Source organism: Agelaius phoeniceus, chromosome Z, assembly GCF_051311805.1.
Source record: "Agelaius phoeniceus isolate bAgePho1 chromosome Z, bAgePho1.hap1, whole genome shotgun sequence".
NCBI lineage: Eukaryota > Metazoa > Chordata > Aves > Passeriformes > Icteridae > Agelaius > Agelaius phoeniceus.
This window is the reverse complement of record NC_135303.1, coordinates 6,013,441-6,081,974: the sequence shown is the minus strand read 5'-3', so window position 1 is coordinate 6,081,974 and position 68,534 is coordinate 6,013,441.

Genomic DNA, 68,534 nt, shown 5'->3' with positions numbered 1-68,534 from the left:
GTGTGGTGCTGTCTTTAGTGCAAGGCAGAGCTGCAAGTTTTGCAGCAGCCAGCACTTTGCTGTGTCTGGCTGAGGATGCTGGGTGCCAGAGTCCTGCCAGGAGCTCGGCATTTCCTCCAGGCAGCGACCAACGCACTTGGCCTCTGACCTGTCACCTTGAGGCAGCCCAGGGCTGGTGCTTCTGGGAGAGCATCTGGCTGCTTGACTCAGGGCAGCTCTATCTCTTGGCTTCTGCAGTGCTATGGCCAAGGGCAGAGCAGGTAGTGCTGGAGGTGGCAGGCCTTGGTTTGCTTGTTTTCCCTGTTTGGAAAGGTGTGCTTGGCTTGGGAAAGCGGTCTGCACTTTCCTTGAGTAGTTCTTCACTTGTACAGTCTCTTTTGGGCCAGCTGTCTTTTGGCTTTTGATAAGCTGCAAGGGGAGGATTGTGTGGTCCATGCAGCTGTGGGGGGGCCACTCTTGTCCCTCCTAGGCAAAGAAAGAAAGTGCGGAGTTGCCAAGCCTTCTTGGGAGGCCAAAAGCAGAAGTGGCCAGTTTCTGTAGATGCATCTTTTGCTGCAGTCTGCAGCTTTGGCAAATGCCTTGGAGCCTGCAGTGGGGGTGAAGCTGCAAGTCCTTGAGCGCTGTCTTGTGTTGCTGGGAAGAGGAAGGCCATCTTGCAATGGCGCCTGCTGTATCTGAAGTGACATGGGCACCTTTGTGGGGGGGGAGCTGCGTGGGCCCAAGGGACGCAGGGCTGGCGGCCTTGAGCTGCTGAAGTTGAGGCAGCGTGTGGCCAGGTGGCCAAGAAGGCCAAGGGCATGGTGGCCTGTGTCAGCAGCAGTGGGGCAGCAGGAGCAGGGCAGCGAGTGTGGCCCTGTGCTGGGCAGCGCTGCGGCCACCGCTGCAGTGCTGGGTGCACTTGTGGGCCCCTGGGCAGCAGAAAGTCCTTGAGGGGCTGCAGCGTGTGCACAGAAGGACAGGGGAGCTGGGCAAGGGCGTGTAGCGCAAGGCCAGTGAGGAGGTGCTGAGGGAGCTTTTGCCTGGACAATGGGAGGCTCTTGAGGGACCTTCAGGCAGACGTCCATCAATCCCTGCGTGACAGTGCTCAGCACAAGGGCTGTTTCACCGCCAAACATCCCCTCACTGCATCCTAGGCCTTTAGACCCTGGAGGGGGTGACCTTTCCATCTTGTGCTTTGTTGGCTGGTAGTTTTGTTAAGAAGAGAAGGCCTGTTCATTTTCCTTTTTGCAGCAAGCAAAGATGCTTCTGGACAACGTTTCCTGCCCCTTTTTCAGCCCTGGCTGGGATTGTGATCCAGTTTCAGTTTTCTACGTCTGCTGCAGCAGGAGCCACGGCATTGCTGTCGCTTTCCTAGTTTTGCATTTCAGTGCTTTCAGGCACTTAAAGCTGCCTTTTGCCAAGCCAACCTTCTTGCTGATAGCAGCCAGGGAGGAAAATCAACTTCATATCCATCTAGAGCACTGTTGAATTGGCCCATTTTAATTTGGTAGCTGTGAATTAGAAGCCCTCTGTCACCATGAAATGGTACGATTTTTCCTTAGTAGGTGTGGCGGTAGATGTGAAATGAGATGAGACTCTGCATGATAGGAAATGGCCTGTCCCTCATGCTCCTCTCTTCTGACAGATGACAGAAGCAAAAGCTATCTCTCCCCTGGCTCCCGCTGCTCCTGGACAAGAAGCCAAAGAGGAGCAGGCTGAGCTGCATGACCGCCAGCCTCCATCAGTGCTCACACCAGAGGCTGGATATTCTGAAGCTGTAAGTGCCAGTTGTGTGTGGTGCTGTCTTTAGTGCAAGGCAGAGCTGCAAGTTTTGCAGCAGCCAGTACTTTGCTGTGTCTGGCTGAGGATGCTGGGTGCCAGAGTCCTGCCAGGAGCTCGGCATTTCCTCCAGGCAGCGACCAACGCACTTGGCCTCTGACCTGTCACCTTGAGGCAGCCCAGGGCTGGTGCTTCTGGGAGAGCATCTGGCTGCTTGACTCAGGGCAGCTCTATCTCTTGGCTTCTGCAGTGCTATGGCCAAGGGCAGAGCAGGTAGTGCTGGAGGTGGCAGGCCTTGGTTTGCTTGTTTTCCCTGTTTGGAAAGGTGTGCTTGGCTTGGGAAAGCGGTCTGCACTTTCCTTGAGTAGTTCTTCACTTGTACAGTCTCTTTTGGGCCAGCTGTCTTTTGGCTTTTGATAAGCTGCAAGGGGAGGATTGTGTGGTCCATGCAGCTGTGGGGGGGCCACTCTTGTCCCTCCTAGGCAAAGAAAGAAAGTGCGGAGTTGCCAAGCCTTCTTGGGAGGCCAAAAGCAGAAGTGGCCAGTTTCTGTAGATGCATCTTTTGCTGCAGTCTGCAGCTTTGGCAAATGCCTTGGAGCCTGCAGTGGGGGTGAAGCTGCAAGTCCTTGAGCGCTGTCTTGTGTTGCTGGGAAGAGGAAGGCCATCTTGCAATGGTGCCTGCTGTATCTGAAGTGACATGGGCACCTTTGTGGGGGGGGAGCTGCGTGGGCCAAAAGGACGCACGGCTGGCGGCCTTGAGCTGCTGAAGTTGAGGCAGCATGTGGCCAGGTGGCCAAGAAGGCCAAGGGCATGGTGGCCTGTGTCAGCAGCAGTGGGGCAGCAGGAGCAGGGCAGCGAGTGTGGCCCTGTGCTGGGCAGCGCTGCGGCCACCGCTGCAGTGCTGGGTGCACTTGTGGGCCCCTGGGCAGCAGAAAGTCCTTGAGGGGCTGCAGCGTGTGCACAGAAGGACAGGGGAGCTGGGCAAGGGCGTGTAGCGCAAGGCCAGTGAGGAGGTGCTGAGGGAGCTTTTGCCTGGACAATGGGAGGCTCTTGAGGGACCTTCAGGCAGACGTCCATCAATCCCTGCGTGACAGTGCTCAGCACAAGGGCTGTTTCACCGCCAAACATCCCCTCACTGCATCCTAGGCCTTTAGACCCTGGAGGGGGTGACCTTTCCATCTTGTGCTTTGTTGGCTGGTAGTTTTGTTAAGAAGAGAAGGCCTGTTCATTTTCCTTTTTGCAGCAAGCAAAGATGCTTCTGGACAACATTTCCTGCCCCTTTTTCAGCCCTGGCTGGGATTGTGATCCAGTTTCAGTTTTCTACGTCTGCTGCAGCAGGAGCAACGGCATTGCTGTCGCTTTCCTAGTTTTGCATTTCAGTGCTTTCAAGCACTTAAAGCTCCCTTTTGCCAAGACAACCTTCTTGATGATAGCAGCCAGGGAGGAAAATCAACTTCATATCCATGTAGAGCACTGTTGAATTGGCCCATTTTAATTTGGTAGCTGTGAATTAGAAGCCCTCTGTCACCATGAAATGGTACGATTTTTCCTTAGTAGGTGTGGCGGTAGATGTGAAAAGAAATGAGATTCTACATAATAGGAAATGGCCTGTCCCTCATGCTCCTCTCTTCTGACAGATGACAGAAGCAAAAGCCGTCTCTCCCCTGGCTCCCGCTGCTCCTGGACAAGAAGCCAAAGAGGAGCAGGCTGAGCTGCATGACCGCCAGCCTCCATCAGTGCTCACACCAGAGGCTGGATATTCTGAAGCTGTAAGTGCCAGTTGTGTGTGGTGCTGTCTTTAGTGCAAGGCAGAGCTGCAAGTTTTGCAGCAGCCAGCACTTTGCTGTGTCTGGCTGAGGATGCTGGGTGCCGGAGTCCTGCCAGGAGCTCGGCATTTCCTCCAGGCAGCGACCAACGCACTTGGCCTCTGACCTGTCACCTTGAGGCAGCCCAGGGCTGGTGCTTCTGGGAGAGCATCTGGCTGCTTGACTCAGGGCAGCTCTATCTCTAGGCTTCTGCAGTGCTATGGCCAAGGGCAAAGCAGGTAGTGCTGGAGGTGGCAGGCCTTTGTTTGTTTGTTTTCCCGTTTTGGAAAGGTGGGCTTGGCTTGGCAAAGTGGTCTGCACTTTCCTTGAGTAGTTCTTCACTTGTACAGTCTCTTTTGGGCCAGCTGTCTTTTGGCTTTTGATAAGCTGCGAGGCGAGGATTGTGTGGTCCATGCAGCTGTGGGGGGGCCACTCTTGTCCCTCCTAGGCAAAGAAAGAAAGTGCGGAGTTGCCAAGCCTTCTTGGGAGGCCAAAAGCAGAAGTGGCCAGTTTCTGTAGATGCATCTTTTGCTGCAGTCTGCAGCTTTGGCAAATGCCTTGGAGCCTGCAGTGGGGGTGAAGCTGCAAGTCCTTGAGCGCTGTCTTGTGTTGCTGGGAAGAGGAAGGCCATCTTGCAATGGTGCCTGCTGTATCTGAAGTGACATGGGCACCTTTGTGGGGGGGGAGCTGCGTGGGCCAAAAGGACGCACGGCTGGCGGCCTTGAGCTGCTGAAGTTGAGGCAGCATGTGGCCAGGTGGCCAAGAAGGCCAAGGGCATGGTGGCCTGTGTCAGCAGCAGTGGGGCAGCAGGAGCAGGGCAGCGAGTGTGGCCCTGTGCTGGGCAGCGCTGCGGCCACCGCTGCAGTGCTGGGTGCACTTGTGGGCCCCTGGGCAGCAGAAAGTCCTTGAGGGGCTGCAGCGTGTGCACAGAAGGACAGGGGAGCTGGGCAAGGGCGTGTAGCGCAAGGCCAGTGAGGAGGTGCTGAGGGAGCTTTTGCCTGGACAATGGGAGGCTCTTGAGGGACCTTCAGGCAGACGTCCATCAATCCCTGCGTGACAGTGCTCAGCACAAGGGCTGTTTCACCGCCAAACATCCCCTCACTGCATCCTAGGCCTTTAGACCCTGGAGGGGGTGACCTTTCCATCTTGTGCTTTGTTGGCTGGTAGTTTTGTTAAGAAGAGAAGGCCTGTTCATTTTCCTTTTTGCAGCAAGCAAAGATGCTTCTGGACAACGTTTCCTGCCCCTTTTTCAGCCCTGGCTGGGATTGTGATCCAGTTTCAGTTTTCTACGTCTGCTGCAGCAGGAGCCACGGCATTGCTGTCGCTTTCCTAGTTTTGCATTTCAGTGCTTTCAGGCACTTAAAGCTGCCTTTTGCCAAGCCAACCTTCTTGCTGATAGCAGCCAGGGAGGAAAATCAACTTCATATCCATCTAGAGCACTGTTGAATTGGCCCATTTTAATTTGGTAGCTGTGAATTAGAAGCCCTCTGTCACCATGAAATGGTACGATTTTTCCTTAGTAGGTGTGGCGGTAGATGTGAAATGAGATGAGACTCTGCATGATAGGAAATGGCCTGTCCCTCATGCTCCTCTCTTCTGACAGATGACAGAAGCAAAAGCTATCTCTCCCCTGGCTCCCGCTGCTCCTGGACAAGAAGCCAAAGAGGAGCAGGCTGAGCTGCATGACCGCCAGCCTCCATCAGTGCTCACACCAGAGGCTGGATATTCTGAAGCTGTAAGTGCCAGTTGTGTGTGGTGCTGTCTTTAGTGCAAGGCAGAGCTGCAAGTTTTGCAGCAGCCAGCACTTTGCTGTGTCTGGCTGAGGATGCTGGGTGCCAGAGTCCTGCCAGGAGCTCGGCATTTCCTCCAGGCAGCGACCAACGCACTTGGCCTCTGACCTGTCACCTTGAGGCAGCCCAGGGCTGGTGCTTCTGGGAGAGCATCTGGCTGCTTGACTCAGGGCAGCTCTATCTCTTGGCTTCTGCAGTGCTATGGCCAAGGGCAGAGCAGGTAGTGCTGGAGGTGGCAGGCCTTGGTTTGCTTGTTTTCCCTGTTTGGAAAGGTGTGCTTGGCTTGGGAAAGCGGTCTGCACTTTCCTTGAGTAGTTCTTCACTTGTACAGTCTCTTTTGGGCCAGCTGTCTTTTGGCTTTTGATAAGCTGCAAGGGGAGGATTGTGTGGTCCATGCAGCTGTGGGGGGGCCACTCTTGTCCCTCCTAGGCAAAGAAAGAAAGTGCGGAGTTGCCAAGCCTTCTTGGGAGGCCAAAAGCAGAAGTGGCCAGTTTCTGTAGATGCATCTTTTGCTGCAGTCTGCAGCTTTGGCAAATGCCTTGGAGCCTGCAGTGGGGGTGAAGCTGCAAGTCCTTGAGCGCTGTCTTGTGTTGCTGGGAAGAGGAAGGCCATCTTGCAATGGCGCCTGCTGTATCTGAAGTGACATGGGCACCTTTGTGGGGGGGGAGCTGCGTGGGCCCAAGGGACGCAGGGCTGGCGGCCTTGAGCTGCTGAAGTTGAGGCAGCGTGTGGCCAGGTGGCCAAGAAGGCCAAGGGCATGGTGGCCTGTGTCAGCAGCAGTGGGGCAGCAGGAGCAGGGCAGCGAGTGTGGCCCTGTGCTGGGCAGCGCTGCGGCCACCGCTGCAGTGCTGGGTGCACTTGTGGGCCCCTGGGCAGCAGAAAGTCCTTGAGGGGCTGCAGCGTGTGCACAGAAGGACAGGGGAGCTGGGCAAGGGCGTGTAGCGCAAGGCCAGTGAGGAGGTGCTGAGGGAGCTTTTGCCTGGACAATGGGAGGCTCTTGAGGGACCTTCAGGCAGACGTCCATCAATCCCTGCGTGACAGTGCTCAGCACAAGGGCTGTTTCACCGCCAAACATCCCCTCACTGCATCCTAGGCCTTTAGACCCTGGAGGGGGTGACCTTTCCATCTTGTGCTTTGTTGGCTGGTAGTTTTGTTAAGAAGAGAAGGCCTGTTCATTTTCCTTTTTGCAGCAAGCAAAGATGCTTCTGGACAACGTTTCCTGCCCCTTTTTCAGCCCTGGCTGGGATTGTGATCCAGTTTCAGTTTTCTACGTCTGCTGCAGCAGGAGCCACGGCATTGCTGTCGCTTTCCTAGTTTTGCATTTCAGTGCTTTCAGGCACTTAAAGCTGCCTTTTGCCAAGCCAACCTTCTTGCTGATAGCAGCCAGGGAGGAAAATCAACTTCATATCCATCTAGAGCACTGTTGAATTGGCCCATTTTAATTTGGTAGCTGTGAATTAGAAGCCCTCTGTCACCATGAAATGGTACGATTTTTCCTTAGTAGGTGTGGCGGTAGATGTGAAATGAGATGAGACTCTGCATGATAGGAAATGGCCTGTCCCTCATGCTCCTCTCTTCTGACAGATGACAGAAGCAAAAGCTATCTCTCCCCTGGCTCCCGCTGCTCCTGGACAAGAAGCCAAAGAGGAGCAGGCTGAGCTGCATGACCGCCAGCCTCCATCAGTGCTCACACCAGAGGCTGGATATTCTGAAGCTGTAAGTGCCAGTTGTGTGTGGTGCTGTCTTTAGTGCAAGGCAGAGCTGCAAGTTTTGCAGCAGCCAGTACTTTGCTGTGTCTGGCTGAGGATGCTGGGTGCCAGAGTCCTGCCAGGAGCTCGGCATTTCCTCCAGGCAGCGACCAACGCACTTGGCCTCTGACCTGTCACCTTGAGGCAGCCCAGGGCTGGTGCTTCTGGGAGAGCATCTGGCTGCTTGACTCAGGGCAGCTCTATCTCTTGGCTTCTGCAGTGCTATGGCCAAGGGCAGAGCAGGTAGTGCTGGAGGTGGCAGGCCTTGGTTTGCTTGTTTTCCCTGTTTGGAAAGGTGTGCTTGGCTTGGGAAAGCGGTCTGCACTTTCCTTGAGTAGTTCTTCACTTGTACAGTCTCTTTTGGGCCAGCTGTCTTTTGGCTTTTGATAAGCTGCAAGGGGAGGATTGTGTGGTCCATGCAGCTGTGGGGGGGCCACTCTTGTCCCTCCTAGGCAAAGAAAGAAAGTGCGGAGTTGCCAAGCCTTCTTGGGAGGCCAAAAGCAGAAGTGGCCAGTTTCTGTAGATGCATCTTTTGCTGCAGTCTGCAGCTTTGGCAAATGCCTTGGAGCCTGCAGTGGGGGTGAAGCTGCAAGTCCTTGAGCGCTGTCTTGTGTTGCTGGGAAGAGGAAGGCCATCTTGCAATGGTGCCTGCTGTATCTGAAGTGACATGGGCACCTTTGTGGGGGGGGAGCTGCGTGGGCCAAAAGGACGCAGGGCTGGCGGCCTTGAGCTGCTGAAGTTGAGGCAGCGTGTGGCCAGGTGGCCAAGAAGGCCAAGGGCATGGTGGCCTGTGTCAGCAGCAGTGGGGCAGCAGGAGCAGAGCAGCGAGCGTGGCCCTGTGCTGGGCAGTGCTGCGGCCACCGCTGCAGTGCTGGGTGCACTTGTGGGCCCCTGGGCAGCAGAAAGTCCTTGAGGGGCTGCAGCGTGTGCACAGAAGGACAGGGGAGCTGGGCAAGGGCGTGTAGCGCAAGGCCAGTGAGGAGGTGCTGAGGGAGCTTTTGCCTGGACAATGGGAGGCTCTTGAGGGACCTTCAGGCAGACGTCCATCAATCCCTGCGTGACAGTGCTCAGCACAAGGGCTGTTTCACCGCCAAACATCCCCTCACTGCATCCTAGGCCTTTAGACCCTGGAGGGGGTGACCTTTCCATCTTGTGCTTTGTTGGCTGGTAGTTTTGTTAAGAAGAGAAGGCCTGTTCATTTTCCTTTTTGCAGCAAGCAAAGATGCTTCTGGACAACGTTTCCTGCCCCTTTTTCAGCCCTGGCTGGGATTGTGATCCAGTTTCAGTTTTCTACGTCTGCTGCAGCAGGAGCCACGGCATTGCTGTCGCTTTCCTAGTTTTGCATTTCAGTGCTTTCAGGCACTTAAAGCTGCCTTTTGCCAAGCCAACCTTCTTGCTGATAGCAGCCAGGGAGGAAAATCAACTTCATATCCATCTAGAGCACTGTTGAATTGGCCCATTTTAATTTGGTAGCTGTGAATTAGAAGCCCTCTGTCACCATGAAATGGTACGATTTTTCCTTAGTAGGTGTGGCGGTAGATGTGAAATGAGATGAGATTCTACATGATAGGAAATGGCCTGTCCCTCATGCTCCTCTCTTCTGACAGATGACAGAAGCAAAAGCCGTCTCTCCCCTGGCTCCTGCTGCTCCTGGACAAGAAGCCAAAGAGGAGCAGGCTGAGCTGCATGACCGCCAGCCTCCATCAGTGCTCACACCAGAGGCTGGATATTCTGAAGATGTAAGTGCCAGTTGTGTGTGGTGCTGTCTTTAGTGCAAGGCAGAGCTGCAAGTTTTGCAGCAGCCAGTACTTTGCTGTGTCTGGCTGAGGATGCTGGGTGCCGGAGTCCTGCCAGGAGCTCGGCATTTCCTCCAGGCAGCGACCAACGCACTTGGCCTCTGACCTGTCACCTTGAGGCAGCCCAGGGCTGGTGCTTCTGGGAGAGCATCTGGCTGCTTGACTCAGGGCAGCTCTATCTCTTGGCTTCTGCAGTGCTATGGCCAAGGGCAAAGCAGGTAGTGCTGGAGGTGCCAGGCCTTGGTTTGTTTGTTTTCCCGTTTTGGAAAGGTGGGCTTGGCTTGGCAAAGTGGTCTGCACTTTCCTTGAGTAGTTCTTCACTTGTACAGTCTCTTTTGGGCCAGCTGTCTTTTGGCTTTTGATAAGCTGCAAGGGGAGGATTGTGTGGTCCATGCAGCTGTGGGGGGGCCACTCTTGTCCCTCCTAGGCAAAGAAAGAAAGTGCGGAGTTGCCAAGCCTTCTTGGGAGGCCAAAAGCAGAAGTGGCCAGTTTCTGTAGATGCATCTTTTGCTGCAGTCTGCAGCTTTGGCAAATGCCTTGGAGCCTGCAGTGGGGGTGAAGCTGCAAGTCCTTGAGCGCTGTCTTGTGTTGCTGGGAAGAGGAAGGCCATCTTGCAATGGTGCCTGCTGTATCTGAAGTGACATGGGCACCTTTGTGGGGGGGGAGCTGCGTGGGCCAAAAGGACGCAGGGCTGGCGGCCTTGAGCTGCTGAAGTTGAGGCAGCGTGTGGCCAGGTGGCCAAGAAGGCCAAGGGCCTGGTGGCCTGTGTCAGCAGCAGTGGGGCAGCAGGAGCAGGGCAGCGAGTGTGGCCCTGTGCTGGGCAGTGCTGCGGCCACCGCTGCAGTGCTGGGTGCACTTGTGGGCCCCTGGGCAGCAGAAAGTCCTTGAGGGGCTGCAGCGCGTGCACAGAAGGACAGGGGAGCTGGGCAAGGGCGTGTAGCGCAAGGCCAGTGAGGAGGTGCTGAGGGAGCTTTTGCCTGGACAATGGGAGGCTCTTGAGGGACCTTCAGGCAGACGTCCATCAATCCCTGCGTGACAGTGCTCAGCACAAGGGCTGTTTCACCGCCAAACATCCCCTCACTGCATCCTAGGCCTTTAGACCCTGGAGGGGGTGACCTTTCCATCTTGTGCTTTGTTGGCTGGTAGTTTTGTTAAGAAGAGAAGGCCTGTTCATTTTCCTTTTTGCAGCAAGCAAAGATGCTTCTGGACAACATTTCCTGCCCCTTTTTCAGCCCTGGCTGGGATTGTGATCCAGTTTCAGTTTTCTACGTCTGCTGCAGCAGGAGCAACGGCATTGCTGTCGCTTTCCTAGTTTTGCATTTCAGTGCTTTCAAGCACTTAAAGCTCCCTTTTGCCAAGACAACCTTCTTGATGATAGCAGCCAGGGAGGAAAATCAACTTCATATCCATCTAGAGCACTGTTGAATTGGCCCATTTTAATTTGGTAGCTGTGAATTAGAAGCCCTCTGTCACCATGAAATGGTACGATTTTTCCTTAGTAGGTGTGGCGGTAGATGTGAAAAGAAATGAGATTCTACATGATAGGAAATGGCCTGTCCCTCATGCTCCTCTCTTCTGACAGATGACAGAAGCAAAAGCTATCTCTCCCCTGGCTCCCGCTGCTCCTGGACAAGAAGCCAAAGAGGAGCAGGCTGAGCTGCATGACCGCCAGCCTCCATCAGTGCTCACACCAGAGGCTGGATATTCTGAAGCTGTAAGTGCCAGTTGTGTGTGGTGCTGTCTTTAGTGCAAGGCAGAGCTGCAAGTTTTGCAGCAGCCAGCACTTTGCTGTGTCTGGCTGAGGATGCTGGGTGCCGGAGTCCTGCCAGGAGCTCGGCATTTCCTCCAGGCAGCGACCAACGCACTTGGCCTCTGACCTGTCACCTTGAGGCAGCCCAGGGCTGGTGCTTCTGGGAGAGCATCTGGCTGCTTGACTCAGGGCAGCTCTATCTCTAGGCTTCTGCAGTGCTATGGCCAAGGGCAAAGCAGGTAGTGCTGGAGGTGGCAGGCCTTTGTTTGTTTGTTTTCCCGTTTTGGAAAGGTGGGCTTGGCTTGGCAAAGCGGTCTGCACTTTCCTTGAGTAGTTCTTCACTTGTACAGTCTCTTTTGGGCCAGCTGTCTTTTGGCTTTTGATAAGCTGCGAGGCGAGGATTGTGTGGTCCATGCAGCTGTGGGGGGGCCACTCTTGTCCCTCCTAGGCAAAGAAAGAAAGTGCGGAGTTGGCAAGCCTTCTTGGGAGGCCAAAAGCAGAAGTGGCCAGTTTCTGTAGATGCATCTTTTGCTGCAGTCTGCAGCTTTGGCAAATGCCTTGGAGCCTGCAGTGGGGGTGAAGCTGCAAGTCCTTGAGCGCTGTCTTGTGTTGCTGGGAAGAGGAAGGCCATCTTGCAATGGTGCCTGCTGTATCTGAAGTGACATGGGCACCTTTGTGGGGGGGGAGCTGCGTGGGCCAAAAGGACGCACGGCTGGCGGCCTTGAGCTGCTGAAGTTGAGGCAGCATGTGGCCAGGTGGCCAAGAAGGCCAAGGGCATGGTGGCCTGTGTCAGCAGCAGTGGGGCAGCAGGAGCAGGGCAGCGAGTGTGGCCCTGTGCTGGGCAGCGCTGCGGCCACCGCTGCAGTGCTGGGTGCACTTGTGGGCCCCTGGGCAGCAGAAAGTCCTTGAGGGGCTGCAGCGTGTGCACAGAAGGACAGGGGAGCTGGGCAAGGGCGTGTAGCGCAAGGCCAGTGAGGAGGTGCTGAGGGAGCTTTTGCCTGGACAATGGGAGGCTCTTGAGGGACCTTCAGGCAGACGTCCATCAATCCCTGCGTGACAGTGCTCAGCACAAGGGCTGTTTCACCGCCAAACATCCCCTCACTGCATCCTAGGCCTTTAGACCCTGGAGGGGGTGACCTTTCCATCTTGTGCTTTGTTGGCTGGTAGTTTTGTTAAGAAGAGAAGGCCTGTTCATTTTCCTTTTTGCAGCAAGCAAAGATGCTTCTGGACAACGTTTCCTGCCCCTTTTTCAGCCCTGGCTGGGATTGTGATCCAGTTTCAGTTTTCTACGTCTGCTGCAGCAGGAGCCACGGCATTGCTGTCGCTTTCCTAGTTTTGCATTTCAGTGCTTTCAGGCACTTAAAGCTGCCTTTTGCCAAGCCAACCTTCTTGCTGATAGCAGCCAGGGAGGAAAATCAACTTCATATCCATCTAGAGCACTGTTGAATTGGCCCATTTTAATTTGGTAGCTGTGAATTAGAAGCCCTCTGTCACCATGAAATGGTACGATTTTTCCTTAGTAGGTGTGGCGGTAGATGTGAAATGAGATGAGACTCTGCATGATAGGAAATGGCCTGTCCCTCATGCTCCTCTCTTCTGACAGATGACAGAAGCAAAAGCTATCTCTCCCCTGGCTCCCGCTGCTCCTGGACAAGAAGCCAAAGAGGAGCAGGCTGAGCTGCATGACCGCCAGCCTCCATCAGTGCTCACACCAGAGGCTGGATATTCTGAAGCTGTAAGTGCCAGTTGTGTGTGGTGCTGTCTTTAGTGCAAGGCAGAGCTGCAAGTTTTGCAGCAGCCAGTACTTTGCTGTGTCTGGCTGAGGATGCTGGGTGCCAGAGTCCTGCCAGGAGCTCGGCATTTCCTCCAGGCAGCGACCAACGCACTTGGCCTCTGACCTGTCACCTTGAGGCAGCCCAGGGCTGGTGCTTCTGGGAGAGCATCTGGCTGCTTGACTCAGGGCAGCTCTATCTCTTGGCTTCTGCAGTGCTATGGCCAAGGGCAGAGCAGGTAGTGCTGGAGGTGGCAGGCCTTGGTTTGCTTGTTTTCCCTGTTTGGAAAGGTGTGCTTGGCTTGGGAAAGCGGTCTGCACTTTCCTTGAGTAGTTCTTCACTTGTACAGTCTCTTTTGGGCCAGCTGTCTTTTGGCTTTTGATAAGCTGCAAGGGGAGGATTGTGTGGTCCATGCAGCTGTGGGGGGGCCACTCTTGTCCCTCCTAGGCAAAGAAAGAAAGTGCGGAGTTGCCAAGCCTTCTTGGGAGGCCAAAAGCAGAAGTGGCCAGTTTCTGTAGATGCATCTTTTGCTGCAGTCTGCAGCTTTGGCAAATGCCTTGGAGCCTGCAGTGGGGGTGAAGCTGCAAGTCCTTGAGCGCTGTCTTGTGTTGCTGGGAAGAGGAAGGCCATCTTGCAATGGTGCCTGCTGTATCTGAAGTGACATGGGCACCTTTGTGGGGGGGGAGCTGCGTGGGCCAAAAGGACGCAGGGCTGGCGGCCTTGAGCTGCTGAAGTTGAGGCAGCGTGTGGCCAGGTGGCCAAGAAGGCCAAGGGCATGGTGGCCTGTGTCAGCAGCAGTGGGGCAGCAGGAGCAGAGCAGCGAGCGTGGCCCTGTGCTGGGCAGTGCTGCGGCCACCGCTGCAGTGCTGGGTGCACTTGTGGGCCCCTGGGCAGCAGAAAGTCCTTGAGGGGCTGCAGCGTGTGCACAGAAGGACAGGGGAGCTGGGCAAGGGCGTGTAGCGCAAGGCCAGTGAGGAGGTGCTGAGGGAGCTTTTGCCTGGACAATGGGAGGCTCTTGAGGGACCTTCAGGCAGACGTCCATCAATCCCTGCGTGACAGTGCTCAGCACAAGGGCTGTTTCACCGCCAAACATCCCCTCACTGCATCCTAGGCCTTTAGACCCTGGAGGGGGTGACCTTTCCATCTTGTGCTTTGTTGGCTGGTAGTTTTGTTAAGAAGAGAAGGCCTGTTCATTTTCCTTTTTGCAGCAAGCAAAGATGCTTCTGGACAACGTTTCCTGCCCCTTTTTCAGCCCTGGCTGGGATTGTGATCCAGTTTCAGTTTTCTACGTCTGCTGCAGCAGGAGCCACGGCATTGCTGTCGCTTTCCTAGTTTTGCATTTCAGTGCTTTCAGGCACTTAAAGCTGCCTTTTGCCAAGCCAACCTTCTTGCTGATAGCAGCCAGGGAGGAAAATCAACTTCATATCCATCTAGAGCACTGTTGAATTGGCCCATTTTAATTTGGTAGCTGTGAATTAGAAGCCCTCTGTCACCATGAAATGGTACGATTTTTCCTTAGTAGGTGTGGCGGTAGATGTGAAATGAGATGAGATTCTACATGATAGGAAATGGCCTGTCCCTCATGCTCCTCTCTTCTGACAGATGACAGAAGCAAAAGCCGTCTCTCCCCTGGCTCCTGCTGCTCCTGGACAAGAAGCCAAAGAGGAGCAGGCTGAGCTGCATGACCGCCAGCCTCCATCAGTGCTCACACCAGAGGCTGGATATTCTGAAGATGTAAGTGCCAGTTGTGTGTGGTGCTGTCTTTAGTGCAAGGCAGAGCTGCAAGTTTTGCAGCAGCCAGTACTTTGCTGTGTCTGGCTGAGGATGCTGGGTGCCGGAGTCCTGCCAGGAGCTCGGCATTTCCTCCAGGCAGCGACCAACGCACTTGGCCTCTGACCTGTCACCTTGAGGCAGCCCAGGGCTGGTGCTTCTGGGAGAGCATCTGGCTGCTTGACTCAGGGCAGCTCTATCTCTTGGCTTCTGCAGTGCTATGGCCAAGGGCAAAGCAGGTAGTGCTGGAGGTGCCAGGCCTTGGTTTGTTTGTTTTCCCGTTTTGGAAAGGTGGGCTTGGCTTGGCAAAGTGGTCTGCACTTTCCTTGAGTAGTTCTTCACTTGTACAGTCTCTTTTGGGCCAGCTGTCTTTTGGCTTTTGATAAGCTGCAAGGGGAGGATTGTGTGGTCCATGCAGCTGTGGGGGGGCCACTCTTGTCCCTCCTAGGCAAAGAAAGAAAGTGCGGAGTTGCCAAGCCTTCTTGGGAGGCCAAAAGCAGAAGTGGCCAGTTTCTGTAGATGCATCTTTTGCTGCAGTCTGCAGCTTTGGCAAATGCCTTGGAGCCTGCAGTGGGGGTGAAGCTGCAAGTCCTTGAGCGCTGTCTTGTGTTGCTGGGAAGAGGAAGGCCATCTTGCAATGGTGCCTGCTGTATCTGAAGTGACATGGGCACCTTTGTGGGGGGGGAGCTGCGTGGGCCAAAAGGACGCAGGGCTGGCGGCCTTGAGCTGCTGAAGTTGAGGCAGCGTGTTGCCAGGTGGCCAAGAAGGCCAAGGGCCTGGTGGCCTGTGTCAGCAGCAGTGGGGCAGCAGGAGCAGGGCAGCGAGTGTGGCCCTGTGCTGGGCAGTGCTGCGGCCACCGCTGCAGTGCTGGGTGCACTTGTGGGCCCCTGGGCAGCAGAAAGTCCTTGAGGGGCTGCAGCGCGTGCACAGAAGGACAGGGGAGCTGGGCAAGGGCGTGTAGCGCAAGGCCAGTGAGGAGGTGCTGAGGGAGCTTTTGCCTGGACAATGGGAGGCTCTTGAGGGACCTTCAGGCAGACGTCCATCAATCCCTGCGTGACAGTGCTCAGCACAAGGGCTGTTTCACCGCCAAACATCCCCTCACTGCATCCTAGGCCTTTAGACCCTGGAGGGGGTGACCTTTCCATCTTGTGCTTTGTTGGCTGGTAGTTTTGTTAAGAAGAGAAGGCCTGTTCATTTTCCTTTTTGCAGCAAGCAAAGATGCTTCTGGACAACATTTCCTGCCCCTTTTTCAGCCCTGGCTGGGATTGTGATCCAGTTTCAGTTTTCTACGTCTGCTGCAGCAGGAGCAACGGCATTGCTGTCGCTTTCCTAGTTTTGCATTTCAGTGCTTTCAAGCACTTAAAGCTCCCTTTTGCCAAGACAACCTTCTTGATGATAGCAGCCAGGGAGGAAAATCAACTTCATATCCATCTAGAGCACTGTTGAATTGGCCCATTTTAATTTGGTAGCTGTGAATTAGAAGCCCTCTGTCACCATGAAATGGTACGATTTTTCCTTAGTAGGTGTGGCGGTAGATGTGAAAAGAAATGAGATTCTACATAATAGGAAATGGCCTGTCCCTCATGCTCCTCTCTTCTGACAGATGACAGAAGCAAAAGCCGTCTCTCCCCTGGCTCCCGCTGCTCCTGGACAAGAAGCCAAAGAGGAGCAGGCTGAGCTGCATGACCGCCAGCCTCCATCAGTGCTCACACCAGAGGCTGGATATTCTGAAGCTGTAAGTGCCAGTTGTGTGTGGTGCTGTCTTTAGTGCAAGGCAGAGCTGCAAGTTTTGCAGCAGCCAGCACTTTGCTGTGTCTGGCTGAGGATGCTGGGTGCCGGAGTCCTGCCAGGAGCTCGGCATTTCCTCCAGGCAGCGACCAACGCACTTGGCCTCTGACCTGTCACCTTGAGGCAGCCCAGGGCTGGTGCTTCTGGGAGAGCATCTGGCTGCTTGACTCAGGGCAGCTCTATCTCTTGGCTTCTGCAGTGCTATGGCCAAGGGCAGAGCAGGTAGTGCTGGAGGTGGCAGGCCTTGGTTTGCTTGTTTTCCCTGTTTGGAAAGGTGTGCTTGGCTTGGGAAAGCGGTCTGCACTTTCCTTGAGTAGTTCTTCACTTGTACAGTCTCTTTTGGGCCAGCTGTCTTTTGGCTTTTGATAAGCTGCAAGGGGAGGATTGTGTGGTCCATGCAGCTGTGGGGGGGCCACTCTTGTCCCTCCTAGGCAAAGAAAGAAAGTGCGGAGTTGCCAAGCCTTCTTGGGAGGCCAAAAGCAGAAGTGGCCAGTTTCTGTAGATGCATCTTTTGCTGCAGTCTGCAGCTTTGGCAAATGCCTTGGAGCCTGCAGTGGGGGTGAAGCTGAAAGTCCTTGAGCGCTGTCTTGTGTTGCTGGGAAGAGGAAGGCCATCTTGCAATGGCGCCTGCTGTATCTGAAGTGACATGGGCACCTTTGTGGGGGGGGAGCTGCGTGGGCCCAAGGGACGCAGGGCTGGCGGCCTTGAGCTGCTGAAGTTGAGGCAGCGTGTGGCCAGGTGGCCAAGAAGGCCAAGGGCATGGTGGCCTGTGTCAGCAGCAGTGGGGCAGCAGGAGCAGGGCAGCGAGTGTGGCCCTGTGCTGGGCAGCGCTGCGGCCACCGCTGCAGTGCTGGGTGCACTTGTGGGCCCCTGGGCAGCAGAAAGTCCTTGAGGGGCTGCAGCGTGTGCACAGAAGGACAGGGGAGCTGGGCAAGGGCGTGTAGCGCAAGGCCAGTGAGGAGGTGCTGAGGGAGCTTTTGCCTGGACAATGGGAGGCTCTTGAGGGACCTTCAGGCAGACGTCCATCAATCCCTGCGTGACAGTGCTCAGCACAAGGGCTGTTTCACCGCCAAACATCCCCTCACTGCATCCTAGGCCTTTAGACCCTGGAGGGGGTGACCTTTCCATCTTGTGCTTTGTTGGCTGGTAGTTTTGTTAAGAAGAGAAGGCCTGTTCATTTTCCTTTTTGCAGCAAGCAAAGATGCTTCTGGACAACATTTCCTGCCCCTTTTTCAGCCCTGGCTGGGATTGTGATCCAGTTTCAGTTTTCTACGTCTGCTGCAGCAGGAGCCACGGCATTGCTGTCGCTTTCCTAGTTTTGCATTTCAGTGCTTTCAGGCACTTAAAGCTGCCTTTTGCCAAGCCAACCTTCTTGCTGATAGCAGCCAGGGAGGAAAATCAACTTCATATCCATCTAGAGCACTGTTGAATTGGCCCATTTTAATTTGGTAGCTGTGAATTAGAAGCCCTCTGTCACCATGAAATGGTACGATTTTTCCTTAGTAGGTGTGGCGGTAGATGTGAAATGAGATGAGACTCTGCATGATAGGAAATGGCCTGTCCCTCATGCTCCTCTCTTCTGACAGATGACAGAAGCAAAAGCTATCTCTCCCCTGGCTCCCGCTGCTCCTGGACAAGAAGCCAAAGAGGAGCAGGCTGAGCTGCATGACCGCCAGCCTCCATCAGTGCTCACACCAGAGGCTGGATATTCTGAAGCTGTAAGTGCCAGTTGTGTGTGGTGCTGTCTTTAGTGCAAGGCAGAGCTGCAAGTTTTGCAGCAGCCAGTACTTTGCTGTGTCTGGCTGAGGATGCTGGGTGCCAGAGTCCTGCCAGGAGCTCGGCATTTCCTCCAGGCAGCGACCAACGCACTTGGCCTCTGACCTGTCACCTTGAGGCAGCCCAGGGCTGGTGCTTCTGGGAGAGCATCTGGCTGCTTGACTCAGGGCAGCTCTATCTCTTGGCTTCTGCAGTGCTATGGCCAAGGGCAGAGCAGGTAGTGCTGGAGGTGGCAGGCCTTGGTTTGCTTGTTTTCCCTGTTTGGAAAGGTGTGCTTGGCTTGGGAAAGCGGTCTGCACTTTCCTTGAGTAGTTCTTCACTTGTACAGTCTCTTTTGGGCCAGCTGTCTTTTGGCTTTTGATAAGCTGCAAGGGGAGGATTGTGTGGTCCATGCAGCTGTGGGGGGGCCACTCTTGTCCCTCCTAGGCAAAGAAAGAAAGTGCGGAGTTGCCAAGCCTTCTTGGGAGGCCAAAAGCAGAAGTGGCCAGTTTCTGTAGATGCATCTTTTGCTGCAGTCTGCAGCTTTGGCAAATGCCTTGGAGCCTGCAGTGGGGGTGAAGCTGCAAGTCCTTGAGCGCTGTCTTGTGTTGCTGGGAAGAGGAAGGCCATCTTGCAATGGTGCCTGCTGTATCTGAAGTGACATGGGCACCTTTGTGGGGGGGGAGCTGCGTGGGCCAAAAGGACGCAGGGCTGGCGGCCTTGAGCTGCTGAAGTTAAGGCAGCGTGTGGCCAGGTGGCCAAGAAGGCCAAGGGCATGGTGGCCTGTGTCAGCAGCAGTGGGGCAGCAGGAGCAGAGCAGCGAGCGTGGCCCTGTGCTGGGCAGTGCTGCGGCCACCGCTGCAGTGCTGGGTGCACTTGTGGGCCCCTGGGCAGCAGAAAGTCCTTGAGGGGCTGCAGCGTGTGCACAGAAGGACAGGGGAGCTGGGCAAGGGCGTGTAGCGCAAGGCCAGTGAGGAGGTGCTGAGGGAGCTTTTGCCTGGACAATGGGAGGCTCTTGAGGGACCTTCAGGCAGACGTCCATCAATCCCTGCGTGACAGTGCTCAGCACAAGGGCTGTTTCACCGCCAAACATCCCCTCACTGCATCCTAGGCCTTTAGACCCTGGAGGGGGTGACCTTTCCATCTTGTGCTTTGTTGGCTGGTAGTTTTGTTAAGAAGAGAAGGCCTGTTCATTTTCCTTTTTGCAGCAAGCAAAGATGCTTCTGGACAACATTTCCTGCCCCTTTTTCAGCCCTGGCTGGGATTGTGATCCAGTTTCAGTTTTCTACGTCTGCTGCAGCAGGAGCAACGGCATTGCTGTCGCTTTCCTAGTTTTGCATTTCAGTGCTTTCAAGCACTTAAAGCTCCCTTTTGCCAAGACAACCTTCTTGATGATAGCAGCCAGGGAGGAAAATCAACTTCATATCCATGTAGAGCACTGTTGAATTGGCCCATTTTAATTTGGTAGCTGTGAATTAGAAGCCCTCTGTCACCATGAAATGGTACGATTTTTCCTTAGTAGGTGTGGCGGTAGATGTGAAAAGAAATGAGATTCTACATAATAGGAAATGGCCTGTCCCTCATGCTCCTCTCTTCTGACAGATGACAGAAGCAAAAGCCGTCTCTCCCCTGGCTCCCGCTGCTCCTGGACAAGAAGCCAAAGAGGAGCAGGCTGAGCTGCATGACCGCCAGCCTCCATCAGTGCTCACACCAGAGGCTGGATATTCTGAAGATGTAAGTGCCAGTTGTGTGTGGTGCTGTCTTTAGTGCAAGGCAGAGCTGCAAGTTTTGCAGCAGCCAGCACTTTGCTGTGTCTGGCTGAGGATGCTGGGTGCCGGAGTCCTGCCAGGAGCTCGGCATTTCCTCCAGGCAGCGACCAACGCACTTGGCCTCTGACCTGTCACCTTGAGGCAGCCCAGGGCTGGTGCTTCTGGGAGAGCATCTGGCTGCTTGACTCAGGGCAGCTCTATCTCTAGGCTTCTGCAGTGCTATGGCCAAGGGCAAAGCAGGTAGTGCTGGAGGTGGCAGGCCTTTGTTTGTTTGTTTTCCCGTTTTGGAAAGGTGGGCTTGGCTTGGCAAAGCGGTCTGCACTTTCCTTGAGTAGTTCTTCACTTGTACAGTCTCTTTTGGGCCAGCTGTCTTTTGGCTTTTGATAAGCTGCGAGGCGAGGATTGTGTGGTCCATGCAGCTGTGGGGGGGCCACTCTTGTCCCTCCTAGGCAAAGAAAGAAAGTGCGGAGTTGCCAAGCCTTCTTGGGAGGCCAAAAGCAGAAGTGGCCAGTTTCTGTAGATGCATCTTTTGCTGCAGTCTGCAGCTTTGGCAAATGCCTTGGAGCCTGCAGTGGGGGTGAAGCTGCAAGTCCTTGAGCGCTGTCTTGTGTTGCTGGGAAGAGGAAGGCCATCTTGCAATGGTGCCTGCTGTATCTGAAGTGACATGGGCACCTTTGTGGGGGGGGAGCTGCGTGGGCCAAAAGGACGCACGGCTGGCGGCCTTGAGCTGCTGAAGTTGAGGCAGCATGTGGCCAGGTGGCCAAGAAGGCCAAGGGCATGGTGGCCTGTGTCAGCAGCAGTGGGGCAGCAGGAGCAGGGCAGCGAGTGTGGCCCTGTGCTGGGCAGCGCTGCGGCCACCGCTGCAGTGCTGGGTGCACTTGTGGGCCCCTGGGCAGCAGAAAGTCCTTGAGGGGCTGCAGCGTGTGCACAGAAGGACAGGGGAGCTGGGCAAGGGCGTGTAGCGCAAGGCCAGTGAGGAGGTGCTGAGGGAGCTTTTGCCTGGACAATGGGAGGCTCTTGAGGGACCTTCAGGCAGACGTCCATCAATCCCTGCGTGACAGTGCTCAGCACAAGGGCTGTTTCACCGCCAAACATCCCCTCACTGCATCCTAGGCCTTTAGACCCTGGAGGGGGTGACCTTTCCATCTTGTGCTTTGTTGGCTGGTAGTTTTGTTAAGAAGAGAAGGCCTGTTCATTTTCCTTTTTGCAGCAAGCAAAGATGCTTCTGGACAACGTTTCCTGCCCCTTTTTCAGCCCTGGCTGGGATTGTGATCCAGTTTCAGTTTTCTACGTCTGCTGCAGCAGGAGCCACGGCATTGCTGTCGCTTTCCTAGTTTTGCATTTCAGTGCTTTCAGGCACTTAAAGCTGCCTTTTGCCAAGCCAACCTTCTTGCTGATAGCAGCCAGGGAGGAAAATAAACTTCATATCCATCTAGAGCACTGTTGAATTGGCCCATTTTAATTTGGTAGCTGTGAATTAGAAGCCCTCTGTCACCATGAAATGGTACGATTTTTCCTTAGTAGGTGTGGCGGTAGATGTGAAATGAGATGAGACTCTGCATGATAGGAAATGGCCTGTCCCTCATGCTCCTCTCTTCTGACAGATGACAGAAGCAAAAGCTATCTCTCCCCTGGCTCCCGCTGCTCCTGGACAAGAAGCCAAAGAGGAGCAGGCTGAGCTGCATGACCGCCAGCCTCCATCAGTGCTCACACCAGAGGCTGGATATTCTGAAGCTGTAAGTGCCAGTTGTGTGTGGTGCTGTCTTTAGTGCAAGGCAGAGCTGCAAGTTTTGCAGCAGCCAGCACTTTGCTGTGTCTGGCTGAGGATGCTGGGTGCCAGAGTCCTGCCAGGAGCTCGGCATTTCCTCCAGGCAGCGACCAACGCACTTGGCCTCTGACCTGTCACCTTGAGGCAGCCCAGGGCTGGTGCTTCTGGGAGAGCATCTGGCTGCTTGACTCAGGGCAGCTCTATCTCTTGGCTTCTGCAGTGCTATGGCCAAGGGCAGAGCAGGTAGTGCTGGAGGTGGCAGGCCTTGGTTTGCTTGTTTTCCCTGTTTGGAAAGGTGTGCTTGGCTTGGGAAAGCGGTCTGCACTTTCCTTGAGTAGTTCTTCACTTGTACAGTCTCTTTTGGGCCAGCTGTCTTTTGGCTTTTGATAAGCTGCAAGGGGAGGATTGTGTGGTCCATGCAGCTGTGGGGGGGCCACTCTTGTCCCTCCTAGGCAAAGAAAGAAAGTGCGGAGTTGCCAAGCCTTCTTGGGAGGCCAAAAGCAGAAGTGGCCAGTTTCTGTAGATGCATCTTTTGCTGCAGTCTGCAGCTTTGGCAAATGCCTTGGAGCCTGCAGTGGGGGTGAAGCTGAAAGTCCTTGAGCGCTGTCTTGTGTTGCTGGGAAGAGGAAGGCCATCTTGCAATGGCGCCTGCTGTATCTGAAGTGACATGGGCACCTTTGTGGGGGGGGAGCTGCGTGGGCCCAAGGGACGCAGGGCCGGCGGCCTTGAGCTGCTGAAGATGAGGCAGCGTGTGGCCAGGTGGCCAAGAAGGCCAAGGGCATGGTGGCCTGTGTCAGCAGCAGTGGGGCAGCAGGAGCAGGGCAGCGAGTGTGGCCCTGTGCTGGGCAGCGCTGCGGCCACCGCTACAGTGCTGGGTGCACTTGTGGGCCCCTGGGCAGCAGAAAGTCCTTGAGGGGCTGCAGCGCGTGCACAGAAGGACAGGGGAGCTGGGCAAGGGGGTGTAGCACAAGGCCAGTGAGGAGGTGCTGAGGGAGCTTTTGCCTGGACAATGGGAGGCTCTTGAGGGACCTTCAGGCAGACGTCCATCAATCCCTGCGTGACAGTGCTCAGCACAAGGGCTGTTTCACCGCCAAACATCCCCTCACTGCATCCTAGGCCTTTAGACCCTGGAGGGGGTGACCTTTCCATCTTGTGCTTTGTTGGCTGGTAGTTTTGTTAAGAAGAGAAGGCCTGTTCATTTTCCTTTTTGCAGCAAGCAAAGATGCTTCTGGACAACGTTTCCTGCCCCTTTTTCAGCCCTGGCTGGGATTGTGATCCAGTTTCAGTTTTCTACGTCTGCTGCAGCAGGAGCCACGGCATTGCTGTCGCTTTCCTAGTTTTGCATTTCAGTGCTTTCAGGCACTTAAAGCTGCCTTTTGCCAAGCCAACCTTCTTGCTGATAGCAGCCAGGGAGGAAAATCAACTTCATATCCATCTAGAGCACTGTTGAATTGGCCCATTTTAATTTGGTAGCTGTGAATTAGAAGCCCTCTGTCACCATGAAATGTTACGATTTTTCCTTAGTAGGTGTGGCGGTAGATGTGAAAAGAAATGAGATTCTACATGATAGGAAATGGCCTGTCCCTCATGCTCCTCTCTTCTGACAGATGACAGAAGCAAAAGCCGTCTCTCCCCTGGCTCCCGCTGCTCCTGGACAAGAAGCCAAAGAGGAGCAGGCTGAGCTGCATGACCGCCAGCCTCCATCAGTGCTCACACCAGAGGCTGGATATTCTGAAGATGTAAGTGCCAGTTGTGTGGGGTGCTGTCTTTAGTGCAAGGCAGAGCTGCAAGTTTTGCAGCAGCCAGCACTTTGCTGTGTCTGGCTGAGGATGCTGGGTGCCAGAGTCCTGCCAGGAGCTCGGCATTTCCTCCAGGCAGCGACCAACGCACTTGGCCTCTGACCTGTCACCTTGAGGCAGCCCAGGGCTGGTGCTTCTGGGAGAGCATCTGGCTGCTTGACTCAGGGCAGCTCTATCTCTTGGCTTCTGCAGTGCTATGGCCAAGGGCAAAGCAGGTAGTGCTGGAGGTGGCAGGCCTTGGTTTGCTTGTTTTCCCATTTTGGAAAGGTGGGCTTGGCTTGGCAAAGCGGTCTGCACTTTCCTTGAGTAGTTCTTCACTTGTACAGTCTCTTTTGGGCCAGCTGTCTTTTGGCTTTTGATAAGCTGCAAGGGGAGGATTGTGTGGTCCATGCAGCTGTGGGGGGGCCACTCTTGTCCCTCCTAGGCAAAGAAAGAAAGTGCGGAGTTGCCAAGCCTTCTTGGGAGGCCAAAAGCAGAAGTGGCCAGTTTCTGTAGATGCATCTTTTGCTGCAGTCTGCAGCTTTGGCAAATGCCTTGGAGCCTGCAGTGGGGGTGAAGCTGCAAGTCCTTGAGCGCTGTCTTGTGTTGCTGGGAAGAGGAAGGCCATCTTGCAATGGTGCCTGCTGTATCTGAAGTGACATGGGCACCTTTGTGGGGGGGGAGCTGCGTGGGCCAAAAGGACGCAGGGCTGGCGGCCTTGAGCTGCTGAAGTTGAGGCAGCGTGTGGCCAGGTGGCCAAGAAGGCCAAGGGCATGGTGGCCTGTGTCAGCAGCAGTGGGGCAGCAGGAGCAGAGCAGCGAGCGTGGCCCTGTGCTGGGCAGTGCTGCGGCCACCGCTGCAGTGCTGGGTGCACTTGTGGGCCCCTGGGCAGCAGAAAGTCCTTGAGGGGCTGCAGCGCGTGCACAGAAGGACAGGGGAGCTGGGCAAGGGCGTGTAGCGCAAGGCCAGTGAGGAGGTGCTGAGGGAGCTTTTGCCTGGACAATGGGAGGCTCTTGAGGGACCTTCAGGCAGACGTCCATCAATCCCTGCGTGACAGTGCTCAGCACAAGGGCTGTTTCACCGCCAAACATCCCCTCACTGCATCCTAGGCCTTTAGACCCTGGAGGGGGTGACCTTTCCATCTTGTGCTTTGTTGGCTGGTAGTTTTGTTAAGAAGAGAAGGCCTGTTCATTTTCCTTTTTGCAGCAAGCAAAGATGCTTCTGGACAACGTTTCCTGCCCCTTTTTCAGCCCTGGCTGGGATTGTGATCCAGTTTCAGTTTTCTACGTCTGCTGCAGCAGGAGCCACGGCATTGCTGTCGCTTTCCTAGTTTTGCATTTCAGTGCTTTCAGGCACTTAAAGCTGCCTTTTGCCAAGACAACCTTCTTGCTGATAGCAGCCAGGGAGGAAAATCAACTTCATATCCATCTAGAGCACTGTTGAATTGGCCCATTTTAATTTGGTAGCTGTGAATTAGAAGCCCTCTGTCACCATGAAATGTTACGATTTTTCCTTAGTAGGTGTGGCGGTAGATGTGAAATGAGATGAGATTCTACATGATAGGAAATGGCCTGTCCCTCATGCTCCTCTCTTCTGACAGATGACAGAAGCAAAAGCCGTCTCTCCCCTGGCTCCCGCTGCTCCTGGACAAGAAGCCAAAGAGGAGCAGGCTGAGCTGCATGACCGCCAGCCTCCATCAGTGCTCACACCAGAGGCTGGATATTCTGAAGATGTAAGTGCCAGTTGTGTGGGGTGCTGTCTTTAGTGCAAGGCAGAGCTGCAAGTTTTGCAGCAGCCAGCACTTTGCTGTGTCTGGCTGAGGATGCTGGGTGCCGGAGTCCTGCCAGGAGCTCGGCATTTCCTCCAGGCAGCGACCAACGCACTTGGCCTCTGACCTGTCACCTTGAGGCAGCCCAGGGCTGGTGCTTCTGGGAGAGCATCTGGCTGCTTGACTCAGGGCAGCTCTATCTCTTGGCTTCTGCAGTGCTATGGCCAAGGGCAAAGCAGGTAGTGCTGGAGGTGGCAGGCCTTGGTTTGCTTGTTTTCCCATTTTGGAAAGGTGGGCTTGGCTTGGCAAAGCGGTCTGCACTTTCCTTGAGTAGTTCTTCACTTGTACAGTCTCTTTTGGGCCAGCTGTCTTTTGGCTTTTGATAAGCTGCAAGGGGAGGATTGTGTGGTCCATGCAGCTGTGGGGGGGCCACTCTTGTCCCTCCTAGGCAAAGAAAGAAAGTGCGGAGTTGCCAAGCCTTCTTGGGAGGCCAAAAGCAGAAGTGGCCAGTTTCTGTAGATGCATCTTTTGCTGCAGTCTGCAGCTTTGGCAAATGCCTTGGAGCCTGCAGTGGGGGTGAAGCTGCAAGTCCTTGAGCGCTGTCTTGTGTTGCTGGGAAGAGGAAGGCCATCTTGCAATGGTGCCTGCTGTATCTGAAGTGACATGGGCACCTTTGTGGGGGGGGAGCTGCGTGGGCCAAAAGGACGCAGGGCTGGCGGCCTTGAGCTGCTGAAGTTGAGGCAGCGTGTGGCCAGGTGGCCAAGAAGGCCAAGGGCATGGTGGCCTGTGTCAGCAGCAGTGGGGCAGCAGGAGCAGAGCAGCGAGCGTGGCCCTGTGCTGGGCAGTGCTGCGGCCACCGCTGCAGTGCTGGGTGCACTTGTGGGCCCCTGGGCAGCAGAAAGTCCTTGAGGGGCTGCAGCGCGTGCACAGAAGGACAGGGGAGCTGGGCAAGGGCGTGTAGCGCAAGGCCAGTGAGGAGGTGCTGAGGGAGCTTTTGCCTGGACAATGGGAGGCTCTTGAGGGACCTTCAGGCAGACGTCCATCAATCCCTGCGTGACAGTGCTCAGCACAAGGGCTGTTTCACCGCCAAACATCCCCTCACTGCATCCTAGGCCTTTAGACCCTGGAGGGGGTGACCTTTCCATCTTGTGCTTTGTTGGCTGGTAGTTTTGTTAAGAAGAGAAGGCCTGTTCATTTTCCTTTTTGCAGCAAGCAAAGATGCTTCTGGACAACGTTTCCTGCCCCTTTTTCAGCCCTGGCTGGGATTGTGATCCAGTTTCAGTTTTCTACGTCTGCTGCAGCAGGAGCCACGGCATTGCTGTCGCTTTCCTAGTTTTGCATTTCAGTGCTTTCAGGCACTTAAAGCTGCCTTTTGCCAAGACAACCTTCTTGCTGATAGCAGCCAGGGAGGAAAATCAACTTCATATCCATCTAGAGCACTGTTGAATTGGCCCATTTTAATTTGGTAGCTGTGAATTAGAAGCCCTCTGTCACCATGAAATGGTACGATTTTTCCTTAGTAGGTGTGGCGGTAGATGTGAAATGAGATGAGATTCTACATGATAGGAAATGGCCTGTCCCTCATGCTCCTCTCTTCTGACAGATGACAGAAGCAAAAGCCGTCTCTCCCCTGGCTCCCGCTGCTCCTGGACAAGAAGCCAAAGAGGAGCAGGCTGAGCTGCATGACCGCCAGCCTCCATCAGTGCTCACACCAGAGGCTGGATATTCTGAAGATGTAAGTGCCAGTTGTGTGTGGTGCTGTCTTTAGTGCAAGGCAGAGCTGCAAGTTTTGCAGCAGCCAGTACTTTGCTGTGTCTGGCTGAGGATGCTGGGTGCCGGAGTCCTGCCAGGAGCTCGGCATTTCCTCCAGGCAGCGACCAACGCACTTGGCCTCTGACCTGTCACCTTGAGGCAGCCCAGGGCTGGTGCTTCTGGGAGAGCATCTGGCTGCTTGACTCAGGGCAGCTCTATCTCTTGGCTTCTGCAGTGCTATGGCCAAGGGCAAAGCAGGTAGTGCTGGAGGTGCCAGGCCTTGGTTTGTTTGTTTTCCCGTTTTGGAAAGGTGGGCTTGGCTTGGCAAAGCGGTCTGCACTTTCCTTGAGTAGTTCTTCACTTGTACAGTCTCTTTTGGGCCAGCTGTCTTTTGGCTTTTGATAAGCTGCAAGGGGAGGATTGTGTGGTCCATGCAGCTGTGGGGGGGCCACTCTTGTCCCTCCTAGGCAAAGAAAGAAAGTGCGGAGTTGCCAAGCCTTCTTGGGAGGCCAAAAGCAGAAGTGGCCAGTTTCTGTAGATGCATCTTTTGCTGCAGTCTGCAGCTTTGGCAAATGCCTTGGAGCCTGCAGTGGGGGTGAAGCTGCAAGTCCTTGAGCGCTGTCTTGTGTTGCTGGGAAGAGGAAGGCCATCTTGCAATGGCGCCTGCTGTATCTGAAGTGACATGGGCACCTTTGTGGGGGGGGAGCTGCGTGGGCCCAAGGGACGCAGGGCCGGCGGCCTTGAGCTGCTGAAGATGAGGCAGCGTGTGGCCAGGTGGCCAAGAAGGCCAAGGGCATGGTGGCCTGTGTCAGCAGCAGTGGGGCAGCAGGAGCAGGGCAGCGAGTGTGGCCCTGTGCTGGGCAGCGCTGCGGCCACCGCTGCAGTGCTGGGTGCACTTGTGGGCCCCTGGGCAGCAGAAAGTCCTTGAGGGGCTGCAGCGCGTGCACAGAAGGACAGGGGAGCTGGGCAAGGGCGTGTAGCGCAAGGCCAGTGAGGAGGTGCTGAGGGAGCTTTTGCCTGGACAATGGGAGGCTCTTGAGGGACCTTCAGGCAGACGTCCATCAATCCCTGCGTGACAGTGCTCAGCACAAGGGCTGTTTCACCGCCAAACATCCCCTCACTGCATCCTAGGCCTTTAGACCCTGGAGGGGGTGACCTTTCCATCTTGTGCTTTGTTGGCTGGTAGTTTTGTTAAGAAGAGAAGGCCTGTTCATTTTCCTTTTTGCAGCAAGCAAAGATGCTTCTGGACAACGTTTCCTGCCCCTTTTTCAGCCCTGGCTGGGATTGTGATCCAGTTTCAGTTTTCTACGTCTGCTGCAGCAGGAGCCACGGCATTGCTGTCGCTTTCCTAGTTTTGCATTTCAGTGCTTTCAGGCACTTAAAGCTGCCTTTTGCCAAGCCAACCTTCTTGCTGATAGCAGCCAGGGAGGAAAATCAACTTCATATCCATCTAGAGCACTGTTGAATTGGCCCATTTTAATTTGGTAGCTGTGAATTAGAAGCCCTCTGTCACCATGAAATGGTACGATTTTTCCTTAGTAGGTGTGGCGGTAGATGTGAAAAGAAATGAGATTCTACATGATAGGAAATGGCCTGTCCCTCATGCTCCTCTCTTCTGACAGATGACAGAAGCAAAAGCCGTCTCTCCCCTGGCTCCCGCTGCTCCTGGACAAGAAGCCAAAGAGGAGCAGGCTGAGCTGCATGACCGCCAGCCTCCATCAGTGCTCACACCAGAGGCTGGATATTCTGAAGATGTAAGTGCCAGTTGTGTGTGGTGCTGTCTTTAGTGCAAGGCAGAGCTGCAAGTTTTGCAGCAGCCAGTACTTTGCTGTGTCTGGCTGAGGATGCTGGGTGCCGGAGTCCTGCCAGGAGCTCGGCATTTCCTCCAGGCAGCGACCAACGCACTTGGCCTCTGACCTGTCACCTTGAGGCAGCCCAGGGCTGGTGCTTCTGGGAGAGCATCTGGCTGCTTGACTCAGGGCAGCTCTATCTCTTGGCTTCTGCAGTGCTATGGCCAAGGGCAAAGCAGGTAGTGCTGGAGGTGCCAGGCCTTGGTTTGTTTGTTTTCCCGTTTTGGAAAGGTGGGCTTGGCTTGGCAAAGCGGTCTGCACTTTCCTTGAGTAGTTCTTCACTTGTACAGTCTCTTTTGGGCCAGCTGTCTTTTGGCTTTTGATAAGCTGCAAGGGGAGGATTGTGTGGTCCATGCAGCTGTGGGGGGGCCACTCTTGTCCCTCCTAGGCAAAGAAAGAAAGTGCGGAGTTGCCAAGCCTTCTTGGGAGGCCAAAAGCAGAAGTGGCCAGTTTCTGTAGATGCATCTTTTGCTGCAGTCTGCAGCTTTGGCAAATGCCTTGGAGCCTGCAGTGGGGGTGAAGCTGCAAGTCCTTGAGCGCTGTCTTGTGTTGCTGGGAAGAGGAAGGCCATCTTGCAATGGTGCCTGCTGTATCTGAAGTGACATGGGCACCTTTGTGGGGGGGGAGCTGCGTGGGCCAAAAGGACGCAGGGCTGGCGGCCTTGAGCTGCTGAAGTTGAGGCAGCGTGTGGCCAGGTGGCCAAGAAGGCCAAGGGCATGGTGGCCTGTGTCAGCAGCAGTGGGGCAGCAGGAGCAGAGCAGCGAGCGTGGCCCTGTGCTGGGCAGTGCTGCGGCCACCGCTGCAGTGCTGGGTGCACTTGTGGGCCCCTGGGCAGCAGAAAGTCCTTGAGGGGCTGCAGCGCGTGCACAGAAGGACAGGGGAGCTGGGCAAGGGCGTGTAGCGCAAGGCCAGTGAGGAGGTGCTGAGGGAGCTTTTGCCTGGACAATGGGAGGCTCTTGAGGGACCTTCAGGCAGACGTCCATCAATCCCTGCGTGACAGTGCTCAGCACAAGGGCTGTTTCACCGCCAAACATCCCCTCACTGCATCCTAGGCCTTTAGACCCTGGAGGGGGTGACCTTTCCATCTTGTGCTTTGTTGGCTGGTAGTTTTGTTAAGAAGAGAAGGCCTGTTCATTTTCCTTTTTGCAGCAAGCAAAGATGCTTCTGGACAACGTTTCCTGCCCCTTTTTCAGCCCTGGCTGGGATTGTGATCCAGTTTCAGTTTTCTACGTCTGCTGCAGCAGGAGCCACGGCATTGCTGTCGCTTTCCTAGTTTTGCATTTCAGTGCTTTCAGGCACTTAAAGCTGCCTTTTGCCAAGACAACCTTCTTGCTGATAGCAGCCAGGGAGGAAAATCAACTTCATATCCATCTAGAGCACTGTTGAATTGGCCCATTTTAATTTGGTAGCTGTGAATTAGAAGCCCTCTGTCACCATGAAATGGTACGATTTTTCCTTAGTAGGTGTGGCGGTAGATGTGAAATGAGATGAGATTCTACATGATAGGAAATGGCCTGTCCCTCATGCTCCTCTCTTCTGACAGATGACAGAAGCAAAAGCCGTCTCTCCCCTGGCTCCCGCTGCTCCTGGACAAGAAGCCAAAGAGGAGCAGGCTGAGCTGCATGACCGCCAGCCTCCATCAGTGCTCACACCAGAGGCTGGATATTCTGAAGATGTAAGTGCCAGTTGTGTGTGGTGCTGTCTTTAGTGCAAGGCAGAGCTGCAAGTTTTGCAGCAGCCAGTACTTTGCTGTGTCTGGCTGAGGATGCTGGGTGCCGGAGTCCTGCCAGGAGCTCGGCATTTCCTCCAGGCAGCGACCAACGCACTTGGCCTCTGACCTGTCACCTTGAGGCAGCCCAGGGCTGGTGCTTCTGGGAGAGCATCTGGCTGCTTGACTCAGGGCAGCTCTATCTCTTGGCTTCTGCAGTGCTATGGCCAAGGGCAAAGCAGGTAGTGCTGGAGGTGCCAGGCCTTGGTTTGTTTGTTTTCCCGTTTTGGAAAGGTGGGCTTGGCTTGGCAAAGCGGTCTGCACTTTCCTTGAGTAGTTCTTCACTTGTACAGTCTCTTTTGGGCCAGCTGTCTTTTGGCTTTTGATAAGCTGCAAGGGGAGGATTGTGTGGTCCATGCAGCTGTGGGGGGGCCACTCTTGTCCCTCCTAGGCAAAGAAAGAAAGTGCGGAGTTGCCAAGCCTTCTTGGGAGGCCAAAAGCAGAAGTGGCCAGTTTCTGTAGATGCATCTTTTGCTGCAGTCTGCAGCTTTGGCAAATGCCTTGGAGCCTGCAGTGGGGGTGAAGCTGCAAGTCCTTGAGCGCTGTCTTGTGTTGCTGGGAAGAGGAAGGCCATCTTGCAATGGCGCCTGCTGTATCTGAAGTGACATGGGCACCTTTGTGGGGGGGGAGCTGCGTGGGCCCAAGGGACGCAGGGCCGGCGGCCTTGAGCTGCTGAAGATGAGGCAGCGTGTGGCCAGGTGGCCAAGAAGGCCAAGGGCATGGTGGCCTGTGTCAGCAGCAGTGGGGCAGCAGGAGCAGGGCAGCGAGTGTGGCCCTGTGCTGGGCAGCGCTGCGGCCACCGCTGCAGTGCTGGGTGCACTTGTGGGCCCCTGGGCAGCAGAAAGTCCTTGAGGGGCTGCAGCGCGTGCACAGAAGGACAGGGGAGCTGGGCAAGGGCGTGTAGCGCAAGGCCAGTGAGGAGGTGCTGAGGGAGCTTTTGCCTGGACAATGGGAGGCTCTTGAGGGACCTTCAGGCAGACGTCCATCAATCCCTGCGTGACAGTGCTCAGCACAAGGGCTGTTTCACCGCCAAACATCCCCTCACTGCATCCTAGGCCTTTAGACCCTGGAGGGGGTGACCTTTCCATCTTGTGCTTTGTTGGCTGGTAGTTTTGTTAAGAAGAGAAGGCCTGTTCATTTTCCTTTTTGCAGCAAGCAAAGATGCTTCTGGACAACGTTTCCTGCCCCTTTTTCAGCCCTGGCTGGGATTGTGATCCAGTTTCAGTTTTCTACGTCTGCTGCAGCAGGAGCCACGGCATTGCTGTCGCTTTCCTAGTTTTGCATTTCAGTGCTTTCAGGCACTTAAAGCTGCCTTTTGCCAAGCCAACCTTCTTGCTGATAGCAGCCAGGGAGGAAAATCAACTTCATATCCATCTAGAGCACTGTTGAATTGGCCCATTTTAATTTGGTAGCTGTGAATTAGAAGCCCTCTGTCACCATGAAATGGTACGATTTTTCCTTAGTAGGTGTGGCGGTAGATGTGAAAAGAAATGAGATTCTACATGATAGGAAATGGCCTGTCCCTCATGCTCCTCTCTTCTGACAGATGACAGAAGCAAAAGCCGTCTCTCCCCTGGCTCCCGCTGCTCCTGGACAAGAAGCCAAAGAGGAGCAGGCTGAGCTGCATGACCGCCAGCCTCCATCAGTGCTCACACCAGAGGCTGGATATTCTGAAGATGTAAGTGCCAGTTGTGTGTGGTGCTGTCTTTAGTGCAAGGCAGAGCTGCAAGTTTTGCAGCAGCCAGTACTTTGCTGTGTCTGGCTGAGGATGCTGGGTGCCGGAGTCCTGCCAGGAGCTCGGCATTTCCTCCAGGCAGCGACCAACGCACTTGGCCTCTGACCTGTCACCTTGAGGCAGCCCAGGGCTGGTGCTTCTGGGAGAGCATCTGGCTGCTTGACTCAGGGCAGCTCTATCTCTTGGCTTCTGCAGTGCTATGGCCAAGGGCAAAGCAGGTAGTGCTGGAGGTGCCAGGCCTTGGTTTGTTTGTTTTCCCGTTTTGGAAAGGTGGGCTTGGCTTGGCAAAGCGGTCTGCACTTTCCTTGAGTAGTTCTTCACTTGTACAGTCTCTTTTGGGCCAGCTGTCTTTTGGCTTTTGATAAGCTGCAAGGGGAGGATTGTGTGGTCCATGCAGCTGTGGGGGGGCCACTCTTGTCCCTCCTAGGCAAAGAAAGAAAGTGCGGAGTTGCCAAGCCTTCTTGGGAGGCCAAAAGCAGAAGTGGCCAGTTTCTGTAGATGCATCTTTTGCTGCAGTCTGCAGCTTTGGCAAATGCCTTGGAGCCTGCAGTGGGGGTGAAGCTGCAAGTCCTTGAGCGCTGTCTTGTGTTGCTGGGAAGAGGAAGGCCATCTTGCAATGGTGCCTGCTGTATCTGAAGTGACATGGGCACCTTTGTGGGGGGGGAGCTGCGTGGGCCAAAAGGACGCAGGGCCGGCGGCCTTGAGCTGCTGAAGATGAGGCAGCGTGTGGCCAGGTGGCCAAGAAGGCCAAGGGCATGGTGGCCTGTGTCAGCAGCAGTGGGGCAGCAGGAGCAGGGCAGCGAGTGTGGCCCTGTGCTGGGCAGCGCTGCGGCCACCGCTGCAGTGCTGGGTGCACTTGTGGGCCCCTGGGCAGCAGAAAGTCCTTGAGGGGCTGCAGCGTGTGCACAGAAGGACAGGGGAGCTGGGCAAGGGCGTGTAGCGCAAGGCCAGTGAGGAGGTGCTGAGGGAGCTTTTGCCTGGACAATGGGAGGCTCTTGAGGGACCTTCAGGCAGACGTCCATCAATCCCTGCGTGACAGTGCTCAGCACAAGGGCTGTTTCACCGCCAAACATCCCCTCACTGCATCCTAGGCCTTTAGACCCTGGAGGGGGTGACCTTTCCATCTTGTGCTTTGTTGGCTGGTAGTTTTGTTAAGAAGAGAAGGCCTGTTCATTTTCCTTTTTGCAGCAAGCAAAGATGCTTCTGGACAACGTTTCCTGCCCCTTTTTCAGCCCTGGCTGGGATTGTGATCCAGTTTCAGTTTTCTACGTCTGCTGCAGCAGGAGCCACGGCATTGCTGTCGCTTTCCTAGTTTTGCATTTCAGTGCTTTCAGGCACTTAAAGCTGCCTTTTGCCAAGCCAACCTTCTTGCTGATAGCAGCCAGGGAGGAAAATCAACTTCATATCCATCTAGAGCACTGTTGAATTGGCCCATTTTAATTTGGTAGCTGTGAATTAGAAGCCCTCTGTCACCATGAAATGTTACGATTTTTCCTTAGTAGGTGTGGCGGTAGATGTGAAATGAGATGAGATTCTACATGATAGGAAATGGCCTGTCCCTCATGCTCCTCTCTTCTGACAGATGACAGAAGCAAAAGCCGTCTCTCCCCTGGCTCCCGCTGCTCCTGGACAAGAAGCCAAAGAGGAGCAGGCTGAGCTGCATGACCGCCAGCCTCCATCAGTGCTCACACCAGAGGCTGGATATTCTGAAGATGTAAGTGCCAGTTATGTGTGGTGCTGTCTTTAGTGCAAGGCAGAGCTGCAAGTTTTGCAGCAGCCAGCACTTTGCTGTGTCTGGCTGAGGATGCTGGGTGCCGGAGTCCTGCCAGGAGCTCGGCATTTCCTCCAGGCAGCGACCAACGCACTTGGCCTCTGACCTGTCACCTTGAGGCAGCCCAGGGCTGGTGCTTCTGGGAGAGCATCTGGCTGCTTGACTCAGGGCAGCTCTATCTCTAGGCTTCTGCAGTGCTATGGCCAAGGGCAAAGCAGGTAGTGCTGGAGGTGGCAGGCCTTGGTTTGTTTGTTTTCCCGTTTTGGAAAGGTGGGCTTGGCTTGGCAAAGCGGTCTGCACTTTCCTTGAGTAGTTCTTCACTTGTACAGTCTCTTTTGGGCCAGCTGTCTTTTGGCTTTTGATAAGCTGCAAGGGGAGGATTGTGTGGTCCATGCAGCTGTGGGGGGGCCACTCTTGTCCCTCCTAGGCAAAGAAAGAAAGTGCGGAGTTGCCAAGCCTTCTTGGGAGGCCAAAAGCAGAAGTGGCCAGTTTCTGTAGATGCATCTTTTGCTGCAGTCTGCAGCTTTGGCAAATGCCTTGGAGCCTGCAGTGGGGGTGAAGCTGCAAGTCCTTGAGCGCTGTCTTGTGTTGCTGGGAAGAGGAAGGCCATCTTGCAATGGTGCCTGCTGTATCTGAAGTGACATGGGCACCTTTGTGGGGGGGGAGCTGCGTGGGCCAAAAGGACGCAGGGCTGGCGGCCTTGAGCTGCTGAAGTTGAGGCAGCGTGTGGCCAGGTGGCCAAGAAGGCCAAGGGCATGGTGGCCTGTGTCAGCAGCAGTGGGGCAGCAGGAGCAGGGCAGCGAGTGTGGCCCTGTGCTGGGCAGCGCTGCGGCCACCGCTGCAGTGCTGGGTGCACTTGTGGGCCCCTGGGCAGCAGAAAGTCCTTGAGGGGCTGCAGCGCGTGCACAGAAGGACAGGGGAGCTGGGCAAGGGCGTGTAGCGCAAGGCCAGTGAGGAGGTGCTGAGGGAGCTTTTGCCTGGACAATGGGAGGCTCTTGAGGGACCTTCAGGCAGACGTCCATCAATCCCTGCGTGACAGTGCTCAGCACAAGGGCTGTTTCACCGCCAAACATCCCCTCACTGCATCCTAGGCCTTTAGACCCTGGAGGGGGTGACCTTTCCATCTTGTGCTTTGTTGGCTGGTAGTTTTGTTAAGAAGAGAAGGCCTGTTCATTTTCCTTTTTGCAGCAAGCAAAGATGCTTCTGGACAACGTTTCCTGCCCCTTTTTCAGCCCTGGCTGGGATTGTGATCCAGTTTCAGTTTTCTACGTCTGCTGCAGCAGGAGCCACGGCATTGCTGTCGCTTTCCTAGTTTTGCATTTCAGTGCTTTCAGGCACTTAAAGCTGCCTTTTGCCAAGCCAACCTTCTTGCTGATAGCAGCCAGGGAGGAAAATCAACTTCATATCCATCTAGAGCACTGTTGAATTGGCCCATTTTAATTTGGTAGCTGTGAATTAGAAGCCCTCTGTCACCATGAAACGGTACGATTTTTCCTTAGTAGGTGTGGCGGTAGATGTGAAAAGAAATGAGATTCTACATGATAGGAAATGGCCTGTCCCTCATGCTCCTCTCTTCTGACAGATGACAGAAGCAAAAGCCGTCTCTCCCCTGGCTCCCGCTGCTCCTGGACAAGAAGCCAAAGAGGAGCAGGCTGAGCTGCATGACCGCCAGCCTCCATCAGTGCTCACACCAGAGGCTGGATATTCTGAAGATGTAAGTGCCAGTTGTGTGTGGTGCTGTCTTTAGTGCAAGGCAGAGCTGCAAGTTTTGCAGCAGCCAGCACTTTGCTGTGTCTGGCTGAGGATGCTGGGTGCCGGAGTCCTGCCAGGAGCTCGGCATTTCCTCCAGGCAGCGACCAACGCACTTGGCCTCTGACCTGTCACCTTGAGGCAGCCCAGGGCTGGTGCTTCTGGGAGAGCATCTGGCTGCTTGACTCAGGGCAGCTCTATCTCTTGGCTTCTGCAGTGCTATGGCCAAGGGCAAAGCAGGTAGTGCTGGAGGTGCCAGGCCTTGGTTTGTTTGTTTTCCCGTTTTGGAAAGGTGGGCTTGGCTTGGCAAAGCGGTCTGCACTTTCCTTGAGTAGTTCTTCACTTGTACAGTCTCTTTTGGGCCAGCTGTCTTTTGGCTTTTGATAAGCTGCAAGGGGAGGATTGTGTGGTCCATGCAGCTGTGGGGGGGCCACTCTTGTCCCTCCTAGGCAAAGAAAGAAAGTGCGGAGTTGCCAAGCCTTCTTGGGAGGCCAAAAGCAGAAGTGGCCAGTTTCTGTAGATGCATCTTTTGCTGCAGTCTGCAGCTTTGGCAAATGCCTTGGAGCCTGCAGTGGGGGTGAAGCTGCAAGTCCTTGAGCGCTGTCTTGTGTTGCTGGGAAGAGGAAGGCCATCTTGCAATGGTGCCTGCTGTATCTGAAGTGACATGGGCACCTTTGTGGGGGGGGAGCTGCGTGGGCCAAAAGGACGCAGGGCTGGCGGCCTTGAGCTGCTGAAGTTGAGGCAGCGTGTGGCCAGGTGGCCAAGAAGGCCAAGGGCATGGTGGCCTGTGTCAGCAGCAGTGGGGCAGCAGGAGCAGGGCAGCGAGTGTGGCCCTGTGCTGGGCAGCGCTGCGGCCACCGCTGCAGTGCTGGGTGCACTTGTGGGCCCCTGGGCAGCAGAAAGTCCTTGAGGGGCTGCAGCGCGTGCACAGAAGGACAGGGGAGCTGGGCAAGGGCGTGTAGCGCAAGGCCAGTGAGGAGGTGCTGAGGGAGCTTTTGCCTGGACAATGGGAGGCTCTTGAGGGACCTTCAGGCAGACGTCCATCAATCCCTGCGTGACAGTGCTCAGCACAAGGGCTGTTTCACCGCCAAACATCCCCTCACTGCATCCTAGGCCTTTAGACCCTGGAGGGGGTGACCTTTCCATCTTGTGCTTTGTTGGCTGGTAGTTTTGTTAAGAAGAGAAGGCCTGTTCATTTTCCTTTTTGCAGCAAGCAAAGATGCTTCTGGACAACGTTTCCTGCCCCTTTTTCAGCCCTGGCTGGGATTGTGATCCAGTTTCAGTTTTCTACGTCTGCTGCAGCAGGAGCCACGGCATTGCTGTCGCTTTCCTAGTTTTGCATTTCAGTGCTTTCAGGCACTTAAAGCTGCCTTTTGCCAAGCCAACCTTCTTGCTGATAGCAGCCAGGGAGGAAAATCAACTTCATATCCATCTAGAGCACTGTTGAATTGGCCCATTTTAATTTGGTAGCTGTGAATTAGAAGCCCTCTGTCACCATGAAACGGTACGATTTTTCCTTAGTAGGTGTGGCGGTAGATGTGAAAAGAAATGAGATTCTACATGATAGGAAATGGCCTGTCCCTCATGCTCCTCTCTTCTGACAGATGACAGAAGCAAAAGCCGTCTCTCCCCTGGCTCCCGCTGCTCCTGGACAAGAAGCCAAAGAGGAGCAGGCTGAGCTGCATGACCGCCAGCCTCCATCAGTGCTCACACCAGAGGCTGGATATTCTGAAGATGTAAGTGCCAGTTGTGTGTGGTGCTGTCTTTAGTGCAAGGCAGAGCTGCAAGTTTTGCAGCAGCCAGCACTTTGCTGTGTCTGGCTGAGGATGCTGGGTGCCGGAGTCCTGCCAGGAGCTCGGCATTTCCTCCAGGCAGCGACCAACGCACTTGGCCTCTGACCTGTCACCTTGAGGCAGCCCAGGGCTGGTGCTTCTGGGAGAGCATCTGGCTGCTTGACTCAGGGCAGCTCTATCTCTTGGCTTCTGCAGTGCTATGGCCAAGGGCAAAGCAGGTAGTGCTGGAGGTGGCAGGCCTTGGTTTGTTTGTTTTCCCGTTTTGGAAAGGTGGGCTTGGCTTGGCAAAGCGGTCTGCACTTTCCTTGAGTAGTTCTTCACTTGTACAGTCTCTTTTGGGCCAGCTGTCTTTTGGCTTTTGATAAGCTGCAAGGGGAGGATTGTGTGGTCCATGCAGCTGTGGGGGGGCCACTCTTGTCCCTCCTAGGCAAAGAAAGAAAGTGCGGAGTTGCCAAGCCTTCTTGGGAGGCCAAAAGCAGAAGTGGCCAGTTTCTGTAGATGCATCTTTTGCTGCAGTCTGCAGCTTTGGCAAATGCCTTGGAGCCTGCAGTGGGGGTGAAGCTGCAAGTCCTTGAGCGCTGTCTTGTGTTGCTGGGAAGAGGAAGGCCATCTTGCAATGGCGCCTGCTGTATCTGAAGTGACATGGGCACCTTTGTGGGGGGGGAGCTGCGTGGGCCAAAAGGACGCAGGGCTGGCGGCCTTGAGCTGCTGAAGTTGAGGCAGCGTGTGGCCAGGTGGCCAAGAAGGCCAAGGGCATGGTGGCCTGTGTCAGCAGCAGTGGGGCAGCAGGAGCAGGGCAGCGAGTGTGGCCCTGTGCTGGGCAGCGCTGCGGCCACCGCTGCAGTGCTGGGTGCACTTGTGGGCCCCTGGGCAGCAGAAAGTCCTTGAGGGGCTGCAGCGCGTGCACAGAAGGACAGGGGAGCTGGGCAAGGGCGTGTAGCGCAAGGCCAGTGAGGAGGTGCTGAGGGAGCTTTTGCCTGGACAATGGGAGGCTCTTGAGGGACCTTCAGGCAGACGTCCATCAATCCCTGCGTGACAGTGCTCAGCACAAGGGCTGTTTCACCGCCAAACATCCCCTCACTGCATCCTAGGCCTTTAGACCCTGGAGGGGGTGACCTTTCCATCTTGTGCTTTGTTGGCTGGTAGTTTTGTTAAGAAGAGAAGGCCTGTTCATTTTCCTTTTTGCAGCAAGCAAAGATGCTTCTGGACAACGTTTCCTGCCCCTTTTTCAGCCCTGGCTGGGATTGTGATCCAGTTTCAGTTTTCTACGTCTGCTGCAGCAGGAGCCACGGCATTGCTGTCGCTTTCCTAGTTTTGCATTTCAGTGCTTTCAGGCACTTAAAGCTGCCTTTTGCCAAGCCAACCTTCTTGCTGATAGCAGCCAGGGAGGAAAATCAACTTCATATCCATCTAGAGCACTGTTGAATTGGCCCATTTTAATTTGGTAGCTGTGAATTAGAAGCCCTCTGTCACCATGAAACGGTACGATTTTTCCTTAGTAGGTGTGGCGGTAGATGTGAAAAGAAATGAGATTCTACATGATAGGAAATGGCCTGTCCCTCATGCTCCTCTCTTCTGACAGATGACAGAAGCAAAAGCCGTCTCTCCCCTGGCTCCCGCTGCTCCTGGACAAGAAGCCAAAGAGGAGCAGGCTGAGCTGCATGACCGCCAGCCTCCATCAGTGCTCACACCAGAGGCTGGATATTCTGAAGATGTAAGTGCCAGTTGTGTGTGGTGCTGTCTTTAGTGCAAGGCAGAGCTGCAAGTTTTGCAGCAGCCAGCACTTTGCTGTGTCTGGCTGAGGATGCTGGGTGCCGGAGTCCTGCCAGGAGCTCGGCATTTCCTCCAGGCAGCGACCAACGCACTTGGCCTCTGACCTGTCACCTTGAGGCAGCCCAGGGCTGGTGCTTCTGGGAGAGCATCTGGCTGCTTGACTCAGGGCAGCTCTATCTCTTGGCTTCTGCAGTGCTATGGCCAAGGGCAAAGCAGGTAGTGCTGGAGGTGCCAGGCCTTGGTTTGTTTGTTTTCCCGTTTTGGAAAGGTGGGCTTGGCTTGGCAAAGCGGTCTGCACTTTCCTTGAGTAGTTCTTCACTTGTACAGTCTCTTTTGGGCCAGCTGTCTTTTGGCTTTTGATAAGCTGCAAGGGGAGGATTGTGTGGTCCATGCAGCTGTGGGGGGGCCACTCTTGTCCCTCCTAGGCAAAGAAAGAAAGTGCGGAGTTGCCAAGCCTTCTTGGGAGGCCAAAAGCAGAAGTGGCCAGTTTCTGTAGATGCATCTTTTGCTGCAGTCTGCAGCTTTGGCAAATGCCTTGGAGCCTGCAGTGGGGGTGAAGCTGCAAGTCCTTGAGCGCTGTCTTGTGTTGCTGGGAAGAGGAAGGCCATCTTGCAATGGTGCCTGCTGTATCTGAAGTGACATGGGCACCTTTGTGGGGGGGGAGCTGCGTGGGCCAAAAGGACGCAGGGCTGGCGGCCTTGAGCTGCTGAAGTTGAGGCAGCGTGTGGCCAGGTGGCCAAGAAGGCCAAGGGCATGGTGGCCTGTGTCAGCAGCAGTGGGGCAGCAGGAGCAGGGCAGCGAGTGTGGCCCTGTGCTGGGCAGCGCTGCGGCCACCGCTGCAGTGCTGGGTGCACTTGTGGGCCCCTGGGCAGCAGAAAGTCCTTGAGGGGCTGCAGCGCGTGCACAGAAGGACAGGGGAGCTGGGCAAGGGCGTGTAGCGCAAGGCCAGTGAGGAGGTGCTGAGGGAGCTTTTGCCTGGACAATGGGAGGCTCTTGAGGGACCTTCAGGCAGACGTCCATCAATCCCTGCGTGACAGTGCTCAGCACAAGGGCTGTTTCACCGCCAAACATCCCCTCACTGCATCCTAGGCCTTTAGACCCTGGAGGGGGTGACCTTTCCATCTTGTGCTTTGTTGGCTGGTAGTTTTGTTAAGAAGAGAAGGCCTGTTCATTTTCCTTTTTGCAGCAAGCAAAGATGCTTCTGGACAACGTTTCCTGCCCCTTTTTCAGCCCTGGCTGGGATTGTGATCCAGTTTCAGTTTTCTACGTCTGCTGCAGCAGGAGCCACGGCATTGCTGTCGCTTTCCTAGTTTTGCATTTCAGTGCTTTCAGGCACTTAAAGCTGCCTTTTGCCAAGCCAACCTTCTTGCTGATAGCAGCCAGGGAGGAAAATCAACTTCATATCCATCTAGAGCACTGTTGAATTGGCCCATTTTAATTTGGTAGCTGTGAATTAGAAGCCCTCTGTCACCATGAAACGGTACGATTTTTCCTTAGTAGGTGTGGCGGTAGATGTGAAAAGAAATGAGATTCTACATGATAGGAAATGGCCTGTCCCTCATGCTCCTCTCTTCTGACAGATGACAGAAGCAAAAGCCGTCTCTCCCCTGGCTCCCGCTGCTCCTGGACAAGAAGCCAAAGAGGAGCAGGCTGAGCTGCATGACCGCCAGCCTCCATCAGTGCTCACACCAGAGGCTGGATATTCTGAAGATGTAAGTGCCAGTTGTGTGTGGTGCTGTCTTTAGTGCAAGGCAGAGCTGCAAGTTTTGCAGCAGCCAGCACTTTGCTGTGTCTGGCTGAGGATGCTGGGTGCCGGAGTCCTGCCAGGAGCTCGGCATTTCCTCCAGGCAGCGACCAACGCACTTGGCCTCTGACCTGTCACCTTGAGGCAGCCCAGGGCTGGTGCTTCTGGGAGAGCATCTGGCTGCTTGACTCAGGGCAGCTCTATCTCTTGGCTTCTGCAGTGCTATGGCCAAGGGCAAAGCAGGTAGTGCTGGAGGTGCCAGGCCTTGGTTTGTTTGTTTTCCCGTTTTGGAAAGGTGGGCTTGGCTTGGCAAAGCGGTCTGCACTTTCCTTGAGTAGTTCTTCACTTGTACAGTCTCTTTTGGGCCAGCTGTCTTTTGGCTTTTGATAAGCTGCAAGGGGAGGATTGTGTGGTCCATGCAGCTGTGGGGGGGCCACTCTTGTCCCTCCTAGGCAAAGAAAGAAAGTGCGGAGTTGCCAAGCCTTCTTGGGAGGCCAAAAGCAGAAGTGGCCAGTTTCTGTAGATGCATCTTTTGCTGCAGTCTGCAGCTTTGGCAAATGCCTTGGAGCCTGCAGTGGGGGTGAAGCTGCAAGTCCTTGAGCGCTGTCTTGTGTTGCTGGGAAGAGGAAGGCCATCTTGCAATGGCGCCTGCTGTATCTGAAGTGACATGGGCACCTTTGTGGGGGGGGAGCTGCGTGGGCCCAAAGGACGCAGGGCTGGCGGCCTTGAGCTGCTGAAGATGAGGCAGCGTGTGGCCAGGTGGCCAAGAAGGCCAAGGGCATGGTGGCCTGTGTCAGCAGCAGTGGGGCAGCAGGAGCAGGGCAGCGAGCGTGGCCCTGTGCTGGGCAGCGCTGCGGCCACCGCTGCAGTGCTGGGTGCACTTGTGGGCCCCTGGGCAGCAGAAAGTCCTTGAGGGGCTGCAGCACGTGCACAGAAGGACAGGGGAGCTGGGCAAGGGCGTGTAGCGCAAGGCCAGTGAGGAGGTGCTGAGGGAGCTTTTGCCTGGACAGTGGGAGGCTCTTGAGGGACCTTCAGGCAGACGTCCATCAATCCCTGTATGACAGTGCTCAGCACAAGGGCTGTTTCACCGCCAAACATCCCCTCACTGCATCCTAGGCCTTTAGACCCTGGAGGGGGTGACCTTTCCATCTTGTGCTTTGTTGGCTGGTAGTTTTGTTAAGAAGAGAAGGCCTGTTCATTTTCCTTTTTGCAGCAAGCAAAGATGCTTCTGGACAACGTTTCCTGCCCCTTTTTCAGCCCTGGCTGGGATTGTGATCCAGTTTCAGTTTTCTACGTCTGCTGCAGCAGGAGCCACGGCATTGTTGTCACTTTCCTAGTTTTGTATTTCAGTGCTTTCAGGCACTTAAAGCTGCCTTTTGCCAAGCCAACCTTCTTGCTGATAGCAGCCAGGGAGGAAAATCAACTTCATATCCATCTAGAGCACTGTTGAATTGGCCCATTTTAATTTGGTAGCTGTGAATTAGAAGCCCTCTGTCACCATGAAATGGTACGATTTTTCCTTAGTAGGTGTGGCGGTAGATGTGAAAAGAAATGAGATTCTACATGATAGGAAATGGCCTGTCCCTCATGCTCCTCTCTTCTGACAGATGACAGAAGCAAAAGCCGTCTCTCCCCTGGCTCCCGCTGCTCCTGGACAAGAAGCCAAAGAGGAGCAGGCTGAGCTGCATGACCGCCAGCCTCCATCAGTGCTCACACCAGAGGCTGGATATTCTGAAGATGTAAGTGCCAGTTGTGTGTGGTGCTGTCTTTAGTGCAAGGCAGAGCTGCAAGTTTTGCAGCAGCCAGCACTTTGCTGTGTCTGGCTGAGGATGCTGGGTGCCGGAGTCCTGCCAGGAGCTCGGCATTTCCTCCAGGCAGCGACCAACGCACTTGGCCTCTGACCTGTCACCTTGAGGCAGCCCAGGGCTGGTGCTTCTGGGAGAGCATCTGGCTGCTTGACTCAGGGCAGCTCTATCTCTTGGCTTCTGCAGTGCTATGGCCAAGGGCAAAGCAGGTAGTGCTGGAGGTGCCAGGCCTTGGTTTGTTTGTTTTCCCGTTTTGGAAAGGTGGGCTTGGCTTGGCAAAGCGGTCTGCACTTTCCTTGAGTAGTTCTTCACTTGTACAGTCTCTTTTGGGCCAGCTGTCTTTTGGCTTTTGATAAGCTGCAAGGGGAGGATTGTGTGGTCCATGCAGCTGTGGGGGGGCCACTCTTGTCCCTCCTAGGCAAAGAAAGAAAGTGCGGAGTTGCCAAGCCTTCTTGGGAGGCCAAAAGCAGAAGTGGCCAGTTTCTGTAGATGCATCTTTTGCTGCAGTCTGCAGCTTTGGCAAATGCCTTGGAGCCTGCAGTGGGGGTGAAGCTGCAAGTCCTTGAGCGCTGTCTTGTGTTGCTGGGAAGAGGAAGGCCATCTTGCAATGGTGCCTGCTGTATCTGAAGTGACATGGGCACCTTTGTGGGGGGGGAGCTGCGTGGGCCAAAAGGACGCACGGCTGGCGGCCTTGAGCTGCTGAAGTTGAGGCAGCGTGTGGCCAGGTGGCCAAGAAGGCCAAGGGCCTGGTGGCCTGTGTCAGCAGCAGTGGGGCAGCAGGAGCAGGGCAGCGAGTGTGGCCCTGTGCTGGGCAGCGCTGCGGCCACCGCTGCAGTGCTGGGTGCACTTGTGGGCCCCTGGGCAGCAGAAAGTCCTTGAGGGGCTGCAGCGTGTGCACAGAAGGACAGGGGAGCTGGGCAAGGGCGTGTAGCGCAAGGCCAGTGAGGAGGTGCTGAGGGAGCTTTTGCCTGGACAATGGGAGGCTCTTGAGGGACCTTCAGGCAGACGTCCATCAATCCCTGCGTGACAGTGCTCAGCACAAGGGCTGTTTCACCGCCAAACATCCCCTCACTGCATCCTAGGCCTTTAGACCCTGGAGGGGGTGACCTTTCCATCTTGTGCTTTGTTGGCTGGTAGTTTTGTTAAGAAGAGAAGGCCTGTTCATTTTCCTTTTTGCAGCAAGCAAAGATGCTTCTGGACAACGTTTCCTGCCCCTTTTTCAGCCCTGGCTGGGATTGTGATCCAGTTTCAGTTTTCTACGTCTGCTGCAGCAGGAGCCACGGCATTGCTGTCGCTTTCCTAGTTTTGCATTTCAGTGCTTTCAGGCACTTAAAGCTGCCTTTTGCCAAGCCAACCTTCTTGCTGATAGCAGCCAGGGAGGAAAATCAACTTCATATCCATCTAGAGCACTGTTGAATTGGCCCATTTTAATTTGGTAGCTGTGAATTAGAAGCCCTCTGTCACCATGAAATGGTACGATTTTTCCTTAGTAGGTGTGGCGGTAGATGTGAAAAGAAATGAGATTCTACATGATAGGAAATGGCCTGTCCCTCATGCTCCTCTCTTCTGACAGATGACAGAAGCAAAAGCCGTCTCTCCCCTGGCTCCCGCTGCTCCTGGACAAGAAGCCAAAGAGGAGCAGGCTGAGCTGCATGACCGCCAGCCTCCATCAGTGCTCACACCAGAGGCTGGATATTCTGAAGATGTAAGTGCCAGTTGTGTGTGGTGCTGTCTTTAGTGCAAGGCAGAGCTGCAAGTTTTGCAGCAGCCAGCACTTTGCTGTGTCTGGCTGAGGATGCTGGGTGCCGGAGTCCTGCCAGGAGCTCGGCATTTCCTCCAGGCAGCGACCAACGCACTTGGCCTCTGACCTGTCACCTTGAGGCAGCCCAGGGCTGGTGCTTCTGGGAGAGCATCTGGCTGCTTGACTCAGGGCAGCTCTATCTCTAGGCTTCTGCAGTGCTATGGCCAAGGGCAAAGCAGGTAGTGCTGGAGGTGGCAGGCCTTGGTTTGTTTGTTTTCCCGTTTTGGAAAGGTGGGCTTGGCTTGGCAAAGCGGTCTGCACTTTCCTTGAGTAGTTCTTCACTTGTACAGTCTCTTTTGGGCCAGCTGTCTTTTGGCTTTTGATAAGCTGCAAGGGGAGGATTGTGTGGTCCATGCAGCTGTGGGGGGGCCACTCTTGTCCCTCCTAGGCAAAGAAAGAAAGTGCGGAGTTGCCAAGCCTTCTTGGGAGGCCAAAAGCAGAAGTGGCCAGTTTCTGTAGATGCATCTTTTGCTGCAGTCTGCAGCTTTGGCAAATGCCTTGGAGCCTGCAGTGGGGGTGAAGCTGCAAGTCCTTGAGCGCTGTCTTGTGTTGCTGGGAAGAGGAAGGCCATCTTGCAATGGTGCCTGCTGTATCTGAAGTGACATGGGCACCTTTGTGGGGGGGGAGCTGCGTGGGCCAAAAGGACGCAGGGCTGGCAGCCTTGAGCTGCTGAAGTTGAGGCAGCGTGTGGCCAGGTGGCCAAGAAGGCCAAGGGCATGGTGGCCTGTGTCAGCAGCAGTGGGGCAGCAGGAGCAGGGCAGCGAGTGTGGCCCTGTGCTGGGCAGCGCTGCGGCCACCGCTGCAGTGCTGGGTGCACTTGTGGGCCCCTGGGCAGCAGAAAGTCCTTGAGGGGCTGCAGCACGTGCACAGAAGGACAGGGGAGCTGGGCAAGGGGGTGTAGCGCAAGGCCAGTGAGGAGGTGCTGAGGGAGCTTTTGCCTGGACAATGGGAGGCTCTTGAGGGACCTTCAGGCAGACGTCCATCAATCCCTGCGTGACAGTGCTCAGCACAAGGGCTGTTTCACCGCCAAACATCCCCTCACTGCATCCTAGGCCTTTAGACCCTGGAGGGGGTGACCTTTCCATCTTGTGCTTTGTTGGCTGGTAGTTTTGTTAAGAAGAGAAGGCCTGTTCATTTTCCTTTTTGCAGCAAGCAAAGATGCTTCTGGACAACGTTTCCTGCCCCTTTTTCAGCCCTGGCTGGGATTGTGATCCAGTTTCAGTTTTCTACGTCTGCTGCAGCAGGAGCCACGGCATTGTTGTCACTTTCCTAGTTTTGCATTTCAGTGCTTTCAGGCACTTAAAGCTGCCTTTTGCCAAGCCAACCTTCTTGCTGATAGCAGCCAGGGAGGAAAATCAACTTCATATCCATCTAGAGCACTGTTGAATTGGCCCATTTTAATTTGGTAGCTGTGAATTAGAAGCCCTCTGTCACCATGAAATGGTACGATTTTTCCTTAGTAGGTGTGGCGGTAGATGTGAAAAGAAATGAGATTCTACATGATAGGAAATGGCCTGTCCCTCATGCTCCTCTCTTCTGACAGATGACAGAAGCAAAAGCCGTCTCTCCCCTGGCTCCCGCTGCTCCTGGACAAGAAGCCAAAGAGGAGCAGGCTGAGCTGCATGACCGCCAGCCTCCATCAGTGCTCACACCAGAGGCTGGATATTCTGAAGATGTAAGTGCCAGTTGTGTGTGGTGCTGTCTTTAGTGCAAGGCAGAGCTGCAAGTTTTGCAGCAGCCAGTACTTTGCTGTGTCTGGCTGAGGATGCTGGGTGCCGGAGTCCTGCCAGGAGCTCGGCATTTCCTCCAGGCAGCGACCAACGCACTTGGCCTCTGACCTGTCACCTTGAGGCAGCCCAGGGCTGGTGCTTCTGGGAGAGCATCTGGCTGCTTGACTCAGGGCAGCTCTATCTCTTGGCTTCTGCAGTGCTATGGCCAAGGGCAAAGCAGGTAGTGCTGGAGGTGCCAGGCCTTGGTTTGTTTGTTTTCCCGTTTTGGAAAGGTGGGCTTGGCTTGGCAAAGCGGTCTGCACTTTCCTTGAGTAGTTCTTCACTTGTACAGTCTCTTTTGGGCCAGCTGTCTTTTGGCTTTTGATAAGCTGCAAGGGGAGGATTGTGTGGTCCATGCAGCTGTGGGGGGGCCACTCTTGTCCCTCCTAGGCAAAGAAAGAAAGTGCGGAGTTGCCAAGCCTTCTTGGGAGGCCAAAAGCAGAAGTGGCCAGTTTCTGTAGATGCATCTTTTGCTGCAGTCTGCAGCTTTGGCAAATGCCTTGGAGCCTGCAGTGGGGGTGAAGCTGCAAGTCCTTGAGCGCTGTCTTGTGTTGCTGGGAAGAGGAAGGCCATCTTGCAATGGTGCCTGCTGTATCTGAAGTGACATGGGCACCTTTGTGGGGGGGGAGCTGCGTGGGCCAAAAGGACGCAGGGCTGGCGGCCTTGAGCTGCTGAAGTTGAGGCAGCGTGTGGCCAGGTGGCCAAGAAGGCCAAGGGCATGGTGGCCTGTGTCAGCAGCAGTGGGGCAGCAGGAGCAGGGCAGCGAGTGTGGCCCTGTGCTGGGCAGCGCTGCGGCCACCGCTGCAGTGCTGGGTGCACTTGTGGGCCCCTGGGCAGCAGAAAGTCCTTGAGGGGCTGCAGCACGTGCACAGAAGGACAGGGGAGCTGGGCAAGGGCGTGTAGCGCAAGGCCAGTGAGGAGGTGCTGAGGGAGCTTTTGCCTGGACAATGGGAGGCTCTTGAGGGACCTTCAGGCAGACGTCCATCAATCCCTGCGTGACAGTGCTCAGCACAAGGGCTGTTTCACCGCCAAACATCCCCTCACTGCATCCTAGGCCTTTAGACCCTGGAGGGGGTGACCTTTCCATCTTGTGCTTTGTTGGCTGGTAGTTTTGTTAAGAAGAGAAGGCCTGTTCATTTTCCTTTTTGCAGCAAGCAAAGATGCTTCTGGACAACGTTTCCTGCCCCTTTTTCAGCCCTGGCTGGGATTGTGATCCAGTTTCAGTTTTCTACGTCTGCTGCAGCAGGAGCCACGGCATTGTTGTCACTTTCCTAGTTTTGCATTTCAGTGCTTTCAGGCACTTAAAGCTGCCTTTTGCCAAGCCAACCTTCTTGCTGATAGCAGCCAGGGAGGAAAATCAACTTCATATCCATCTAGAGCACTGTTGAATTGGCCCATTTTAATTTGGTAGCTGTGAATTAGAAGCCCTCTGTCACCATGAAATGGTACGATTTTTCCTTAGTAGGTGTGGCGGTAGATGTGAAAAGAAATGAGATTCTACATGATAGGAAATGGCCTGTCCCTCATGCTCCTCTCTTCTGACAGATGACAGAAGCAAAAGCCGTCTCTCCCCTGGCTCCCGCTGCTCCTGGACAAGAAGCCAAAGAGGAGCAGGCTGAGCTGCATGACCGCCAGCCTCCATCAGTGCTCACACCAGAGGCTGGATATTCTGAAGATGTAAGTGCCAGTTGTGTGTGGTGCTGTCTTTAGTGCAAGGCAGAGCTGCAAGTTTTGCAGCAGCCAGTACTTTGCTGTGTCTGGCTGAGGATGCTGGGTGCCGGAGTCCTGCCAGGAGCTCGGCATTTCCTCCAGGCAGCGACCAACGCACTTGGCCTCTGACCTGTCACCTTGAGGCAGCCCAGGGCTGGTGCTTCTGGGAGAGCATCTGGCTGCTTGACTCAGGGCAGCTCTATCTCTTGGCTTCTGCAGTGCTATGGCCAAGGGCAAAGCAGGTAGTGCTGGAGGTGCCAGGCCTTGGTTTGTTTGTTTTCCCGTTTTGGAAAGGTGGGCTTGGCTTGGCAAAGCGGTCTGCACTTTCCTTGAGTAGTTCTTCACTTGTACAGTCTCTTTTGGGCCAGCTGTCTTTTGGCTTTTGATAAGCTGCAAGGGGAGGATTGTGTGGTCCATGCAGCTGTGGGGGGGCCACTCTTGTCCCTCCTAGGCAAAGAAAGAAAGTGCGGAGTTGCCAAGCCTTCTTGGGAGGCCAAAAACAGAAGTGGCCAGTTTCTGTAGATGCATCTTTTGCTGCAGTCTGCAGCTTTGGCAAATGCCTTGGAGCCTGCAGTGGGGGTGAAGCTGCAAGTCCTTGAGCGCTGTCTTGTGTTGCTGGGAAGAGGAAGGCCATCTTGCAATGGCGCCTGCTGTATCTGAAGTGACATGGGCACCTTTGTGGGGGGGGAGCTGCGTGGGCCCAAAGGACGCAGGGCTGGCGGCCTTGAGCTGCTGAAGATGAGGCAGCGTGTGGCCAGGTGGCCAAGAAGGCCAAGGGCATGGTGGCCTGTGTCAGCAGCAGTGGGGCAGCAGGAGCAGGGCAGCGAGTGTGGCCCTGTGCTGGGCAGCGCTGCGGCCACCGCTGCAGTGCTGGGTGCACTTGTGGGCCCCTGGGCAGCAGAAAGTCCTTGAGGGGCTGCAGCACGTGCACAGAAGGACAGGGGAGCTGGGCAAGGGCGTGTAGCGCAAGGCCAGTGAGGAGGTGCTGAGGGAGCTTTTGCCTGGACAATGGGAGGCTCTTGAGGGACCTTCAGGCAGACGTCCATCAATCCCTGCGTGACAGTGCTCAGCACAAGGGCTGTTTCACCGCCAAACATCCCCTCACTGCATCCTAGGCCTTTAGACCCTGGAGGGGGTGACCTTTCCATCTTGTGCTTTGTTGGCTGGTAGTTTTGTTAAGAAGAGAAGGCCTGTTCATTTTCCTTTTTGCAGCAAGCAAAGATGCTTCTGGACAACGTTTCCTGCCCCTTTTTCAGCCCTGGCTGGGATTGTGATCCAGTTTCAGTTTTCTACGTCTGCTGCAGCAGGAGCCACGGCATTGTTGTCACTTTCCTAGTTTTGCATTTCAGTGCTTTCAGGCACTTAAAGCTGCCTTTTGCCAAGCCAACCTTCTTGCTGATAGCAGCCAGGGAGGAAAATCAACTTCATATCCATCTAGAGCACTGTTGAATTGGCCCATTTTAATTTGGTAGCTGTGAATTAGAAGCCCTCTGTCACCATGAAATGGTACGATTTTTCCTTAGTAGGTGTGGCGGTAGATGTGAAAAGAAATGAGATTCTACATGATAGGAAATGGCCTGTCCCTCATGCTCCTCTCTTCTGACAGATGACAGAAGCAAAAGCCGTCTCTCCCCTGGCTCCCGCTGCTCCTGGACAAGAAGCCAAAGAGGAGCAGGCTGAGCTGCATGACCGCCAGCCTCCATCAGTGCTCACACCAGAGGCTGGATATTCTGAAGATGTAAGTGCCAGTTGTGTGTGGTGCTGTCTTTAGTGCAAGGCAGAGCTGCAAGTTTTGCAGCAGCCAGTACTTTGCTGTGTCTGGCTGAGGATGCTGGGTGCCGGAGTCCTGCCAGGAGCTCGGCATTTCCTCCAGGCAGCGACCAACGCACTTGGCCTCTGACCTGTCACCTTGAGGCAGCCCAGGGCTGGTGCTTCTGGGAGAGCATCTGGCTGCTTGACTCAGGGCAGCTCTATCTCTTGGCTTCTGCAGTGCTATGGCCAAGGGCAAAGCAGGTAGTGCTGGAGGTGCCAGGCCTTGGTTTGTTTGTTTTCCCGTTTTGGAAAGGTGGGCTTGGCTTGGCAAAGCGGTCTGCACTTTCCTTGAGTAGTTCTTCACTTGTACAGTCTCTTTTGGGCCAGCTGTCTTTTGGCTTTTGATAAGCTGCAAGGGGAGGATTGTGTGGTCCATGCAGCTGTGGGGGGGCCACTCTTGTCCCTCCTAGGCAAAGAAAGAAAGTGCGGAGTTGCCAAGCCTTCTTGGGAGGCCAAAAGCAGAAGTGGCCAGTTTCTGTAGATGCATCTTTTGCTGCAGTCTGCAGCTTTGGCAAATGCCTTGGAGCCTGCAGTGGGGGTGAAGCTGCAAGTCCTTGAGCGCTGTCTTGTGTTGCTGGGAAGAGGAAGGCCATCTTGCAATGGCGCCTGCTGTATCTGAAGTGACATGGGCACCTTTGTGGGGGGGGAGCTGCGTGGGCCCAAAGGACGCAGGGCTGGCGGCCTTGAGCTGCTGAAGATGAGGCAGCGTGTGGCCAGGTGGCCAAGAAGGCCAAGGGCATGGTGGCCTGTGTCAGCAGCAGTGGGGCAGCAGGAGCAGGGCAGCGAGTGTGGCCCTGTGCTGGGCAGCGCTGCGGCCACCGCTGCAGTGCTGGGTGCACTTGTGGGCCCCTGGGCAGCAGAAAGTCCTTGAGGGGCTGCAGCACGTGCACAGAAGGACAGGGGAGCTGGGCAAGGGCGTGTAGCGCAAGGCCAGTGAGGAGGTGCTGAGGGAGCTTTTGCCTGGACAATGGGAGGCTCTTGAGGGACCTTCAGGCAGACGTCCATCAATCCCTGCGTGACAGTGCTCAGCACAAGGGCTGTTTCACCGCCAAACATCCCCTCACTGCATCCTAGGCCTTTAGACCCTGGAGGGGGTGACCTTTCCATCTTGTGCTTTGTTGGCTGGTAGTTTTGTTAAGAAGAGAAGGCCTGTTCATTTTCCTTTTTGCAGCAAGCAAAGATGCTTCTGGACAACGTTTCCTGCCCCTTTTTCAGCCCTGGCTGGGATTGTGATCCAGTTTCAGTTTTCTACGTCTGCTGCAGCAGGAGCCACGGCATTGTTGTCACTTTCCTAGTTTTGCATTTCAGTGCTTTCAGGCACTTAAAGCTGCCTTTTGCCAAGCCAACCTTCTTGCTGATAGCAGCCAGGGAGGAAAATCAACTTCATATCCATCTAGAGCACTGTTGAATTGGCCCATTTTAATTTGGTAGCTGTGAATTAGAAGCCCTCTGTCACCATGAAATGGTACGATTTTTCCTTAGTAGGTGTGGCGGTAGATGTGAAAAGAAATGAGATTCTACATGATAGGAAATGGCCTGTCCCTCATGCTCCTCTCTTCTGACAGATGACAGAAGCAAAAGCCGTCTCTCCCCTGGCTCCCGCTGCTCCTGGACAAGAAGCCAAAGAGGAGCAGGCTGAGCTGCATGACCGCCAGCCTCCATCAGTGCTCACACCAGAGGCTGGATATTCTGAAGATGTAAGTGCCAGTTGTGTGTGGTGCTGTCTTTAGTGCAAGGCAGAGCTGCAAGTTTTGCAGCAGCCAGTACTTTGCTGTGTCTGGCTGAGGATGCTGGGTGCCGGAGTCCTGCCAGGAGCTCGGCATTTCCTCCAGGCAGCGACCAACGCACTTGGCCTCTGACCTGTCACCTTGAGGCAGCCCAGGGCTGGTGCTTCTGGGAGAGCATCTGGCTGCTTGACTCAGGGCAGCTCTATCTCTTGGCTTCTGCAGTGCTATGGCCAAGGGCAAAGCAGGTAGTGCTGGAGGTGCCAGGCCTTGGTTTGTTTGTTTTCCCGTTTTGGAAAGGTGGGCTTGGCTTGGCAAAGCGGTCTGCACTTTCCTTGAGTAGTTCTTCACTTGTACAGTCTCTTTTGGGCCAGCTGTCTTTTGGCTTTTGATAAGCTGCAAGGGGAGGATTGTGTGGTCCATGCAGCTGTGGGGGGGCCACTCTTGTCCCTCCTAGGCAAAGAAAGAAAGTGCGGAGTTGCCAAGCCTTCTTGGGAGGCCAAAAGCAGAAGTGGCCAGTTTCTGTAGATGCATCTTTTGCTGCAGTCTGCAGCTTTGGCAAATGCCTTGGAGCCTGCAGTGGGGGTGAAGCTGCAAGTCCTTGAGCGCTGTCTTGTGTTGCTGGGAAGAGGAAGGCCATCTTGCAATGGCGCCTGCTGTATCTGAAGTGACATGGGCACCTTTGTGGGGGGGGAGCTGCGTGGGCCCAAAGGACGCAGGGCTGGCGGCCTTGAGCTGCTGAAGATGAGGCAGCGTGTGGCCAGGTGGCCAAGAAGGCCAAGGGCATGGTGGCCTGTGTCAGCAGCAGTGGGGCAGCAGGAGCAGGGCAGCGAGTGTGGCCCTGTGCTGGGCAGCGCTGCGGCCACCGCTGCAGTGCTGGGTGCACTTGTGGGCCCCTGGGCAGCAGAAAGTCCTTGAGGGGCTGCAGCACGTGCACAGAAGGACAGGGGAGCTGGGCAAGGGCGTGTAGCGCAAGGCCAGTGAGGAGGTGCTGAGGGAGCTTTTGCCTGGACAATGGGAGGCTCTTGAGGGACCTTCAGGCAGACGTCCATCAATCCCTGCGTGACAGTGCTCAGCACAAGGGCTGTTTCACCGCCAAACATCCCCTCACTGCATCCTAGGCCTTTAGACCCTGGAGGGGGTGACCTTTCCATCTTGTGCTTTGTTGGCTGGTAGTTTTGTTAAGAAGAGAAGGCCTGTTCATTTTCCTTTTTGCAGCAAGCAAAGATGCTTCTGGACAACGTTTCCTGCCCCTTTTTCAGCCCTGGCTGGGATTGTGATCCAGTTTCAGTTTTCTACGTCTGCTGCAGCAGGAGCCACGGCATTGTTGTCACTTTCCTAGTTTTGCATTTCAGTGCTTTCAGGCACTTAAAGCTGCCTTTTGCCAAGCCAACCTTCTTGCTGATAGCAGCCAGGGAGGAAAATCAACTTCATATCCATCTAGAGCACTGTTGAATTGGCCCATTTTAATTTGGTAGCTGTGAATTAGAAGCCCTCTGTCACCATGAAATGGTACGATTTTTCCTTAGTAGGTGTGGCGGTAGATGTGAAAAGAAATGAGATTCTACATGATAGGAAATGGCCTGTCCCTCATGCTCCTCTCTTCTGACAGATGACAGAAGCAAAAGCCGTCTCTCCCCTGGCTCCCGCTGCTCCTGGACAAGAAGCCAAAGAGGAGCAGGCTGAGCTGCATGACCGCCAGCCTCCATCAGTGCTCACACCAGAGGCTGGATATTCTGAAGATGTAAGTGCCAGTTGTGTGTGGTGCTGTCTTTAGTGCAAGGCAGAGCTGCAAGTTTTGCAGCAGCCAGCACTTTGCTGTGTCTGGCTGAGGATGCTGGGTGCCGGAGTCCTGCCAGGAGCTCGGCATTTCCTCCAGGCAGCGACCAACGCACTTGGCCTCTGACCTGTCACCTTGAGGCAGCCCAGGGCTGGTGCTTCTGGGAGAGCATCTGGCTGCTTGACTCAGGGCAGCTCTATCTCTTGGCTTCTGCAGTGCTATGGCCAAGGGCAAAGCAGGTAGTGCTGGAGGTGCCAGGCCTTGGTTTGTTTGTTTTCCCGTTTTGGAAAGGTGGGCTTGGCTTGGCAAAGCGGTCTGCACTTTCCTTGAGTAGTTCTTCACTTGTACAGTCTCTTTTGGGCCAGCTGTCTTTTGGCTTTTGATAAGCTGCAAGGGGAGGATTGTGTGGTCCATGCAGCTGTGGGGGGGCCACTCTTGTCCCTCCTAGGCAAAGAAAGAAAGTGCGGAGTTGCCAAGCCTTCTTGGGAGGCCAAAAACAGAAGTGGCCAGTTTCTGTAGATGCATCTTTTGCTGCAGTCTGCAGCTTTGGCAAATGCCTTGGAGCCTGCAGTGGGGGTGAAGCTGCAAGTCCTTGAGCGCTGTCTTGTGTTGCTGGGAAGAGGAAGGCCATCTTGCAATGGCGCCTGCTGTATCTGAAGTGACATGGGCACCTTTGTGGGGGGGGAGCTGCGTGGGCCCAAAGGACGCAGGGCTGGCGGCCTTGAGCTGCTGAAGATGAGGCAGCGTGTGGCCAGGTGGCCAAGAAGGCCAAGGGCATGGTGGCCTGTGTCAGCAGCAGTGGGGCAGCAGGAGCAGGGCAGCGAGTGTGGCCCTGTGCTGGGCAGCGCTGCGGCCACCGCTGCAGTGCTGGGTGCACTTGTGGGCCCCTGGGCAGCAGAAAGTCCTTGAGGGGCTGCAGCACGTGCACAGAAGGACAGGGGAGCTGGGCAAGGGCGTGTAGCGCAAGGCCAGTGAGGAGGTGCTGAGGGAGCTTTTGCCTGGACAATGGGAGGCTCTTGAGGGACCTTCAGGCAGACGTCCATCAATCCCTGCGTGACAGTGCTCAGCACAAGGGCTGTTTCACCGCCAAACATCCCCTCACTGCATCCTAGGCCTTTAGACCCTGGAGGGGGTGACCTTTCCATCTTGTGCTTTGTTGGCTGGTAGTTTTGTTAAGAAGAGAAGGCCTGTTCATTTTCCTTTTTGCAGCAAGCAAAGATGCTTCTGGACAACGTTTCCTGCCCCTTTTTCAGCCCTGGCTGGGATTGTGATCCAGTTTCAGTTTTCTACGTCTGCTGCAGCAGGAGCCACGGCATTGTTGTCACTTTCCTAGTTTTGCATTTCAGTGCTTTCAGGCACTTAAAGCTGCCTTTTGCCAAGCCAACCTTCTTGCTGATAGCAGCCAGGGAGGAAAATCAACTTCATATCCATCTAGAGCACTGTTGAATTGGCCCATTTTAATTTGGTAGCTGTGAATTAGAAGCCCTCTGTCACCATGAAATGGTACGATTTTTCCTTAGTAGGTGTGGCGGTAGATGTGAAAAGAAATGAGATTCTACATGATAGGAAATGGCCTGTCCCTCATGCTCCTCTCTTCTGACAGATGACAGAAGCAAAAGCCGTCTCTCCCCTGGCTCCCGCTGCTCCTGGACAAGAAGCCAAAGAGGAGCAGGCTGAGCTGCATGACCGCCAGCCTCCATCAGTGCTCACACCAGAGGCTGGATATTCTGAAGATGTAAGTGCCAGTTGTGTGTGGTGCTGTCTTTAGTGCAAGGCAGAGCTGCAAGTTTTGCAGCAGCCAGTACTTTGCTGTGTCTGGCTGAGGATGCTGGGTGCCGGAGTCCTGCCAGGAGCTCGGCATTTCCTCCAGGCAGCGACCAACGCACTTGGCCTCTGACCTGTCACCTTGAGGCAGCCCAGGGCTGGTGCTTCTGGGAGAGCATCTGGCTGCTTGACTCAGGGCAGCTCTATCTCTTGGCTTCTGCAGTGCTATGGCCAAGGGCAAAGCAGGTAGTGCTGGAGGTGCCAGGCCTTGGTTTGTTTGTTTTCCCGTTTTGGAAAGGTGGGCTTGGCTTGGCAAAGCGGTCTGCACTTTCCTTGAGTAGTTCTTCACTTGTACAGTCTCTTTTGGGCCAGCTGTCTTTTGGCTTTTGATAAGCTGCAAGGGGAGGATTGTGTGGTCCATGCAGCTGTGGGGGGGCCACTCTTGTCCCTCCTAGGCAAAGAAAGAAAGTGCGGAGTTGCCAAGCCTTCTTGGGAGGCCAAAAGCAGAAGTGGCCAGTTTCTGTAGATGCATCTTTTGCTGCAGTCTGCAGCTTTGGCAAATGCCTTGGAGCCTGCAGTGGGGGTGAAGCTGCAAGTCCTTGAGCGCTGTCTTGTGTTGCTGGGAAGAGGAAGGCCATCTTGCAATGGTGCCTGCTGTATCTGAAGTGACATGGGCACCTTTGTGGGGGGGGAGCTGCGTGGGCCCAAGGGACGCAGGGCTGGCGGCCTTGAGCTGCTGAAGTTGAGGCAGCGTGTGGCCAGGTGGCCAAGAAGGCCAAGGGCATGGTGGCCTGTGTCAGCAGCAGTGGGGCAGCAGGAGCAGGGCAGCGAGTGTGGCCCTGTGCTGGGCAGCACTGCGGCCACCGCTGCAGTGCTGGGTGCACTTGTGGGCCCCTGGGCAGCAGAAAGTCCTTGAGGGGCTGCAGCGCGTGCACAGAAGGACAGGGGAGCTGGGCAAGGGCGTGTAGCACAAGGCCAGTGAGGAGGTGCTGAGGGAGCTTTTGCCGGGACAGTGGGAGGCTCTTGAGGGACCTTCAGGCAGATGTCCATCCATCCCTGCATGACAGTGCTCAGCACAAGGGCTGTTTCACCGCCAAACATCCCCTCACTGCATCCTAGGCCTTTAGACCCTGGAGGGGGTGACCTTTCCATCTTGTGCTTTGTTGGCTGGTAGTTTTGTTAAGAAGAGAAGGCCTGTTCATTTTCCTTTTTGCAGCAAGCAAAGATGCTTCTGGACAACGTTTCCTGCCCCTTTTTCAGCCCTGGCTGGGATTGTGATCCAGTTTCAGTTTTCTACGTCTGCTGCAGCAGGAGCCACGGCATTGCTGTCGCTTTCCTAGTTTTGCATTTCAGTGCTTTCAGGCACTTAAAGCTGCCTTTTGCCAAGCCAACCTTCTTGCTGATAGCAGCCAGGGAGGAAAATCAACTTCATATCCATCTAGAGCACTGTTGAATTGGCCCATTTTAATTTGGTAGCTGTGAATTAGAAGCCCTCTGTCACCATGAAATGGTACGATTTTTCCTTAGTAGGTGTGGCGGTAGATGTGAAAAGAAATGAGATTCTACATGATAGGAAATGGCCTGTCCCTCATGCTCCTCTCTTCTGACAGATGACAGAAGCAAAAGCCGTCTCTCCCCTGGCTCCCGCTGCTCCTGGACAAGAAGCCAAAGAGGAGCAGGCTGAGCTGCATGACCGCCAGCCTCCATCAGTGCTCACACCAGAGGCTGGATATTCTGAAGATGTAAGTGCCAGTTGTGTGTGGTGCTGTCTTTAGTGCAAGGCAGAGCTGCAAGTTTTGCAGCAGCCAGCACTTTGCTGTGTCTGGCTGAGGATGCTGGGTGCCGGAGTCCTGCCAGGAGCTCGGCATTTCCTCCAGGCAGCGACCAACGCACTTGGCCTCTGACCTGTCACCTTGAGGCAGCCCAGGGCTGGTGCTTCTGGGAGAGCATCTGGCTGCTTGACTCAGGGCAGCTCTATCTCTAGGCTTCTGCAGTGCTATGGCCAAGGGCAAAGCAGGTAGTGCTGGAGGTGCCAGGCCTTGGTTTGTTTGTTTTCCCGTTTTGGAAAGGTGGGCTTGGCTTGGCAAAGCGGTCTGCACTTTCCTTGAGTAGTTCTTCACTTGTACAGTCTCTTTTGGGCCAGCTGTCTTTTGGCTTTTGATAAGCTGCAAGGGGAGGATTGTGTGGTCCATGCAGCTGTGGGGGGGCCACTCTTGTCCCTCCTAGGCAAAGAAAGAAAGTGCGGAGTTGCCAAGCCTTCTTGGGAGGCCAAAAGCAGAAGTGGCCAGTTTCTGTAGATGCATCTTTTGCTGCAGTCTGCAGCTTTGGCAAATGCCTTGGAGCCTGCAGTGGGGGTGAAGCTGCAAGTCCTTGAGCGCTGTCTTGTGTTGCTGGGAAGAGGAAGGCCATCTTGCAATGGTGCCTGCTGTATCTGAAGTGACATGGGCACCTTTGTGGGGGGGGAGCTGCGTGGGCCCAAGGGACGCAGGGCCGGCGGCCTTGAGCTGCTGAAGTTGAGGCAGCGTGTGGCCAGGTGGCCAAGAAGGCCAAGGGCATGGTGGCCTGTGTCAGCAGCAGTGGGGCAGCAGGAGCAGGGCAGCGAGTGTGGCCCTGTGCTGGGCAGCGCTGCGGCCACCGCTGCAGTGCTGGGTGCACTTGTGGGCCCCTGGGCAGCAGAAAGTCCTTGAGGGGCTGCAGCGCGTGCACAGAAGGACAGGGGAGCTGGGCAAGGGCGTGTAGCACAAGGCCAGTGAGGAGGTGCTGAGGGAGCTTTTGCCGGGACAGTGGGAGGCTCTTGAGGGACCTTCAGGCAGATGTCCATCCATCCCTGCATGACAGTGCTCAGCACAAGGGCTGTTTCACCGCCAAACATCCCCTCACTGCATCCTAGGCCTTTAGACCCTGGAGGGGGTGACCTTTCCATCTTGTGCTTTGTTGGCTGGTAGTTTTGTTAAGAAGAGAAGGCCTGTTCATTTTCCTTTTTGCAGCAAGCAAAGATGCTTCTGGACAACGTTTCCTGCCCCTTTTTCAGCCCTGGCTGGGATTGTGATCCAGTTTCAGTTTTCTACGTCTGCTGCAGCAGGAGCCACGGCATTGCTGTCGCTTTCCTAGTTTTGCATTTCAGTGCTTTCAGGCACTTAAAGCTGCCTTTTGCCAAGCCAACCTTCTTGCTGATAGCAGCCAGGGAGGAAAATCAACTTCATATCCATCTAGAGCACTGTTGAATTGGCCCATTTTAATTTGGTAGCTGTGAATTAGAAGCCCTCTGTCACCATGAAATGGTACGATTTTTCCTTAGTAGGTGTGGCGGTAGATGTGAAAAGAAATGAGATTCTACATGATAGGAAATGGCCTGTCCCTCATGCTCCTCTCTTCTGACAGATGACAGAAGCAAAAGCCGTCTCTCCCCTGGCTCCCGCTGCTCCTGGACAAGAAGCCAAAGAGGAGCAGGCTGAGCTGCATGACCGCCAGCCTCCATCAGTGCTCACACCAGAGGCTGGATATTCTGAAGATGTAAGTGCCAGTTGTGTGTGGTGCTGTCTTTAGTGCAAGGCAGAGCTGCAAGTTTTGCAGCAGCCAGTACTTTGCTGTGTCTGGCTGAGGATGCTGGGTGCCGGAGTCCTGCCAGGAGCTCGGCATTTCCTCCAGGCAGCGACCAACGCACTTGGCCTCTGACCTGTCACCTTGAGGCAGCCCAGGGCTGGTGCTTCTGGGAGAGCATCTGGCTGCTTGACTCAGGGCAGCTCTATCTCTTGGCTTCTGCAGTGCTATGGCCAAGGGCAAAGCAGGTAGTGCTGGAGGTGGCAGGCCTTGGTTTGCTTGTTTTCCCTGTTTGGAAAGGTGTGCTTGGCTTGGGAAAGCGGTCTGCACTTTCCTTGAGTAGTTCTTCACTTGTACAGTCTCTTTTGGGCCAGCTGTCTTTTGGCTTTTGATAAGCTGCAAGGGGAGGATTGTGTGGTCCATGCAGCTGTGGGGGGGCCACTCTTGTCCCTCCTAGGCAAAGAAAGAAAGTGCGGAGTTGCCAAGCCTTCTTGGGAGGCCAAAAGCAGAAGTGGCCAGTTTCTGTAGATGCATCTTTTGCTGCAGTCTGCAGCTTTGGCAAATGCCTTGGAGCCTGCAGTGGGGGTGAAGCTGCAAGTCCTTGAGCGCTGTCTTGTGTTGCTGGGAAGAGGAAGGCCATCTTGCAATGGTGCCTGCTGTATCTGAAGTGACATGGGCACCTTTGTGGGGGAGGAGCTGCGTGGGCCCAAGGGACGCAGGGCCGGCGGCCTTGAGCTGCTGAAGATGAGGCAGCGTGTGGCCAGGTGGCCAAGAAGGCCAAGGGCATGGTGGCCTGTGTCAGCAGCAGTGGGGCAGCAGGAGCAGGGCAGCGAGTGTGGCCCTGTGCTGGGCAGCACTGCGGCCACCGCTGCAGTGCTGGGTGCACTTGTGGGCCCCTGGGCAGCAGAAAGTCCTTGAGGGGCTGCAGCGCGTGCACAGAAGGACAGGGGAGCTGGGCAAGGGCGTGTAGCACAAGGCCAGTGAGGAGGTGCTGAGGGAGCTTTTGCCGGGACAGTGGGAGGCTCTTGAGGGATCTTTATCATCTCCTGAATGCACCCAAATATTAGGCACTTTTCTACTTTAATATCCCCCCCTCGTTTTTCTTGTTTTTTTTTTTTTTTTGTTTACTTGTAGGAAGAGGCCTCTTCATTTTCTTTTTCTTTCAACTATGGTTCTTTTCTTCATTTTCTTCGCTTTTTTACTGCACTGGTATTCAGTCTATTTTAATTTTAATTTTCAATGTGTCACTTCTGCTGAATGTAGTATTTTTGCATGAGAACACATCATTCTGTGCCAGGACCTTTGAACAGAAGGAGCTGTTGTGGTTCTAGGCCAGGCAGTACAGCCTTACAAATCAATTTGATCTTAGCCGTGTCTGTTCCTTTTTGCAGCCCAGGCATTCAGTGTGTGTTGTGTTTGGGAATTGAGCAGGACATCAATGCCCTTGCATTCCAGCTGCTCCTCAGAGATCACAGGAGCTGGGAGGGCCTGGGCTGCATTTCTGATTCCAGCCACTTTATCACCATCAGTGTGGTCATGTTCAAGAGAAGAACTTGCCTAAGCACAGATGCACAAAGAGTGCAGTTCCCAGTGCAATGCCCTGGGTTTGATCCCTTTCCATAAGGACCTACACGCTCCAGATTCCCCAAGAGTGTGGTTTATTGAGGAGCAGGATTGCTGCTGATCAGGGCAATGGCTAACCTGTGTTGATGTGTGCAGCAACAGAGAGGACAGTAAAGTGGGATCATAGTAGTGAGATCTATCTATCTCTCTATCTATCTGTCTATCTATCTAATCTATCTATCTATGTAACATTTACATAATTGAGTCTTCCTGGCTCTGGTCCCAGGCAGTTGGAGGTGCAAAGCTCACCTAAAGCATCCCTCTCAGGAGAGGATTAGAGACATGTTCCCTCCACCGATTCTGGGCAGGCAGAGATGTTTCCCCCTCCAAATATGTTGGGTTTTCCCTTTAGAGTTGTTTTCCTCCTCCAGCCTCTTGTGCCCTGAAGTTGTCAGTTAATTCTTTTAATTTCTGCCTGTCCTAGAGAGGGGCAACAATTCCATGTTTAGGTGGTGTTTGGTGACTCTGGTCATACATGCCATGCCATACATGACACATGGTTTCCTTCACTGGCATCCCCAGGGCTGTGTCAGTGCTTTTGTTAAGGGGGCCTTAGGAGAGTGTCTGTTTCTGCTGCTCAGAATTCTCAGCTGACAAAAGAGGGAGAAGAAACACCTTGGTCCTCCTCCATATACTGAGGTGGCCATAGAGGCTCTGTGATGTCCATCAGAGATCTTTGCCAGCATCCTTATCTCCTGAATGACCCGGTGACTTCTAACAAGAGTGTAGATGCCAGGAAGGAGGAATGCTGGTGCAGGCCTGAAATGAACTTGAACTCCAGAAGTGTCTCTCACAAGGAGTGAGCTCACCCAGGAAGCCACCTGCAGAGCCAGGATGAAGCAGTGGGAGAGGGCAGGGTGTCAGTCACTACTGAAAGACAAACAGGACATGGCAGAAGCAGAGGGAGGCCCTCAGCAGACCCTTGAGAAATGCCACACCTTCCCTGTCAGCTGCCTGAGAGGCTGTTGAAGCTTCAATCCCAGATGGACCCTGATTGTAGGGCCAGGGTCACTTTGGAATCTGTGCCTCTCCTCAAACAGAGAATGACCCAGCAGAGCAGCAGCACAGTGCTTTGGGAATGTGTGAGCCCAGCAGTCTTTGAGTCTTGGCCCACAAATGTTATATGGGAAGTTGGAACGCATCTTCTCTTGCTTTCTGTGCAGGTCCTTCTAGAGAAAGAGCAGGAGCAGATTGCTTCAGCAGAGATGCCATGGCAGACTCAGGGAGAGCTGTTCCCAGGCCGAGAGCAGGAAGAGCAGCTCAGGCAGCAGGTGGAAGAGCCACAGGAGAATGGCCAGGTAAGCCTGACTGGCCAGGGGACAGAGGGAAGGGCAGGAAGAGGGGCATAAAACCAGAGCTCTTGGGACTGAGGAGGCCAGGAGTCCCACAGGCACTGGAAGCACAGAGCCTTGGAAGCTGCAGAGATCAGCCCTGGGACAGAAGGGTTTCATTGGGAGCAGATGTGGGTAGGGAAGCAGAAAGAAGTGGCTGAATAAATGTGATTTTGAGGCTGCAAGAGGAAAAAGCTGAGCCTGATGGCAGCTCCCAGTCACTTGCTCTGCATTTGTGTGTACAGAAGATCCAGGCAGAGCCACAAGCAGAGCTGCCCAAAGCTCAGAGTGACATCGTGGCAGTAAAGAGAAAGAACAAAGAAGACATGAGAAGAATTCAAGAGGAGAATCTCCATCAGCAGAGGGGCGATCAACAAAATCAGGTGAGTGAAAGAGTGGCAGGCACTCCACTCATGAAACATCCTCTCTCTTGTGTTTTAGAGAAGATGAAGGAACAGCTGGATGCAGAGCTTCAGACAGCTCACAGTATGGTCAAGGCAAGGCAAAAGAGGCTGGAGGAAGAAATGAAAATCATCAGAGAGAAACTTAATTGCTTCCGTCAGTCTCTGCAAAAGCAAGTGAGTGAAAGAGGGATGCAGTCACTGCAGTCACCAAGCTGGTGGTTTCTGCCTTTCTTGCCTTTCCACTCAGAGCAGCAGGGAGTGGGGTGATGCCTCTGAGTGCCGTCGTGCCGTAGTGTGTATCACAGTCACTCTGAAGGACATTTCCTGGTGTGCTGATTCTCCACTGCTGCCCTTGACAGGGAAACTTGTCCTTTGGCCTTTTGGCCAGCAGTCATCCAAATTGATTCCTGCTCTCCTTGTTTCTTGAGGTCTTTTTGCAGTGGAACGTGGTGACCCAGCTGGAGGATTGGAACAAGCTGTCTGTATCCCTTGTCAGTCTGTCCTTTGCCTTTCCTCACAGTCGATGATTCCTGGCTGACAGGGACAAGCTGGAGTCTCTGACTGCTTTGTTCTGTTTGACTTGAGGTGCGAGTGTTGACATCTCACCGGGCAGCCTGCGAAGACTTCCAGCGAATGTCTGGCAATGAAGGACCCCAAGTTTGCCATGAGGCACAGGAACAGTGCCCACCAGAAAGGCTCCAGGTGCAGCACGTCATGGGCTCTGAACCTGCTGCCGCAGCAGCATCACCTCGAGGAAGCCTTACTGCCAAACCTGGAAACTCAAGCTTGGGCACTTCCTTCATGTCCCTGGAAAAGCAGACTGAGGAGAAGTACCTGGAGATGCTGGGTACGTCTGTGGTGTTTCTTGTCTGAGGGACAGTGTCTTGTGTGCAGGTGTCAGTAGAGCTGTACCAAATGCTCCTCCTGAGTTTGGTGTCACAGGGCCATTTAGGACTCCCCAGAGGAAGTGCTGTGCTCCGAGGCAGCGAGAGAGTGCTCTGGGTGTTCCTGCTGCCTCTGAGGGCACCTTGGACTGGCTTGGGTTTGCCTGAGCTTGCCTCTCTGCTAAAGGCTCAAGCAGGGATTCTTCTTGGATCAGCAGAAGGCTGTGACCTAGCAAATGATCTAGGCAAGTGCTGTGTGCTAGTGGCCACACTGAACAGAATTTTTAGCTTCCTAAATTCTCCTTTGTCTCCTGACTTCCAACCAGTCATCAGAGCAAAAAAACTTCACAGAAATAGACTGGCTTTGGAGTTTTGTCTTTTTGGTTGGGGATTTTTTTTGGCCGGGGGGGGGTGGGGTTGTTTTTGTGTTGTTTATTTTTGGTGGGGGGTTTTTGTTGTGTTTTTCTCCATCCTGAAGGAGCCCTTCTGCCCCACGTCTTACTGATGTCATTTTTATGACTGTTACTGTTACCACTACTACATCTGCAGTTTATTTTCATGAGAATGCTATCTTTTTGTCAATAAGAGCTACTTTGAAAGAACATCAGGTTACAGGACAAATAGAGAGCACAAGGTGTTGTCCATGTGCCCCTGAAGAAAAAACAGATACTTTGATAACAACCTTTATTTAATCTTCTAGTTTTATGCTTATCAAGATGTGTCCAAGAGACACATCCAAGTGGCGTGATCAGATAAAAGTGTAATGCAGGCATTTCTCAGGAGAGAGCCTCCAGCCCAGCCATGCTCGATTCCCCAGATCCATGGCACTTTTCCATACCCGATTCCCACTCTTTCCCATGACTGTTAGAATCCTAGCCATTGGCCCAAGCCCTGCTCACATCAGTCTCTAGGAAAACACATCAAGTCCTTTGTGATTCTGCAGCACAGCCCAATCAATCTGCTTCTTGCCCAGAACAGCTGCCAGTGCTGTGCTCTCAGATAAGACCTGGTGGGGCTGAGACCAGAGCCCGGTGGATTCTGTGTCTACCATCACCTGTTGGGACAAAAAGGGCACTGATCCACGCCTCGGTGGGGCTGATCTCAAAGCCCATCCTCTTGTGTCCTGAATGGGGGCAACAGCTTGTACAGGGCTCAGGCTGCCTCTGCCTTCTTCCCACTGCTTGTCAGTGCTCATGCTTGGGCTTTGCCAGTCCTCTTGTGCTAGCTGCCCTGTCCCTGAGGGCTGGAGGGACTGCAGAGGCTGGAGCCTTCCTTAGCTGGGAGAGGGGCATCTTTCAGCTCAGCCTGCCCATAAAGGGTGAGGGTCCTGATGCTGAAAGGCCCGTTGGGATCAGTTATAGCATGAGCTGCTCTCGTTTACAAATGGGAAGGAATTCTTTTGGCAAACTGCTGAAAGGTGGGCAAGATGACCTCCTCTCCTGCAAATGCATCTCCCTGTGCTTTCTTTCCTGTCAAGAGAACTCTTCAAAGGACTGTACAAAATCAGGCTCTGTGCCAGCCATCTGTACTGCAGGGCTGCCTGTCCTGTTGCTGTTGTGCTTGTTGTTACCCAGCTGACCACAAAGGGCTCAGAGCTCCAGACACTGGGGCTGCCTTTTGTATCTCCTGAAAGCTGGGATCTCTGCTTTAAAGTCAGTATCCTGCATTTTGTTTCCCTCAGGGAGAATGGTGAACCCCATTGAAAATCCTGTAATGAAATACACTGAGCTGGAATATATTGGCAGCGGGTGAGTCCAACCACAGTTACTTCTACATAACCATGGGCCAGGTGTATTTCTGGTGGAATGTCTATCCAGCGTGAAGTCAGGCCAGCTGCAAAGATGTTCACACACTGGGCATAGATTGTCCCATCTCTCAGTGCTGCTCAGAATTTGTGAGTGGGCTCAGAAGGCATTGTCAGAGATACTCCTTGCTGCCAAGGTCTTGCCTGCAGCAAGGAACAGGACCTTGAAGGTCTCCTTGTCTCTCAAGTGTAGGACAGCTCTGTGTTAATTTCTTTAGCATTTTTTGTATGTCTCAAAATCATACTGCCCCACTAATGAAAAAAGAAGAAACGTGCTTGCCTGAAAGAACAAGCTACGCCCTATCAATACTGTGAGATAACAGTTCCCGGGAACATTTCTTTCCCCTGGTTTGCAGAAGGAAACACTCTGTGGTCAGGATAGAAACTGCACAGTTTAGAAACTGAAACCCAAGAGGAAAGACTAAACTCCCTTTAGAAGTTGAACCCCAGTGCTTCAGGAACAGGCCCAGTGCCCATGCACTTGAGAGGAAAATGCATCATCTGCCTTCTGGCAGAGCCCTCCTGCATCCTGCAGGTTTTAGGCATTTACAGCACAGATCTCCTGTGTGGGCTGGCTTTCACTGCAAGATCTAAATTGCTTCTCCTTTCTCTGCTTCTCTTTTATTTCTAGGAGTTTTGGAGATGTTTGCAGAGCACTCGACAATGCCACAGGGAGAGAGGTAAATGTCAACAGCATCTGCAGTCTCTGCTGCTCTTGAGGGGCTTTCCCCTCTGGTGTGAGCTGTGGCTGGAGCTTTGGGCAGAGCTGTGCTGAAAAGGCACAAGAAGCACAGACTGGTGCCAGCCTGCAAAATACATCTGGGACTTTGTCCTCCTCAGCTGCCGGAAGGAAGGCACGGAGGGCAGCGGTTCCTTTCAGAGAAGGACGCGCTCGCTCGCTCTCCATTGCTAAAACAAAGGTGGTGCCTTCGAGCACCTCACTGCTCTTTGGGGCTACAGCTTCAGAGTCCTGAATTCTCATTTCTGGCTGCCAGCAAATACATCTGAAAGTTCCTGGTAGTTCCTTAGCCACCTGCAGTGCTGCACTTGGGAACTGCACATAGGGAGAGATCTGCAAGGTGTCCCTAAAAGCCCTAAGCCCTGCCCATAGCCCAAGATGTACCCACAGAGTATTAAGGCATGGATTACTTCTTCTGAATCCCATCCAAAGCAGCAGAGATTGTGATCAGAGGTTTGTGGGTGATAGCTGAGACACCACTGTTACCAAGTGGTCAAGGCAAAATGTCAGTGGCCCCATGTGTCCTGTAACTGGCCCCCAAAGGAGCCGAGAAATGGGCTGTTGGAATGTCAGTTCCTAATTAGTGCAGTGCCTAATCACATGGAAGTTTGGCACAGCTCAGTTGTGTCATTGCAAAATCACTCGCTCCATGTGCGTTGTGGTCTCGTGCCACCAACTTCTCAAGTTACTGATTTTCAATGTCATTTTAGGTGGCCATAAAGATAATCAATCTTCAAGAACTGAGGAGGAAGGAACTAACCGTTAATGAAATCATGATCATGAAGAAGTGTAGGAGTCCCAATGTTGTGAATTATTTAGACAGGTGAGAGATCATGGTCTTATGCCATGGATGTGTGTTTACATACAGAAAACATGAGAGGTTAAAAACCCCCTTTGGTCAGTGGCAGAAAGTAGAGCTGGTAATTTTTATTTATTCATATTTCTCTACTCATCTCCAACGGATGAGAAGAGAGTGCATCTTGTCTGCAGGAGTCTTCCCTGGCACACCTAATTTGAAAATGATTCCAAAATTATTCAAAGCCTGGATCAGCTGTATCTTCCTAAGTCAATAGACTCTAAGTTCACTGCCTCGACATTTGTTTGGGGTTGATTTTTTAAAGTTTCTTAAGTGCTGATGAACCATCCTAAAGTGGATTTCCCTTGGATTGTTGCCCCTCTTTGCCATTGCTGTGCATGCCAGGAAGACTAGGTGCTTATTTCCAGAAACACCATGCCCGACAGGTTTTTTATCTGGGCTGTTTCTAAACTGCATTTTTCACTTGCTGGAAATCTCCTTTTTCACAGCTGTGCCTTTCTCTTTGAGACTGCACAGATTGCAAACAATGCACAGCCACGAGGGAATATCTATTCCTTTGATTCTGTCCTTGTCACAAAGGCATCTGGAAATAAGAAACCTGGAAGCAAAAAATCAACCTAGCCATGCATGTTCATCTCCATGCCCTTGTTTCCTTCTTTCAGCTACTTTCTGGGCGAGGAACTCTTGCTGGTTATGGAGTACATGGATGGAGGCGCCCTGACCGATGTCATCAGCAAGACCTACCTGTCTGAAGATGAGATGGCAGCCATCAGCCGGGAGGTCAGCAATCCCATCTGTGTTTCCGAGGGCTTGGGCAGGATTGTCTGGGGAGCAGGGGCTCAGAGCTGGAGTGATTTCCTGTGCCAAGCTTTGTTTCTGTGTTGCTGCTATGCTATGGGCAAGTAAAAGCACCTGAAGTGAAAGGCCTGCCAGTGCCCCTGCACTCCCTGTACTCAGTGCCAGTACTCTTATCTCCTCCGGTTGTATTCTCACTCTGCCTCATGTATTTGTATTTGCTGTTCTCCACTTTGCCTCTCTAAATGTTTGCCTGGAGTCTGTCTTCACTGCATTCCTTGCCTGTGAAAGTAGAGGTGCTGGTGGCAGGATTTGAAACAAGCAGCAAAGAAAAAAGAAAGAGACTCGTTTCTCTCAGTCCTCAGCTAAAAAGGACAGGAGTGCAGCCCAAATGTTCTTTGCTTCTGAGCACATGCACTGCAGCAGGAGTCATCCTGGCTGGTTTGCAGGGAACACTCTACAAGAGCAGATGCTGTTGCTCTTTCAAAAGCTGACATGCCTTTCCTCAGAAAGGTCCTGCTCTGCAAGTGTTGGAGCAGCAAGCTCTTCCTCTCAGTGGCACTGTGTTCTGCCATTACTCCCCATTCCCCTGGAGAGGGAATCTTTTAGATTCTTTGTTTCCTTTCTTGTGTGATGAAATCACATCACTCATTTTTGCCCTCCTGTTCCTGTTTTCTCTCTCAGTGCCTGCAAGGACTTTATTTTCTTCACTCAAAGCACGTGATCCATCGAGATGTGAAGAGCGAAAACATCCTTCTCAGAACCGACGGCTCTGTCAAGCTGGGTCAGTATATTCTTGGTCAGGTGCAGCATTCCAGGGATGTGGCTGTGGGGCTGCTTGGAGTGACAGCCAGCTCCCCAAAAATGCTGCTGGTGGCAGCGCAGGGACACCTGCTGTGAGCTGAGGGCACAGTTGCAACGTGCACAGAGGTAGGACAAGGAACAAGCAGGCAAGAGTGGCCTTGTTCTGTGTGGGTCCCTTCCAGAGGGAGGGAGCTACAAGTCTAAAGTTTCCAAAGAACAAAAGCCACTGCTGGAGACAGTGTAAAACATGGGGGGATTTTAAAAGTCGCCAATGCCAGGAGATTCAACAGCACATTTTCAAACTTCTACTGGGGAATTCTTTTGCTTGCTTTCCTAATTGCACAGAATCCAAATAAAACCAGTATTTTGCTTTCTCCTCAGCTGATTTTGGCCTCTCTGCTCAGCTCACCCCTGAGCAGAGCAGACTGTGCTCAGTAGCTGGGACTCCTTGGTGGATGGCGCCTGAAGTGGTGACAGGTCAACCATATGGCCCCAAAGTGGACATCTGGTCTTTTGGAATCGTGGGCATTGAAATGGTAGAACAAGAACCTCCTTACTGGAACCAAAGTCCTGACATGGTAAGGAGCAAATACTCACTGATCCCACTGTCTTTCTCACCTGTCCCATGTCCTGCGTGCCACTGGACAAAATCCCATTGCCATCTGCTGGAACTACTTCCACCAAGGTCCCCTCCTAAAAATGTCCCTGCAACACATCAGCATCTGCTCTAGTTTTGGTTGCATCAGTGGGGGAACTCAAGCCTTACCACATGCAAACAAACTCCATTCTCAGGCAACATTTTCCTTTGGGTTATAAGTGCTTCCAGTTCTTTTGTCTGTGGAGATGGTCCCAGTAACAGGAAACAAGCATCTTAGAAC